The sequence below is a fragment of the Hyla sarda genome, chromosome 1, assembly GCF_029499605.1.
Source record: "Hyla sarda isolate aHylSar1 chromosome 1, aHylSar1.hap1, whole genome shotgun sequence".
NCBI classification, from domain to species: Eukaryota; Metazoa; Chordata; class Amphibia; order Anura; family Hylidae; genus Hyla; species Hyla sarda.
The window spans coordinates 318,330,908-318,402,996 of NC_079189.1; the positions used below are offsets into that span (position 1 = coordinate 318,330,908).

General features: G+C 43.2%; 1 protein-coding gene across 1 annotated transcript; it reads right to left on the minus strand.

Moving 5' to 3' along the window:
• Window positions 1–19,105: 19,105 nt before the first annotated feature.
• On the minus strand, window positions 19,106–58,801 carry UGCG (UDP-glucose ceramide glucosyltransferase). The gene is made up of 9 exons (XM_056518631.1): window positions 58,214–58,801; window positions 47,904–48,045; window positions 38,885–38,987; window positions 35,395–35,496; window positions 32,069–32,181; window positions 28,350–28,528; window positions 26,167–26,253; window positions 21,794–21,983; window positions 19,106–21,144 (listed from the first exon to the last, which is right to left on the minus strand). The coding sequence occupies exons 1-9, from the start codon at window positions 58,309–58,311 to the stop codon at window positions 20,974–20,976; spliced, it is 1,185 nt and encodes a 394-aa protein (XP_056374606.1). The 5' UTR covers window positions 58,312–58,801; the 3' UTR covers window positions 19,106–20,973.
• Between the last annotated feature and the right edge of the window lie 13,288 nt (window positions 58,802–72,089).

Here is a 72,089-nt window from a genome sequence, read left to right on the forward strand (position 1 = left end):
CACAGCAATCCATAGGGACACCTCTTTGACACTTTGGCAGATATTTCTAGTTCATTTTTCTGCTGATTAAAGACACAGACACCTGTCTGAGAGGTATGACCTTTATCCATGTATCGAATTTTACCTTATAGTGTCAGATTCACTTTAAGTATAACAGAAAAAATACTGATATGTATAGCTGTGCGGGGAAAGATATAAATATTAATCAAAATATATTGTGCATTTGTCAAAATAACAATAAATGAATAAATATATACAGCCATGGCCATAAATGTTGGCAAGCAAATGAAGTATTTCTCACAGAAAAGGATTGCAGTAACACGTTTTGCTATACACGTTTATTCCCTTTGTGTGTATTGGAACTAAACCAAAAAATGGGAGGAAAAAAAGCAAATTGGACATAATGTGACACCAAAAATGGGCTGGACAAAATTATTGGCACCCTTTCAAAATTGTGGAAAAATAAGATTGTTTCAAGCATGTGATGCTCCTTTAAACTTACCTGAGGCAATTAACAGGTGTGGGCAATATAAAAATCATACTGAAAGCAGATAAAAAGGAGAGTAGTTCACTTAGTCTTTGCATTGTGTGTCTGTGTGTGCCACACTGAGCATGGACAACAGAAAGAGGAGAAGAGAACTGTCTCAGGACTTGAGAGCCAAAATGTTGGAAAAATATCAACAATCTCAAGTCCATCTCCAGAGATCTAGATTTGTCTTTGTCAACAGTGTGCAACATTATCAAGAAGTTTGCAACCCATGGCTCTGTAGCTAATCTCCCTGGGCGTGGACGGTAGAGAAAAATTGATGAAAGATGTCAACGCAGGATAGTCCGGATGGTGGATAAGCAGCTCCAAACAAGTTCCAAAGATATTCAAGCTGTCCTGCAGGCTCGGGGAATATCAGTGTCAGCGCAAACTATTCTTCGAAATTTAAATGAAAAGAAATGCTATGGCAGGAGACCCAGGAGGACCCATTGCTGACACAGAGACATAAAAAAGCAAGACCACATTTTTCCAAAATGAACTTGTGTAAGACAAAATCCTTCTGGGAAAACATCCTGTGGACAGATGAGACCAAGAAAGAGCTTTTTGGTAAAACACATCATTCTGTTTACCAAAAATGGAATGAGGCCTACAAAGAAAAGAACACAGTACCTACAGTGAAATATGGTGGAGGTTCAATTACGTTTTGGGGTTGTTTTGCTCCCTCTGGCACTGGGTGCATTGAATGTGTGCAAGGCATCATTAAATCTGAGGATTACCAATGGATTTTGGGTCGCACTGTACAGCCCAGTGTCAGAAAGCTGGGTTTGCATCCAAGATCTTGGGTCTTCCAGCAGGTCAATGACCCAAAACATAAATCAAAATGCACCCAGAAATGGACGGCAACAAAGCGCTGGAGAGTTCTGAAGTGGCCAGCAATGAGTCCAGATCTAAATCCCATTGAACACCTGTGGAGAGATCTTAAAATTGCTGTTGGGAAAAGGTGCCCTTCCAATAAGAGAGACCTGGAGCAGTTTGTAAAGGAAGAGTGGTCCAACATTCTGGCTGAGAGGTGTAAGAAGCTCATTGATAATTATAGTAAGCAACGGATTTCAGTTATTTTTTCCAAAGGGTGTGCAGCCAAATATTAAAGGAGTAGTCCAGTCCTGAAAAATGTATCCCCTAGCCTAAGGATGGGGGTTAAGTTTCAGATCTCGGGGGTCCGACCGATGGGGCCCCCTGCGATCTCCTGTACGGGGCCCCGTCAGCCCATGGGAAGGGGGCGTGTTGAACACTGCATGAAGAAACATCTGACACGCCTCCTAAATACAACTCTATGGCAGAGCCGGAGCGCTGCCTCTCTGCCATAGCGCTATATTGAGGGGGTGTGTCGACCGCCACTCCGTGCGGTGGTCAACACGCCCCATTCCCACTGACAAATTCTTACTATCCATTTGGTGTGCAAACAAAATTGTTACTTTGAGTTTTTGAAAAATAAATTTTTGACTCTTTTTTGGGTTAGTGTTGTGCATTGTCAAACTTTACTATTCTGTAGCTATCCCACTATTTTTACCATGAAAATAATAAAATATTGATTTAAACATCCCATTGGCTTCTATGACTTTGCACTTTTGACTCTCCCAACAACCTTTCTCAATGACTCTAGCTTTGTACTGATAACATGGTACAATGTTTTTGTCTGGAAACTCAGCAGGGTGCTAGAACCTGAATGACAATAACTTTCTAAGGCACCAGTGTTGAAAACCTGACCACAAGATTTAGTCATATCTCTTCTGAGCCTTTCCTCTGTTAAACCTGTTCTTGTAGTAAAATAAGTTACTATGGTAGCAGTGCTTGTTACCTTTGCTTTGTGTTTTAACTAGCGTGTTGATGCGTATGTTGTGTTAATTGTCCTTAGCTACTCATTCCAAGTGCCAAAATGTATTTACAGTTGCAAGAAAAAGTATGTGAACCCTTTGGAATTATATGGGTTTCTGCACAAATTGGTCACATCTCATCTCATTGAGTGGACTGTAGTTGGATGACACCTCACTCCAATTAGCTCTTGGACATGTCATTAGTCTAGGGGTTCACATACTTTTTCCATCTGCACTGTAAATGTTTACATGGTGTGTTCAATAAAAACATGGTAAGATTTAATTATTTGTGGGTTATTAGTTTAAGTAGACTGTGATTGTCTATTGTTGTGACTTAGATGAAGATCAGATCACATTATATGTCCATTTTTTGCAGAAATCCATATAATTCCAAAGGGTTCACATACTTTTTCTTACAACTGTATATAGTACTCTCTTATGTATTTAGGAATTACTGAATGGTTAAAACCCTTTGCCTACTAAATCAAATACATTAAAAAGTTATCAAATTGTATGGGTCTTAGGCTGCATTCACATCACAATTTCTCCATCCGACTTGAGTATACGATTTTTATAGCTTAAAATCGTATGAAATCGTATATAAAGTCAGATCCATTGACCTCCATTAAAAAAAGGATTCATTACACACATCCGATTTGATCCGCATCCGATTTCACACAATTTTTGTTCGGGTCTGAAATCGGGGTTGACCACGATTTCAGACCTGATCAAATGGAAGTAAGTATGCCTCCATTGTAAGTATGAATGAGTGTGAACAAGGAAAATACTTAAAAAACTAGGGCTTTATTTACTGTCAGATTGACAATGTGTTTTGAAAATATACACTCTTTCCTTCATTAGGTCCATACTAAAAACATGAAAAGTACAATTTCAATAATAACAGGAACCGACAGTAATCAGAAATAAACAGGTAAAAGAAAAACTAATGGTAATGCATGCATACATTGCATTGAAATACATATATATATATATATATATATATATATATATTCAATAGGTGTGAACACTGTAATCATGAAAATAAGGGGACAAAATGAAAAACATTAAATGATCAGCATTCATATGAGTTATCCAAAATCACATACTAAACAATGAAAACACAAATTGCAATGGGAGATAATGACCAATAACTAAGGACATATGTTGAGTTTAACACCGATAGGACCTAAGAGAGACTGTGGAGCTGCAGGTAAGAAGACAGAGCGCCAAAGATATTATGGAGCAATATTTCATGTCTTTTACCCCGGTAAATAATTAGGAGACCAATAGGTTAATATCTCACTATCATGGAAACTATATGAAGAAAACCCAGGGTCCACCCAAATGGGAATACATACCTAACTGACCTCTCCCTCTCTCAGGACCAAGAGGGAGAGGAGGGATGAAAGATGGACTATAATGGAGTATCCAGGAAATTATTATGGGGTGTCTGGAAAAGTAAAACATACAACAAAAATACCCAAAGGATTGGAATCAGGGTAATTATAATTCAATCAACTAAACCTGTTAGTCCTTAGAAGACCACAGGGTATGAAACACCCTCTATTGTGCACCCCACTAAAACAAGTTTTTATTCGTATACAATCTAAAATATGAACTTCTATAGTGAAATTAAAAGTGCAGGCCCTTCAGTGTTTAAATTACAGTGCATGTGTCTCTCTCTTAAATACAATTATTTCAGTGCCTACAACTCGCTTGATCTCTGGACTGAAGGGACCTGAGCTTAAACTACACACAACAGGCAGATCCACATGCGTCAACACAAAATATAGTTGTTGTCATGTATCAGTCTTTAACCTTCTTGGGTCTCCCTCACTGACTATGACAATTGCAGTCATGCGTGCAATGTAAGTAAGTGGAGATTGGATGTAATAAGTGTCGGTGGTAGAAATAATTGGTGCAGTGTCGCAACAAGCAATTTAAATATTTGTTTTCCAATAAAAATGTGCCCCATTCTTGGGGTGTCCTAGGCCACTGCCTACCGTTTGTTTCAGCCCTGGGGTGGATATACCCAGATTTGCTCTCTGGAATTTCTAGGCGGATTTTCTGGGCATTTACAGAAACAGTAAGTTTGTTAACATTTCATTCACATGCTGCAGAAAAAAACACTCCAAATCCACACAGAAATGTACCTACAGAACAGATCAATGTCAATGAAGGCAATGTTGTGGATATGCTATGGGTTGGTTGCGGATTTTTCGCTTTGACTTCAAAATCCACAACAAATCTGCAATACAATGTATTGTTAGTTGGCTTACCTTGCTCCAAAATGTTTCATTGCAATTTTTGGCTCAAGGAGTTACACAGAGACGCCTTTCTGCTAAGCAATGCCCCCTTGTAGAGCCAAGGGGGCTACAAGTCATAATAATTTGAAAGTTATGGTATCCAGGTTCTGAAGAAGGACAGACTTTTATGTATAAAAAAAAATAAAAAATTACATTTACCATAAGGGACTATTAAGAGTAATGATTAGAATGCAATGCACTGTTCAGTACTATGTTATAACATCAGTACTATCAGCGATCTTTTTGCACAGCCTGCCAGGGCAGCCTGCACAAGAGAGCTAAGAGATCTCCTGCCACCATTTGCATTCAACATGATCCTATGATCTGATAAAAAAAAAAACAGAACCGCCCACCTGCTTCTTATCCTCGGAACATCACACTGCGGTCAGCGTATCGCCGGCTGCAGCAATGTCATGTAAGGAGCTCGCCGAGCTCCTTACATAACAGGGCGCCCAGCCTATCACCAGCTGAGGCGGGACATCGCTGCGGCCGGCGATACGCTGACCGCAATGTGAAGTTCCAAGGATAAGAAGTAGGGACCCAAGCAGCACAAGGAATGGGACACCAATATTGGTGCAATTGGGGAACATAGGAAGGTGAGCTAAAAAATTTTTGCAGCTTGGGCACAGGGGAAAGTTTTCCGCCGCATTTCTCCTCTAATGGTAGACATCAGCATGAGCACTGATGTCTGCTATTAGCAGTGAGTAGCCGGCTATGAGGGAGTGCAGCTCGCTTCATAGCTGCACCGTAAATGTATGACGTTATGAGTAAACTACCTCTTTGCAGTGCCGTACATTTATAGCACATGATACACCACAGCAAGAAAAAAAGAGTTCACACTGTACCGCTTAGAATAATTAAAATCATAAACTTTATTGGAAACAATATTGAGATAATAAAATTGTATACAACTACTCAAAATCTGGATATAATGAGGGCCTCAACTAACAGAGGAGCATACATGTAAAATATAATAAATTCCTGGGAGCACCAATATGTCAATATTGCACTTAATCCAATAGAAAAAGGAAAGGGGATGTATATGTTGTACCTCTATGTATAAAGCAATTGCTATCATATCATCAGTGCCTAGGTTTGCACTGATAAATATCCCACTTACAGCAACAGCCCCTTGGCAAAGAGGTAACGAAACGGCTCTTCATTTTGCACTTTATTATTTCTTAGTAGCATTGGCACTTTATTAAATAGAGAGTGGGATATTTATCAGTGCAAACCTTGGCACTGATGATATGATAGCAATTGCTTTATAGATAGAGGTACAATATATACACTGCTCAAAAAAATATAGGGAACACTTAAACAACACAATGTAACTCCAAGTCAATCACCCTTTGTTGAAACCACACTTTCCACTGATTGACAATCAATTTCACATGCTGTTGTGCAAATGGAATAGACAACAGGTGGAAATTATAGGCAATTAGCAAGACATCCCCAATAAAGAAGTGGTTCTTCAGGTGGTGACCACAGACCACTTCTCAGTTCCTATGCTTCCTGGCTGATGTTTTGGTCACTTTTGAATGCTGGCAGTGCTTTCACTCTAGTGGTAGCATGAGATGGAGTCTACAACCCACACAAGTGGCTTGAAGGTTTGCTGTGTCTGTCAGCATAGTGTCCAGAGCATGGAGACGCTACCAGGAGACAGGCCAGTACATCAGGAGACATGGAGGAGGCAGTAGGAGGGCAACAACCCAGCAGCAGGACTGCTTCCTCCACCATTGTGCAAGGAGGAGCACTGCCAGAGCCCTGCAAAATGACCACCAGCAGACCACAAATGTGCATGTGTCCACTCAAACGGTCAGAAACAGACTCGATGAGGGTAGTATGAGGGCCCGACGTCCCCAGGGGGGGATTGTGCTTACAGCCCAACATCGTGCAGGAAGTTTGGCATTTGCCAGAGAACACCAGGATTAGCAAATTCACCACTGGCACACTGTGCTTTTGACAGATGAAAGCAGGTTAACACTGAGCACATGTGACAGTTGAGACAGAGTCTGAACACGCTGTGGAGAATGTTCTGCTGCCAGCAACATCCTCCATCATGACCGGTTTGGCGGTGGGTCAGTAATGGTGTGGGGTGGCATTTCTTTGGGGGGACTGCACAGCCCTCCATGTGCTTGTCAGAGGTAGCCTGACTGTCATTAGGTACCGAGATGAGATCCTCAGACCCCTTGTGAGACCATATGCTGGTGCGGTTGGTCCTGGGTTCCTCCTAATTCAAGACAATGCTAGACCTCATGTGGCTGGAGTGTGTCAGCAGTTCCTGCAAGAGGAAGGCATTGATGCTATGGGCTGGCCCACCAGTTCCCAAGACCTGAACCCGATTGAGCACATCTGGGACATCATGTCTCGCTCCATCCACCAATGCCACGTTGCACCACAGACTGCCACCTCATCAGGAGCATGCCCAGGCGTTGTAGGGAGGTCGCAGGGGCACGTGGAGGCCACACACACTACTGAGCCTCATTTTGACTTGTTTTAAGGACATTACATCAAAGTTGGATCAGCCTGTAGTCTGGTTTTCCACTTTGATTTTGAGTGTGACTTCATATCCAGACCTCCATGGGTTGATAAATTTGATTTCCATTGATAATATTTGTGTAATTTTGTTGTCAGCAAATTCAACTATGTAAAGACAAAAGTATTTCACATGATTAGTTCATTCATTCAGATTTAGGATGTGTTATCTTAGTGTTCCCTTTTTTTTTTTGAGCAGTGTACATTCCCTTTCTTTTCCTATTGGATTAAGTGCAATATTGACATACAGTGATCCCCCGACCTACGATGGCCCTGACATACAATAATTTCAACATACGATGGCCTCTAAGAGGCCATCGCATGTTGAAGGCTGCATCAACATACGATGCTTTTGTATGTCGTGCCATCGCATAAACGGCTATCCAGCAGCGCAGACTGCTTCAGCTGCTGCCAGATAGCAGTTTAATGTGCCCCGTCTACTCCTGTGAGTGTCATTCAACTGTCCCCACTGCTCCGAATCGTCCTCTTCAGGCTCTGCTGCCTAGCTGTCGCTCTCCTTCGTCGTCATCACGTCGCCACGCACGCCGTCCCGTCATCCAATTGGAGCGAAGTGATGACGGCGATGGAGAGTGACGATCCAAGGCAGCGGTGATGGTCCAGAGCAGCGGGGACACCCGGAAACATGATGACGGCGATGGGGAGTGACGATCCAGGGCAGCGGTGACGGTCCGGAGCGGCGGGGACACGTGAGTATAACATTCTATATTACTATTGCACGGATCCCTCAACATACCATGGATTCAAGTAACGATGGTTCATTTGGAACGAATTATCATCGTATGTTGAGGGATCACTGTATAGCTGCTCCCAGGAATTTATTATATTTTATTATGTATGCTCCTCTGTTAGTTGCTCGGCCTATTTCCTGAGGCCCTCACTATATCCAGATTTTGAGTAGCTGTATACAATTTTATTATCTCAATATTATTTGCAATAAGTTTATGATTTTAATTATTCTAAGCGGTACAGTGTGAACTCTTTTTTTCTTGCTTTGGTGTATTATAATCAGTTTGAGTTTTCCGCTTTTAAGAGTATGATCGATGTACACAGAATTTAGCCATGAGGGCCATACATATTTAACAGTGTCATTTGGGATCCTTTACTTTTGTATTATTTATAGCACATGTCCTTAAAGGGGTACTCCGCCCCTAGACATCTTAAGATAAGATGTCTAATCGCAGGGGTCCCGCTGCTGGGAACCCCCACAATCTCTCCTGCAGCACCCCTATCATCTGGTACACAGAGAGAGCTTTGCTTCGTGCCTGATGTCTGGCAAGGCAGGGGAGAGAGGATCGTGACATCACGTCACGCCCTTCCCCCTTAATGCAAGTCTATGGGAGGGGGCGTGGTGGGAGGGGGGTGCTGCAGAAGAGATCGTAGGGGTTCCCAGCAGCGGGACCCCCACGATCAGACATCTTATCCCCTATCCTTTGGATAGGGGATAAGATGTCAAGGGGCGGAGTACCCCTTTAAGGGGTTAAACAATACCATCTGTTCCGAGACGCATGTCTTCAGAAAGTTCCAACATAAAAGAAGATCGCTGTATATGAAGGCGCCACACACCATGGTATTCTTTAAGTTTTCAGTAGTTTCTGCAAAAAACAGACAATACTTTTTGTGGACGGATCGGCACCTACATCAAGTTCCCATATCATATATATAAAGACCCGATGAACCTTGTTGTAGAAAATGTGTTTCTCGATTTCTGGAATAAACTACAGACGAGAATACTTTGGTGTGTCGTGCTTCCACATACAGTGATCCTCTCCTATTTTGGACTATTAGTTATATCTTTTGCAATCGATGGGGCTAGGAAGCTGAGAGAGCTGCAACCACTGCAATCTGTTCAGTTTTCAACTGAGTGTTCAGACCCCGACTACTCAGTTAAACTATCCGTATGAAGTGGACGCTTGGCGTTTTCTCTTCTGGCTCTGTGTCACAAGACCGGGATGGTCTCATAATGAATGTCTATGGGACTATCTTGCTGAAATAAGCACAGAGATCGTTTCAGTGATTTGTCAGGGTCTGAACACGTTTTTCCTAATTACAGGTGTTGCTGATCTTGACAACTACTTCATTAAATATCTGCTTTGTTTTCGCAGTACGTTGTGCATCTTGTTTATCATTCTATTGGCATGTTGTGCCCCCTCTTGTGCTCTTGCCTAAGTCCACAGAACCCAAAGGTGTAGGGTCTTCTAAGTGTTTTTGGTAAGGTCTTTGCCCTTACAGCTTCCCCATGGATACTATCTTTGCTCATCTTATCTGAAGAGGCCTACAGACATTTACATATTTGTCTGGGCTCTTTACAGTCTTCTTGGATGACTTAAAGGGGTACTCCAGTGGAAAGAAAATGTTTGGTGCCAGAAAGTTTAACAGATTTGTAAATTATTTCTATATAAAAATCTTAAGCCTTCCATTTTTCATCAGCTGTTGTATACGCCAGGGAAAGTTGTGTAGTTCTTTCCAGTCTGACCACATGCTCTCTGCTGATACCTCAGTCTGTGCCAGGAACTGTCCAGAGCAGGAGAGGCTTGCTATGGGGATTTTATTCTGCTGTGAACAGTTCCTGATAAGGTGTCAGCAGAGAGCACTGTGGTCAGACTGGAAAGAACTACACAACTTCCTCTGTAGTATACAGCAGCTGATATGTACTTTAAGATTTTTAAATAGAAGAAATTTACAAATCTGTTTAACTTTCTTGCACCAGTTGATTTTTTTTCCACTGGAGTACCCCTTTAATGACTTCATTTAATAGATTAGCCATCACTGTCAGACCTTTTCTTTGTTTGAAAATAATGATCCAGGCTTACTAATACCATCTAACAAAAATGTGTAAAATGTAAAAAAAAAAAAAAAAAGTGCCAGATTCGTCCGAGGCTGATAAATCTGTAGACTGTCTAGTCTAAGTTTAGATAAACTATTATTTGGCTTACTGTCTTGTCATGTGATGTGTCTAAAGTTCATAATAAATATTGTGCAAGCCATTTAAGCCAGTTGTTTGTCGCATCTAAAATAGTTCATCTGCCCCAATGTTTTTCCGCTGTGATTCACTGAAGTCCCAAAAATTTACAAATGGGTTTATTACCCGTTTAAGACAAATATACTTCAAAAATGTTATTTGTTATATCTTAACAAGTTTCCTTTGAGTGTGCTTCTGGCTGGCACATGTAAATGTGTCATGTTTAAATAGGCCTGGCTTTTATTAAGGTTGTGTATAGGGCCAGAATAAGGCTGCCTATATGGAATATTGTTACGTAAGTGAAACTGACAATATACTGTGCCTCACTAAATATACTGTGCCTCACTAAATAGTCCTCTATAAGTAGAATGTTAGGCATGAAAGGCAGTGACTCACATTTGAAGTCTTCCATCATTTATCTCTGTAACCATGGTGGCATATTGTCAACAGCTGGCTTTACTAGGTCTAAATATCCTGCAGTGGCAACCTAAATATAAAAATAATAAACAATAAATACATCAATAAAAATATTTTAAACAAAATGTTATTCCTATCAAGAATTGAATAGATTTTCAAGGGTAATATGATTGCTGGCCTATGCTTAGGATAGGTCATCAATCGCTTATCGGCACCCTGCACTACACAGTGAAGGGGGCTGGAATGAGTCAGATTTGGGTAGAGTTAAAGGGGTACTCCGGTGGATTTTTTTTTTAAATCAACTGGTGCCAGAAGTTAAACAGATTTGTAAATTACTTCTATAAAAAAATCTTAATCCTTCCGGTACTTATTAGCTACTGAATACTATAGAGGAAATTATTTTCTTTTTGAAACACAGTGCTCTCTGCTGACATCATGAGCACAGTGCTCTCTGCTGACATCTCTGTCCATTTTAGGAACTGTCCAGAGCAGCATATGTTTTCTATGGGGATTTTCTCCTACTCTGGTCTGTTCTTAAAATGGACAGAGGTGTCAACAGTGAGCACTGTGGTCATGATGTCAGCAGAGAGCTCTGTGTTCCAAAAATAAAAGAATTTCCTCTGTAGTATTCAGCAGCTAAAAAGTACTGGAAGGATTAAGATTTTTTAATAGAAGTAATTTACAAACTGTTACTTTCTGGCACCAGTTGATTAAAAATAAAGTTTTCCACTGGAGTACCCCTTTAATGCATTAAATAAAATCTTATTTGAGGGTAAAAGGGAGAGAAAAAAAAATCTAATTCTGTAGTTTTTGGGGGTTTTGTTTTTATGGTATGCAGTATCAATAGATACAGAGTACCAGCAGATACTAAGATTATACCCAGCATATAGAAAGAAGATGTGGTGTCAGCAGAATAGTAGTAAGGGCTGTATTACACTGGGCAATTTTCAGCTAAACTGGCCAACACCCCACCGCCCCCAAATGCTCAGCTGATAAGCAAAGTCTTGATAGTCAGCTCATCAGGTCGGTCTGACCAATCAAAAATGAATGCTTGTAGACCACACATCTCCCATGTAATAGGCAGGAAAGGGACACACAAACAATTCAGCAGTTTTTTGTGCAGTCTTCTCTGCTTTATGCTTTTTTTTTAGCCTTGTAATAGGCTTTGTAACTAGTGCTGAGCTCCAAGATTGGAGCTTGTCATCCAAGACCCCTTCCAGTAGTCCAGCATGGTCTTTAATGGGATTCTGCTGCATATGTTCACTCTTTTGGTGGATTCCGAATGCATTGCCGTCAATGGTCTTACCGCCGTTTCATTACAGCAGTGGCTGTGTTGCATACAGAATGCCTGCTGGAATTTTGCCAGGCGGATATTCCGTAGTGTGCAAGGGCCTAATAGGGCCCAAATACGTGATGTAATAGCATAATACTAATTGCAGCTCTGGAGGTGACTGGAGCATTTGTGAGCATATAATATTTTTCAGTGGGACTCAAAAGCGTGGTCGACCACGCATTTCAGTCCCCCACAAAAAAGGTTATACGCTGGCAAATTTGCCAAGTGTAGTCACTTTTAGACTAAGTTTGGTACGTTTAAATAAATGGGCCCGGCACGGCCATGCTGTGGTATATGTCAACAGTGTGAATGCATGTGAGTGAATTCAGCCTAAGAAGTGCTACAACAGCAAAAAAGTGAGAGCAGCTCTAGAGGAGACTGGTGGAGAAGACATTATGTAAAAGCAAAACAATGATTTTTAGGATTGGATGTGACAGGAGTATATACATGCTACACACATATCTGCACAGAAATTTCATGAGAAAATGTCACAGCAAATATGTTAATTATGCCCCTAACCCAAGGGCGCATTCCTACATGCCAGTGAACGCATTCTGACAAAAGCATGCAATGTTGCTGAGAATATCTGCAACATTGCACACCCCTTGGTGAATGCTTGGGGGTCTTGTTTTGGCCACTGACATGTGAGAACAAGGCCTGATGCTTTGTGTGTGCTTCATTTTTGCAAGCAAAGAATCCGTTGTAATTTGAGGTAAATTTTCTTACTGCAAAGCAAGGGTAACCACATGCGGTTACTACGCGAGGCTACTTGTAGGGTGTACTGGCACCCCAAGGTTATGTTAAAACATTGTTGTTTCTTGATTTGTTTTTCTTAACCTGAACTATTGAGTTCTAAGTGGCCTTTTTTGGGCCATTCATGAATTAAAACAAAAAAAAAAAGCTGATATTTTTTGAGGCACACTTTGGGACACTTGAGCATTGTTTAAATGCGACAGCCTAAACATATTTTTACTGACCATGTGCATCTCTTTCTGACCACAGTATAACCATCTTTCGATGGCTGCTTCCAGTAGAATAATTCACCATGTCACAACATCCTAAAGGGGTACTCCGGTGAAAAAAAAATATTTTTTAAATCAACTGGTGCCAGAATGTTAAACAGATTTGTAAATTACTATTATACATTATTATAGTAAATATCAGCTGCTGTATGCTCCACAGGAATTTATTTTCTGTCTGACAAAAGTGCTCTCTGCTGACACCTCTGTCCATGTCAGGAACTGTCAAGAGCAGGAGAGGTTTGCTATGGGGATTCGCTCCTGCTCTGGACAGTTCCTGAGACAGACACAGGTGTCAGACAGAAAGCTGATACAGCAGCTGATAAGTACTGGGGAGTTTTAAATAGAAGTAATTTACAAATCTGTGTAACGTTCTGGCACCAGTTGATTTAAAAAAATATAAAATAATTTCTATGGAGGACCCTTTTAACTGTGTGATGCCATCATGTCCATATTGACCAAAGAATAAAGAGTTATGAAGGCAGTTCTCAACCTGGTACTAGTAAGGTGTACCTAATTAAATGGCCAGTGTGTGTATGCATTTTCCCAACTAAAAAGTGTTGGGACAAATGTTTAAAAAAAAAAAAAAAATAGTTTAAAGGGGTACTACCATGTTGACAACTTATCCCCTATCTAAAGGAGGGGGGATAAGTTGCCTGATTGCGCTGGGTCCCACCGCTGGGGACCCCCGCGATCTCGCATGCAGCACCCCGCTCTCATCAGGCCCCGGAGCGGACATCCGCTCCGGGTCTGATGACTGCCGATCACGGGGCCAGAGTATAGCTGTCTTGTCCCCTGCCATAGACTTACATGGAGGGGCGGAGCGTGACATAACACGGGGGTGGAGCTGTGACATCACAATCACCGGCCTCGTCATCAGACCCAGAGCGGATGTTCGCTCCGGGGCCTAATGAGAGCAGGGTGCTGCGTGCGAGATCGCAGGGGTCCCCAGCGGTGGGACCCCGCGCGATCAGGCAACTTATCCCCTATCCTTTAGATAGGGGATAAGTTGTCTGCACGGTAGTACCCCTTTAACTCTTTGCATCAAGGAAAATGTACAATAGTATGGCCATATATTTCAGGGTCAGATTCTGTTCTTGCATACTGTTTGTAGGTATCAGCCATACAAAGCCATTTGCATGTTATTTGCTTCCTCTGCAGGGCATTGCATATACTTCTCCTGGAATCAGGCATCATTATTAAAATATTTAGAATGGCTATTTCCATGCAGGCATATGCAAAGATGATCATATTCAGGTGACATTCTGCTGGTATTTGCATATCTAACACTTGAGGTGCTGAACAAGTCCTTCTAGCATAACTAGTTTTGCTTTCCACAGAAGGCCAGTACAATAAATGGATATACTGTGTGTAGTCTCCAAATGTTCAACTTCATTTGCTAACATGACCGATGTGCAAAAAGAATCCATGTCATGTAGCAGAATTATTAAACAGTGCGCTCTGGTCATCTAGGCCCCAGTAAAGCATGGGCAGGTAGCGCCTGTTATGAGAGCCAGTCGACACCCTTTGAAAGGCAGCTCAATATGTCCAGCCCCACAAATGAATGCTGAATGCGGTTCTTGGTTCTTCACTTTTATTAGTGACAGTAGCGCATTCCATGTTCACATGGGGAGATATGCTGCCAACAAACCATTTTTATGCCTGCATTTGTTGATTGCAGGGCCTTTTAAATGGGGGAATAAATGTAAACAAGCATTTGGTGGGCTAGTGATCATCCCATGGAGAAGGGCCATAAGATAACTTTCAAAAAAAAAATTTTTTTTTTGGCGAAGTTTGGAGAGGGCCCTGCCTTGAATCACAAAAAATATGAAAAATTAGGCCATCTAGTATATGATTTATTGTGTAGTTTTTTTTCTTCAAACATGGCCAGAATGCCGACAATTAAAAAAAAAAAACATAAAACTAACTGGACTTTCCTCCTGCAGCTCCCCCAGTGCCTCTGGTATCCTGCTTCTGTCCTCCACTACAGTCCTCTTCCTGCTTCATGAAGTAATATCCCTCTTTAGCCGCTGTGATGTATTGAGCCCCTGCCCTCCTCCTGGTGCCAGGGCCCAATTTTTGTGCTGCACGATATGAATTTTTCCCATACCGCAATATCGGTTTGGCCCCTCCCCCTGGGGAATGAATTATCAGCCCACGCTGCGCTGTCCCCACATCGGGGAACTAATCCTATGTGACCCGCAAGCACTGTTCTACTCCTCCCCACAATTATTATTAGCCAAGCCCAGCGCTGTCTCCATCAGGGTACTACTCACATGTCACCCGCATGTACTGCCCTCCTCACCAGGTTTGTTGCGGCCGCCGGCGGTGACACACTATACCAGTGGTCTCCAACCTGCGGACCTCCAGATGTTACAAAACTACAACTCCCAGCATGCCCGGACAGCCAACGTCTGTCCAGTCATGCTGGGAGTTGTAGTTTTGCAACATCTGGAAGTCCGCAGGTTGGAGACCACAGCTCTATACTATGCGGTATCCCTATGCCCGGGCTGCAAAAAATAAACAAAATAAACTTTAATTCACCTCCCGTTGGTCCGGTACCGGCCTCACTTGTTTCCAGGGGACAGGAACAACGGACAGCCGTCAGCCCATCACCAGCCGCAGCAATGTTCCTCCTCGGCCGGTGATAGGCTGAGCCCACTGTCATGTAAGAAGCTGGCTTCTTACATGACAGTGGGCTCAGCCTATCACCGGTCGAGGTGGAACATCACTGCGGTCGGTGATAGGCTGACAGCTCTCCGACGTTCCCGTCACCAGCGTAAGGCCGACGTAGGTGCATTAAAGTTTATTTTGTTTACCCTCTACGGCCCGGGCATAGGGATACCACACAGTAGAGTGTGCCAGTGCCGGCGGCCCGATGGGGATGTGGGCAGATAATTAATAGGGGGGGCTAGGAAATACCGTTATATACTGTGGAACCGCCAAAGGTTTAAAAAATATCGTGATACACACATTTGGTCATACCGCCCAGCCCTAGTAGTGGGATACTGGAGGCATTTGGGAGTGATGGGAGGTAAGTCCTGTTTGTTTATTTTGAATGACAGAATTCTGGGCAAGTTTGCAAAAAACTGAAATGCTGGATAACCCCTTGAAGGGTTAAAAGTAAACAGTCCCTTTCCTGGAGCTGATGATGGTTGATAAACTTATAAAATTGCCTTTTTGTACTTCTTAAAGGGTACCTGTAATGCTTTTCTTTATCTAAAAAAATAAAAATCATAAAAGGCACTGTGCACTATGCATTGCAAATTCGGCACCAAAATCCCTGAACTGGCCGCAGTTCTTCCTGATCCCTGCTGTATATTTCTTTGTATTATGAAACAGAGCTTCGCACTACAGCTGAACCCAGTGCCATCAAATCACATTATAATAGGTCCCGTGCTGGAGATGGGTGCTGTGGAGACAGAGCAGGAAGCGTTGTCTCCTGCATAGTTAAATATATAAGCCAGGGAGAACCGTGCTAAATTAAAAATGCATGCCAATTTGAAAAATCTGTTTTTTTTTTTTTTAAACATTTAACAGAATTTAACATATGATTGTAGGTATGGTTTAACCAAATGTCAAGGAGGTAGAGACAAGCTGCTTAAGTGCCACAGTTTGGTAGACATCCTTGTTCACCTTACCTCACAGACCTTCTTGGCTGATGTACAGACCTCTGTATGAAAAACAAGGGGGTGCTGGGAGGTGAGGGTGAGCAGGGTGTGCCAGACTGGCACATGAGCAGCTCTGCTCCCCCTCCTTGACTCTATGTTAAAAAATGAAAAGACAATTTAATACGTTTGGTAACCACCATCAGCTCCAGGAAAGGTACAGTTTGCTTTTATATCCTAACTGCTATCCAACTGTCCAATGTCAGAATAAAATATATGCTGGCATAAACCAGATGAAACGTAGCCACAAGTAGACTGTGTTGTCTATTAAAGACTATAGAGTACACAGTAGGTGTTGGAACACCTTTTTGATGGTATTTAAAAAGTATAGCCACAGCGTACAGACTAAACATTATGCAATCACCTTATCTCAGCCATTACTTCATATGAAATATGCCATAATGTAATGTGCTTTTGTTCTCTTAGGGTGCACACAGGGCTTTCCGGCGGCAGCACTATGCGTGTAGCGAGTTTTGGAGGCGGGGCTGTGTGCCAATGTGACTGACGAGCGGCTCCGCCTCCAAAACTCACAGCACACATAGAGCTGCCGCCGGAAAGACCTGTGTGTATAGTAAGCGAGGAATAAGCAGCGTATTTCCCGCTGCTGCCGCAAATTTTGCGCAGCGTTAAATACGCTGCGTATACGCCAGGTGGGAACGTACCCTCAAGGTGAAATCCACACGAAAAGTCTGTGGTATTGAGCATGCTTATTTAAAAAGATTATTATTTGTGAACAGATTTTTTTCTGTGTTTCTATGTGTCTCTTGGAGTATAAAATGCTGATCCACATATGTTGTACTGTCTACTTTTACATACTACTAAATTACTGCTTGCATGTGACCATATCTATGTTAAAATGAGCCAAACAAGCACATTAATAAGAAATGAAAAGAAAGTTGGCCAACTTATTTGTTGTTTGTTGGAAGCTTTTAAATTTGAATATCTTTAAAATCACTTCTTGTAGTGATTGTCTGAGGCCATGTTCACAGAGTAGACTTTCCACAAGAATATTCAGCTTGGAAATTCTGCTGCAACTGAGTCCCATTGATTTCAATGGGATTCTGCTGCACTGTGCACATCGAAGAACTCCCGTGGCAGACATGTCTATTCTTTCTGTGGTTTCTGCTCAGAAATGCATTGCCATTAAGAACTTGTGAATCATGAAATGTATTAACTTAGTTCATTACCTACCAGAGAAGATGCTGATGTCCATATGGCCCTATATAAAATCACATTCAACTTGAATTAAAAATAGATGTCAGATCTGTAAAGCTAAACACAAAAATTACATTTTTCCCCCCCAATCAGTAATAATGTATGTTCAGTAATGCTTGATAATACCCCAATAACAGGAAATTGTCATTTCCTTTAATGGAAGGAACAAACTAAAACCAAAATGTTCCTGTGGTAGAAGAGTCAGTATGATTGCTCATGGTAATTTGTAAGTAACTTCAGAATAATATTACATTTACTGGAAGTAATTCCGGGCGACTGCTATCAGCCGAAGACCAAATGACCAGATACCACACGTTTCATCTTTTGATTGTGAAAGTTTATTCTCTTTTTCTTCAATTTTTTTTTTTTTAACAACCAACAAGAAACAATTATTTTAAATAAACACTGAAAATATTCTACACATTTCCTCATTTGCATCTACTAAGACCACTTTTAAATTATACACAGTATTTGGAATTCAAAAATTCTTCTTGTGATACTTTCAAGAGTGCTGAAAGCTAAAAATTTCCAACACAAAATAGAAGCTTCAACTGTGCGCTTCAGAGAAGCGTCATTTTTCTTTCTGCCTTCATAAGCAGATGTAAGAGAAGTGCAAAATATCATGGTTATACCTAGAAAACATAAAAATAACCTATAAGTCTGTCCAGCCTTCATATTGTAAATACACTGCATACACCAAAAAGCTTCCAGATAGTACAGTGTATGATGGGGATAGCAGCGTAATGGATGGCATCAACCAAACTTCACTATACATACATGTTTTTAAAAAAACAAAAACGTACAAAATATATAAACAAAGAAGCAATTTATGAACAGCTCATGTGGGTCACAACTAGACTGGCTTGCAATGTGCCATTTCATCAGGGCACCACATCCCCGATTCATGTAAAGAAAGCGAACATGCAACAAAAGCCTCACCCCACCAAACAGATGCCCTTCAAACCAAAAATCATGATGTCATAAGGCAAAATATTAAGCTGGCTTGGATGGTTTCATTCAAAGACTAGTTACAGGGGAAGGAACACTTGGGCAATTTATATTATATATATATATATATATATATATATATATATATATATATATATATATATATATACACACATACTTTCATAAAATATATATATATATATATATATATATATATATATATATATATATATATATATATATATATATATATACATACATACACATATACACAAATATTTTACATAATATATATATATATATATATATATATATATATATTATCTTTAGGCTCAGCAAGGCAAAGGTAAGTGCCCATACAAACACTAGAAGAGGTAATTATTGCTTTAACAAATGGGTAAAAATGTTAGCAAGAGTGAGACCTTCCTACTAGCCAGTGTGTCGATAGCGTGGAGCAAGATGGGGGTGACATAACAAGACGTATGTATATGTACACAGATTAAAGGCTTATGCATTTCCTGCTCACTTCTTTCGAGAGCGTATACACAACCATAATATGCCCAGTTCACCAGAGCTATACAGGAGATCAGACATAACTGCTGGAAACATCCAAGTACAAACAGTTACAGTAGCAAGGAATAATATACAGCATGCATTTACATCTTTTCACATTGTAACACGAGCGTAGATTAAAAAAAACAAAACAAAAATCCAACTGTATAAAGCAGACAACCCAACAGTAGACATGTTTGAGAGCTAATAAATTAAGCCTGTTTACAACTTTTCAGTTACGGCAAATACATCCTCACTTTGTTTTGTACATGTTTAAATATATATTTACAATATTTACTGTGATTTTCATTTTGAATATTATACATGCATTAAAAAGTTACTATATACAGGTCACAAAACGACTTGTTTTAGTAATTTTATGTGGAGTAAGAAAATAGTTTCAATGCGTGAATTACTAAACTGCATTTTTTCATATGTATAAAGAGAAACAAGCAGAACAGCTAGGCAATAATAAAGTATAAAAAAAAATAACCAATAAGGAAACAAAGTCACCTCACCAGGAGGAAGTCTGGAGTTAAAGGCTAAGGCTAGATACAGCATTGAGATTAGCAAGATTCCCAAATGGGAAATATTATTGAGCAATGGCCTTCAAGAGCATGGCAAGCCACAAGGAGCAATCAAACAGTCTACTTTTGGTTAAGTGCCGTAACAGCTAGGAAGACACAAACCAACCTTTCTAAGGTTGGGTATACATACTGAAATTGTGGAGCTGTTTTGGGGAGATAAGGACAAGATCAAGATGTCCCGAAGAGTAAAGTAAAACACAAGAAGAAATTAGACTTCAGCTCCTTTACCCATTTTCCAGTTAAAAAATTGCGACACAATAACAGTATGTGAACCCAGCTTTGCACTTCCTGATCTCTACCATATTTAAATTTACTAGTCACAGTGTAAACAATCACTTTGTAATCAAAGCCAATATGTCCAAGAATGCAAACTATCAAGTCTCAGGGAAGATATGATTTCATCGATCATAAAAAGCTTTATGATACAGGGTCACTGGTTCCCATTGATTTTATAGTTTGCTTTCTCAAAAAAATGTTTCTCAATCAAACATGGCAGCCTCCGATCTGTAAAATCAATGAGTACATGTTTTTGCTAATGCATTTTTGACATTACCATTCATATACTGACGGTTTCACAACTGTTATCTGAAGAGGTAGCCGATAATTTGTCCATAAAAAGAGGCATGTTTCATTGAAGGAGGAGTGAATCGGCATGTGGAATCTTTCAACTTTGCAGATATTCGCAGGTTAGGGCTCAGATGCTTTGTCATTAATGTTCCTTGGAAAGCAGAAAAAAATAATCCTTCGCCACGTGTGTCTTCGTGTCACTATAAAAGGCACCATTCACTTTCTGCCTTAGATGCCATTTACTGCAGAGCACTTATATTCATTCAGTTTTGATCACCCCAAAAAAGCCCCTATATGGCCCAGATCACAAACATCTCATCTTCACAGATACAAGTGCCATGCAAAATAAATTAAGGATCAGAGAGCAAAACATATGTAAAAACTATTCAAAAGGTAGTTTCTTTAAAAGCATTCGTATAAACATAATTTATAATACTTTTTTTTTTTCTTTCTTTTTTTCTTTTATATACAAAAGTCCAAAACTATACATCTAGGATTTCTTCTGCCGTGCCTCCACATCGTAATCTATATCTTCCTGTCCTCCAGCTGATGGTGGGGTCCCACAGGGCAGATAAAAAGATATATATCGTCATAGACTCTCTGATGAACCATGCAACTGCATAGTCCAGTTTTGAAAAAGGAAGAGGCCCACCCTGGTGGAGACAAAAAAACAAAACAAAAACATTATTCCCTCAGCTTAAGCAAACCACATCTGTGCACAGGTCTGGGGAAGAGGTATTGATGCAGTAACAATACATAGAACTGCCCAGATCAAACCAGATCTCAGCTTTTAGTCAATCCATTTGAACAAAATCCAGCCAAAACGAAGGATGCGTCATAAGGGGCTTTATTTCACAAACTGGTACAACCACAGGAACATTTACCCTGGTGACGTAAATAAGTTTCTGGCGTTCGGAACACATTAGTCATGATTAAGTATGTTTCAAACATCAGAAACGTGTTGATGTCACCAGACAGATAAAGCCCCTAGTGAAGGACCCCCCTGTTTTAGTGGGATTTTGTTTGATTGGATTGATACAGTAACACCTGATTACTATACTACATCTAATTCTGGATACATGGACCTGTTCTTTACATCGAATCACACATTGCTTTTTTGTGTAGTGACTGTTCACTTGCTGCCCATATATCCCATCCCTTTATAGATGCCACTGTGAATAAAATCCATGTTATTCACTTGACCTATTCAAGGTTGTAATGTTACCTCTGATCAATGATAACAAAACTCACTGAAAACACAACAAATATAAAAAAAACAAAAAAACACAACACAGAACATACCTGTACACCCCTGAGCTGAATATAATCAAATATGAACCAAGCCAAACAGTGACACATAAAGAACACCATAATGTCCCATCGGAAGATGTGGTGTGCGGCCCAGCCGATTATTAAACTTGACACAAAACATTCAGAGATAGGTTCACACACGATTGTGGCAGGTACCATATTGATCCTAAGCTTAGTCCATCTGCAAGAAATAAAACAAATAAGTTCTTCTCACTTTTATTCTTTGGATCATAAAAAAAACTACGTACAACACATTGGTTTAGAAGAATGCAGCAATCATGTATTGAAAATCAGATACGTTTAGAAATGCCATTTTAAATTTGAATACCGCATTGCTCTTTTTCTGTGTGCTATTCACACTAGACCCTTTTGAGACCCTCCATGATCAGACGCTGTGGATAGGGGACACTTTTTTTATGGATAGCTCCTTAAAAGGGGTACTCTGGCGGAAAACTTTTTTTTTTTTTTTAACTGGTGCCAGAAAGTTAAAACAGATTTGTAAATTAATGAATTTGGGTAGAAAACAGACATGGTGCACATCTACAATCTTGTATAATGATCCGATTGCTTCTCAGCATAATATCAAAAACGAACAGGTTGTTAGTATACATTTTTGATCAAAAAGTACAAGCCCACTCGCCACGTCAAGGCCACCTATTTAGAGTGGGTCCCTAACGTCCCTAGCATAAAATGGCGTAGCACTGGGCGGCGACCACCACCGCCGCGACACCAGTGCCCACGGAGAGGAAACGACCCACTGGCAGAGCAACCCCAATGCCACTCAAACCAGTCTATAGGTCGCACCTCCCCGCAGACACGGCAGCAACGGACGCCGCACAGCACCACACCAGTGTGAACAAGGTGTAATAGCTCACTTACCATGCTCTCCCAGTCAGACTGGGAGGCTGCTAGGAAAGAAATGGCCCTTATATATGATATTATGCTGAGTAGCAATCAGATCATTATACAAGATTGAAGATGTGCACCATGTCTGTTTTCTACCCGAATTCACACTGTGATTTCTATCCCCTCTTTTTTTAACTTGTGTCTGCACTCTTTCTCCCCCCCCTCAGCCCAACCCTATATAAGTAGTAGTTAGCTACACAAGGGCCATTTCTTCCCTAGCAGCCTCCCAGTCTGACTGGGAGAGCATGGTAAGTGTGCTGTTACACCTTGTTCACACTGGTGTGGTGCTGTGCGGCGTCCGTTGCTGCCGTGGCGCCGTGTCTGCGGGGAGGTGCGACCCATAGACTGGTTTGAGTGGCATTGGGGCCGCTCTGCCAGTGGGTCGTTTCCCCCCCTGTGGGCATTGGTGTCGCGGCGGTGGTGGTCGCCGCCCAGTGCTGCGTCATTTTATGCTAGGGACGTTAGGGACCCACTCTAAATAGGTGGCCTTGACGTGGTGAGTGGGCTTGTACTTTTTGATCAAAAATGTATACTAACAACCTGTTAGTTTTTGATATTATGCTGAGAAGCAATCAGATCATTATACAAGATTGTAGATGTGCACCATGTCTGTTTTCTACCCGAATTCAGATTTGTAAATTACTTCTATTTAAAAATATTTATTCTTTCAGTACTTATCAGCTGTATGCTACAGAGGAAATTATTTTCTTTTTTGTCTTGTCCACAGTGCTCTCTGCTGACACCTCTGTCTGTGTCAGGAACTGTCCAGAGCAGGATAGGTTTGCTATGGGGCTTTTCTCTTGCTCTGGACAGTTCCTGACACAGACAGAGGTGTCAGCAGAGAGCACTGTGGACAAGACAAAAAAGAAATTCAAAAAGAAAATAATTTCCTCTGCAGCATACAGCTGCTAATAAGTACTGGAAGGGTAAAGATTTTTTACTAGAAGTAATTTACAAATTTTTATTTTTCTGGCACCAGTTGATTTAAAAAAATAAAAATAAAAATATTCTACCGGAGTACCCCTTTAAACCATTTGAGGACGCAGCCTATTTTGGCCTTAATGACTCAGGTTTTCCGTTTTTGCACTTTCCTTTTTTCCTCCTCACCTTCCTGAAAATGAAAACTCTCAATTTTGCACCTACAGACCTTTATAAGTGCTTGTTTTTTGCGTCACCAATCATACTTTGTAATGACATCACTATTTTTATAGCAATCTGCGGCGAAAAAACTAACACTTATTTGTGTGGTAAAAAATAAAAACTGCCATTTTATAAGTTTTGGGAGCTTCCGTTTCTACGCAGTGCACTTTTTGGTAAAAAGGACACCTCATCTTTATTCTGTAGGTCCATACGGTTACAAGGATACCCAATTTATGTAGGTTTTATTTTATTTTACTACTTTAACCCCTTAACAACGCAGGACGTAAATGTACGTCCTGGTGAGGTGGTACTTAAAGCACCAGAACGTACATTTACGTCCTAAGCATAACCGTGAGCATCGGAGCAATGCCCGGATCATGCGCGGCAGGTCCCGGCTGCTGATCGAAGCCAGGGACCCGCCTGTAATGGCCAACATCCGCGATCCCGCAGATCACCACATCTGCAGTATCGCGGTCACTAAAATGGATGATCGGATCGCCCGCAGCGCTGCCGCGGTGATCCGATCATCCAGCACGGCAGACGGAGGTCCCCTCACCTGGCTCCGTTGCCTTCCCGGCGTCTTCTGCTCTGATCTGCCTTCCCGCAGACCAGAGCAGAAGATGACCGATAATGCTGATCAGTGCTATGTCCTATACATAGCACTGAACAGTATTAGCAATCGAGTGATTCTATATTGTGTATAGGTATAAAAGTAAAAAAAAAAAAAAAGTGAAAAACCCCCTCCCCCAATAAAAACGTAAATTGTCCCATTTTCACCCCAAAAAGTTTAAAAAATTTTTTTTATATACATATTTGGTATCGCCGCGTGCGTAAATATCTGAACTATTAAAATAAAATGTTAATGATATCATGGGTATCATTTTAATCGTATTGACCCAAAGAATAAAGAACACATGTCATTTTTACTGTAAACGGTACGGCGTTAAAACTAAACCTTCCAAAATCTTTTTAATTGCACCACACAAATAGTATTTTTTTGGTTGCGCCATACATTTTATGGTAAAATGAGTGATGGCATTACAACGGACAACTGGTCGCACAAAAAACAAGCCCTCATACTAGTCTGTGGAGGAAAATATAAAAAAAAGTTATGATTTTTTGAAGGCGAGGAGGAAAAAACGAAAACGTAAAAATGAAATTGTCTGCGTCCTAAAGGCCCAAATGGGCTGCGTCCTTAAGGGGTCAAAAGAATTATAACTACATGCACCAACATTTGTATGTTTGAAATGGTCATCTTCTGACCTCTATAACTTTTTAATTTTTCAGTATACGGGGCTATACGAGGCTAATTTTTTGCACCGAGGTCTGTACTTTTTATCAGTAACATTTCTGTTTTTATGGGACTTTTTGATCACTTTTTTTTATACATTAATGGTATATGAAGTGATCAAATATGGGCAATTTTGGACTTTGGTATTTTTTTACGTGTACGCAATTGACCGTGCGGTTTAACTAACCTTATATTTTAATAGTTCGGACACTTACGTATGTGGCAATACCACATATGTTTATTTTTGATTACATTATTTTATTTTAAAAAATGGGAAAATGGGGGCGATTCGAACTTTTGTTAGGGGAGGTGCTTATTCACATTTATTATCTTTTTACATTTTACTTTTTTTTGCGATTGCATATACTGTTCAATGCTGAGCTTAGGCTAAGCATTGAGCAGTGTTATCAGTGCTCTGCTTCTCCAGCCTGTGGAGGCAGCAGAGGATCACCGATCAGACAGCGAGGAGGCAGGGATTTCATCACAATGGTCTTTATCAGCTCTGCTTAGCTGCCGGGATCATTTTACTTTCATTTTTAAAGTTAACTGCAGCGTCTAAAGGATTAAAGCCTGGCATCTTCCCGATCGGTGGCTCCTGGCATTAACTCTGGGTACTGGCTGCTGATAGCAGTCGGGACCCACCGGGTTTGAAGCGTGCTCAGCTTATGAGAATGTTTCAAACACCAGTTCAAACATGACAACAGGTACACCCTGCATCCAGAACCGGTTAAGTTCAGATCACGGAATGATTTTGAACGAGAAAACATGTGTTTCCCATAGCAACCAATCATAAAACAGCTTTTTATTTTAAAAGTGCTCAGATAAAATGAAAGTTGAGCTGCTATGGGCACCAATGGCCCTTTTTTTGGACACTTCAGATACATTTTCCCCATTCTATTGTCTATCCAAGTAATGGCTTAGAACACTTTACAACAGACTATCAATTCTGCATTTAGAGGTCTGCTCAACACTGGTAACTGGTTTAGTATATGTAACTACTTTGGAATACTAAAGTATCTAGACATACCTTATCATTCTAGACTGAAACTGAGATATAGAGTAACAACCAGAATTTTGCATTGCAACTTGGGTAGCCATAGCAAATTTCCAACCCCTAAACAAAAAAGGAAAAAGATAAAAATAATTGAAACTATTAAACCAACAAACATGGAGAAAAGTGGTTATATATAAAAATAAGAGTTTAAAGGGGTTTTCTTTGATCAGCTGGTCTATTGTTTGGGGTGTCCAATATATTGGCTACTGCAACATCTGTTGGGACAAGACAATTTCTGCATGCTTTGTATTAACACTGGAGCCGTCTATAGAGAAGACTAAATATACACTATGGCCCAGATTTATCAAACTATGTGAGAAAAAAAAAATAGTGATTTTCCAACATTAACCAATCACAGTTCAGCTTTCACTTTACTAGAGCTCGTTAGCTGAGCTTTGATTGGTTGCTGTAGAAAAATCACTTTTTTTTCCCTCTCTCAGAGTTTGATAAATCTGGGCCTATATCTCTGGTGCACATTCAGCATATATGTGAGGTAAATGTGTTGGCATACACGCCAACAGAGCCATTTCGTTTTTAAATGGGTAAACATATGTGAATATACGGTCATTCTTGTATATATATATATTATATATATATAATATATATATATATATATATATATATATATATATATATATATATATGAGGAATATGTCGGAGCCCTGGGACACTAATTGTACTATAAAGCATAGTTAACTATTCTTTGCAATACAAGCCTGTTCCTTGGGGATTAGGCTTTCTGATGGTCTATTCACACATATAGTATTCCGCGCAGATTTGATATGAAGGATTTTCTGCTGCAGATTTCAATGTAAACTGAATGACTGAACACAGCTTGAAATCCTGCACGTGTGAATAGACCCTGACTCTCCCCATGACAACAGATGTTGGGAGAGAAAGATATGTTGGAGGTAAACGTCCTAGTTGTTTTGTTCTTACCCCTCTTACGATTAAAAACTCAGTATGGGGCAATCGGGTGAGATGTGTAATAGATGAACTAACATGTATGGCCAGCTTTTTTTTTTTTAAATCAACTGGTGCCAGAAAGTTAAACAGATTTGTAAATTACTTCTATTAAAAAATCTTAATACTTACAGTACTTATCAGCTGCAGTGTGCTCCAATGAAATTATTTTCTTTTTGAATTTATTTTCTGTCTGACACCACAGTGCTCTCTGCTGACACATCTGTCCCTGTCCAGAACTTTCCATAGCAGGATAGGTTTGCTATGGGGGATTTGCTCCTGCTCTGTACAGTTCCTGACATGGACAGAGGTGTCAGCAGAGAGCACTGTGGTCAGACTGAAAAGAATTCCTGAAACAAATACAACTTCCTGTGGAGGATACAGCAGCTGATATGTACTGGAAGTATTAATATTTTTAAATAGAAGTAATTTACAAATCTGGCACCAGTTGATTTGAGAAAAAAAAAAAAAAAGGTTTTCCATTGGGTACCCCTTTAAAGGGGTACTCCGGCACTAAGACATCTTATCCCCTATCCAAAGGATAGGGGATAAGATGCCTGATCGCGGGGGTCCCGCCACTGGGGACCCCCGTGATCTTCCCCGCCGCACCCTGTTAGAATCATTAGAACATTTTTAATAAAGACCTATGAATGAATAATTGCTTGCACCATAAAAAGTACAAAGCTGGAGGCAAATGTATACAATAATCTATCCTCTTAAAGAAAAAGAAAGCTTCCTGGCACAACCACTATGAAACAGTTCAGACAGGTTCAAAAATTCAAAACCTTCACTCTGCGCTTCAGGTAACGTGTCTGATTGGGGGTGGTGCTACTCGTACATAAGACAGGAATTATGCAATGACTCCATAAAGACAGGAAAAACGGAGCACTCGCCACTTTGTAGTTGCAGACAGGTACCTCTATTTTTCACGTGTTCAGCGACAGAACATGAAAATAGGGAAGGAGGACGAGATCATGTGCGGGGGGTTCTAAGGAGATCACACGGGCCCCGTGTGATCTCCTTAGAACCTCCCGCACATCATCTCGCTGAACACATGTGAAAAATAAAGAGGTACCTGTCTGCAACTACAAAGTGGCGAGTGCTCCGTTTTTCCTGTCTTTATGGAGTAATTGTATCCAATAACGCTTTCTAGGTTTTGCCTTTCTTTAAAATTTAAACTGCCCACAACTTACCGATCTGCTATCGCCTTGGCCATGAAATAATCTTCAGCTATATACTGTGCAAATGCAATAAGCCCACCAGCCTGGTCAAGAATCTCTTTCCTCATTAAACATGACATCCCTGTAACACACTTGAAACCAGTAACATTGGCAGAAAGGTATGACCGCGGATGGGAAGTTCCAAAATAAACCTAAACAATAAGGAAGAGACTGTTACATTATATTAGAGAAACACCTGCTGTCATAATGTTATTATTAAACAATTATTATAATAAGGAACTTACTAATTTACAAAACTGCACTGCAATACTTAATTTATTTCACATCTATAGGTGGTTGCTGTCTGCTCCCTTTACATTGCTATAGAAACTTTGCATGCAACTGCAAAGAACTGATCCCCTGCCTGAAAGGTGTGAACAAAACCTTATATGGCACTCTTAATTCTGCAGAGAGAACCACAATGAGTAAACATCAACACAGAGAGCTAACACATGTTGTGCAACTCCCCACCTGGGTAAAATAAACATACAAAACAAGACTTCAAGATTCTACAATAGAAAATGACCATTTTCTAATAAATATTAAAATAATAATAATAATAATAATATATACATACATACATACATACATACACACATAAACACTGCTCAAAAAAAATAAAAAATGAACACACTAAGAGAACACATCCTAGATCTAAATGAATGAGCTAATCGTATGAAATACTTTCGTCTTTACATAGTTGAATGTGCTAACAAAATCACACAAAAATTATCAATGGAAATCAAATTTATCAACCCACGGAGGTCTGGATATGGAGTCACACTCAAAACCACACTACAGGCTGATCCAACTTTGATGTAATGTCCTTAAAAGAAGTGAAAATAAGGCTCAGTAGTATGCGTGGCCTCCACGTGCCCCTATGACCTCCCTACAACACCTGGGCATGCTCCTGATGAGGTGGCAGATGGTCTCCTGAGGGATGTCATCCCAGACCTGGACTAAAACATCTGCCAACTCCTGGACAGTCTGTAGTGCAACGTGGCATTGGTAGATGGAGCAAGACATGATGTCCCAGATTTACTCAATCAGATTCAGGTCTGGGGAACGGGCGGGCCAGTCAATAGCATCAATGCCTTCGTCTTGCAGGAACTGTTGACGCACTCCAGCCACAGGAGGTCTAGCATTGACTTGCATTAGGAGGAACCCAGGGCTAACCGCTCCAGCATATGGTCTCACAAGGGGTTTGAAGATCTCATCTCTGTACCTAATGGCAGTCAGGCTACCTCTGGCAAGCACATGGAGGGCTGTGCGGCCCCAAAGAAATGCCACCCCACACAGTTACTGACCCACTGACAAACCAGTCATGCTGGAGGATGTTGCAGGCAGCAGAACGTTCTCCATGGTGTCTCCAAACTCTGTCATGTCTGTCACATCTGCTCAGTGTGAACCTGCTTTCATCTGTGAAGAGCCCCGGGCACCAGTGGCGAATTTGAAAATCTTGGTTCTTTCTGGCAAATGGCAAACGTCCTTCACGGTGTTGGGATGTAAGCACAACCCCCACCTGTGGACATCTGGCCCTCATACCACCCTCAGGGAGCCTGTTTCTGACCATTTGAGTGGACACATACACATTTGTGGCCTGCTGGAGGTCATTTTGTAGGGCTCTGGCAGTGCTCCTCCTTGTACAAAGGTGGAGGTAGTGGTCCTGCTGCTGCAAACCTTCTTGACACAGCTCGCATCCAGGATGAGCTGCACTACCTGAGCCACTTGTGTGGGTTGTAGACTCCGTCTCATGCTACCACTAGAGTGAAAGCCCCGCCAGCATTCAAAAGTAACCAAAACATCAGCCAGGAAGCATAGGAACTGAGAAGTGGTCTGTGGTGACCAACGGTGAACCACCCCTTTATTAGGGGTGTCTTTCTAATTGCCTATAATTTCCACCTGTTGTCTGTTCCATTTGCACAACAGCATGTGAAATTGATTGTCAATCAGTGTTGCTTCCTGAGTGGACAGTGTGATTTCACAGGAGTGCGATTGACTTGGAGTTACATTGTATTGTTTAAAGGGGTACTCTGCCCCTAGACATCTTATCCACTATCCAAAAGATAGGGGATAAGATGTTTGATCACGGGGGTCCCGCTGCTTGGGACCCCCAGGATCTCGGCTGCACCCCTCTGTCATTACTGCACAGAGCAAACTCACTCTGTGTGTAATGACGGGCGATACAGGGGCCGAAGCATCGTGACGTCACGGCTCCGCCCCCTCATTCGGTCACAGCCCACCCACTTAATAAGGGTCTATGGGAGGGGGCGTGACGGACGTCATGAGGGGCGGAGCCGTTACATCACTATGCTCCGGCCCCTGTATCGCTCGTCATTAAGCACAGAGCAAGTTTGCTCTGTGCAGTAATGACAGAGGGCCGAGATCCCAGGGGTCCCCAGCAGCGGTACCCCCCCCCCCCCCCCCGGATCAGACATCTTATCCACTTTCCTTTTGGATATTGGATAAGATGTCTAGGGTCGGCGTACCCCTTTAAGTGTCCCCTTAATTTTTTTTTTGCAGCGTGCGTGTGTGTGTGTGTGTGTGTGTATGTGTATGTGTATGTGTATGTGTATGTGTATGTGTATGTGTATATATATATATATATATATATATATTTATTTAACACAGTGTAAAAGAGTAGACTGCACTAAATGAAATTCACTTTCCTTGTAATCTATCAGCAACATACTGGATCTATTCACAATAGCCTGCATACACAATCTGTGGATATGATGGGGTGTCTAAATAACCCTGTGTTTTACATGGTCTATTATCTGAATGCTCCTGTCTGTAAAGGGAACCACTCCACTAACAGGTCTATTATTTATGGTGAATCATGCCTCCAGGAAACATAGAAAGAAAAAAAATATATATATATTCTCTTTCCATCACTGACAAGGTAAAAAGAGACAAGTGAAACATGAGCCATTAAGTTGTTAAACAGGCTCGAGGTAGCCATGAAGGTATGTCTTTAAAAAAATGCTACCTGAACTAGGTCACCAACCCTGCTGTGTCAAGGAGCACATACCTTCAGCTGGGTAGAACAATGGACCCACAAAGCATTAGGTGGATTGTACTACAATGCAATGACAGTGCTGTTGAGAATGCAAGGCCATGGAGAATAAGCAAGTTATTTTTTTTCTGATTCAATTCCTAATCATATATACCAAAAGGCAGGATGAGTATTTTCAAAGAAATCCAGGAGTGGATCCAAAACACAGAAAAAGATGCAAATATTTGCATTATAGGTTTTTCTTTGCCCAATTCTTGTTTTAGCTAAATATTGACCAAAATAAAAAACTTGAGGGTACTAGTTCTGAATATTAAAGTATTGATCAGAGCCGGATCAATGCCCATAAGATTGTCAGTAAACGCGCCCCCCACCCCCTCCCCCACCCCTCCAAATAAAAATAAATGAAAAAAAACACCCACCACATACACAAAAAAAGAAAAAAAAAAAATCAAAAACAACACTTGTGACCTGAACAGGTGCACCATCCTGAATTCCAGCACATGGTCATATTTGCATTACATTACATCATTGTGTAAAGAGAAGGAAAATAAACTTGTCTGCTCTTGGAATGTGTCCTTCCAGTAACAACACCCAAATAGGTCACCGCTTAAATAACTTGCTCATCTTCCCTGAGCGAATAGCTTAGAGATGATCACATCCTCTGAATGCAGCTTACCTGCTCTAGAGTAGCAGCAAACCCTTGCCTGTCTGCCACATAAGGAAGCCCATGGACCAAGCCAACTTTTTCTGTCATTTGATTTGCCATGTCTGTTAGGGTGTCTGGTTTCACTGGAACATTAAAAACATAAATAACATTAATAAAATAAATAAAATGTAACTCAGGAAACAGGAGGTAATAGGAGAATCCATTAGTGTATCACAATAATTCTGCCAGGGAAGGAATTATGCCAGCACCAGCAGCTACCTGGCAATAACAGCTGGTCATCTGGGGTCTCCACAGCAGAAAAAAATAAAAAAAACTACATTTGGAAAGGGATTTTCTGCACCTTTGACAATCACTTGGGTGTGTTTCCAACCACCACTTAGTTATATAACAAAAGAAGTTTGAAAACAAAAGACTAATAAAACAACCGTAAAACCAAACAAGGGCAGCCACTAGATTATGGCGAGATGGCAAAGTGAAGGAAATGTCTCTAATAGAAGTCTCACTGTGATCAACAGCCTTGAGCTGTTACAATCATAAGAAGCACAAGAGGAAGTTAAAAAAAAAAAAAAAATCCCAAACATTTACTGTCAAATTTCCCTCAAATGTCAAACAAAATTCTATGGCTTGGAAAATACAGAAGTGGACAGGTGAAGTGAAAAATAGATGTAAACCCATACTTTCCCCTGTATGTACCATAAGGGCATTTATGTTTTATACCTCAGGTATGCAAATAGCAGATCAAGAACAGGTTAAAGGGGTACTCCGGTGAAAGCCTTTTTTCTTTTAAATCAACTGATGGCAGAAAGTTAAACATATTTGTAAATTACTTCTATTAAAAAATCTTAATCCTTCCAGTACTTAATAGCTGCTGAATGCTACAGAGGAAATTCCTTTATTTTTGGAACACTGATGACATCATGAACACAGTGCTCGCTGCTGACATCTCTGTCCATTTTAGCAACCATGCATAGCAGATGTATGCTAAGGGCAGCATGGTGGCTCAGTGGTTAGCTCTGCTGTCTTTCAGCGCTGGGAACTTGGGTTTAAATCCCACTAAGGACAACAATAAATAAAGCGTTATTATTATTATTATAACGTCAGCAGAGAGAACTGTGCTCGTGATGCCATCAGAGAGCATTCCAAAAGGAAAATTATTTCCTCTGTAATATTCAGCAGATAATAAGTACAGGAAGGATTAAGATTTTTTAATAGAAGTAATTTACAAATATGTTTAACTTTCTGCCACCAGTTGATTTAAAAGAAAAAAGGTTTTCACCGGAGTACCCCTTTTACATGTCCTAATCCAGGTAGATGAAGGCAGCCCTCTTCTCTTATGAATATAGTTTGCCGTTAATTTTTGTACACGATTATTGTGCACTGGTCATATTTGAGCACTCTTATTTAAAGGGTAGCTCCCACCATCATGATTTTTTTTCTTCTGTCCCTGCCTATTGCCCTTCTATTCCTAACACCCTCCCTGCCTTTATTTATTTTTTTTACTATTTTTAAAATGGCATTTAGTCTGCCTGGTAGTGTGCTCACTACCAGGCAGACTTCCCCAGCAGGCACCACGTCACTGATGCCTGCTGGGGGGGGGGGGGACTTCCGCCCTTAGTTCTCCCAACAGGGTGCCTCCAGCTGTTTCACCACTACAACTCCCAGCATGCCCTGACATCTATTGGCTGTCAGGGCATGCTGGGAGTTGTAGTGGTAAAACAACTGGAGGCACCCAGGACAGGAGTTTCATGGGGGAAGGAGTGAGCCAGGAGCCGATGCGGGAGGGACGGATGCGGGAGAGACTCTTCCTGCCGCTCGGTAAGTAACCCCAAACAACCCCCATCCCCCCCCCCCGTACCTTGCAGCAGCACCCCCCATCCCCCCCCCCCGTACCTTGCAGCAGCACCCCCCATCCTCCCCCGTACCTTGCAGCAGCGCCCCCCATCCCGCTCGTACCTTGCAGCAGCGCCCCCCATCCCCCCGCACCTTGCAGCAGCGCCCCCCATCCCCCCGCACCTTGCAGCAGCGCCCCCCATCCCCCCGCACCTTGCAGCAGCGCCCCCCATCCCCCCGCACCTTGCAGCAGCGCCCCCCATCCCCCCGCACCTTGCAGCAGCGCCCCCCATCCCCCCGCACCTTGCAGCAGCGCCCCCCATCCCCCCCGTACCTTAGAGCAGCACTCCCCGCACCTTGCTGTAGCAGCCAACCCCCCGCGCCGCCCGCACCTTGCAGCAGGGCCGTCAGCCGATGCGGAGCCCTGGCTGTTACTGCGCCTGCGCAAAATTTCGACTGATGCCCTGCCGGAATCAGTCGGAATTTTGCTGTGACGTCACTCTGCACTGCATTCGGCCACTAGGAGGGCGCCCCCTAGTGGCCGAATTTCAAATTGCTTTTAAAATGTTTTAAAAGCATTTTTTTAAATAAAAGTATATTAGAGATATGTTGTAGTACTTGAGTACTACAACATATCAAAAATTATTTTTCATGACAGTGCCCATTTAAAGGAGATGTCCGGTGCTCACTTTTCTTATTTTCTCCGTTCCGGGCTGAAAAATAAAAGAAAACAAATTTTCTCTTACCTGCCTAGGCTCCCCCGATGCTTCAGTACAGATGTTCGGTCCCCGGGCTGTATTCTTCTTACTTCCTGTTAGCCCGGCACGTCGCACGGAGCTTCAACCTATCACCGGCCACAGCGATGTCCCGCCTCGGCCAGTGATAGGTTGAAGCTTCGTGTGACGTGCCGGGCTAACAGGAAGTAAGAAGAATACAGCCCGGGGACCGAACGCCTGTACCGGAGCACCGAGGGAGCGTATGCAGGTAAGAGAAAGCTTATTTTTTCTTTTTGCAGCCCGGAACGGATACAATAAGAAAAGTGAGCACCGGACATGTCCTTTAAGTGTTTCTTCCTTTCTGACAGGTCTCAAACTAAAAAGGAGGCCACAGCAGTCGCTTACCATTGACATTCCCAACAAAATGTTTTGTTTTTAGAGAATAACAGAAGCAACATTATACAGTAGCAGGATATGGAAGGATAAACAGATCTCATCAAGTCCCGCTGGTCTCATAAAACTTGTGAATGTGCAGCAGAGCCAGAATTTCTTCTACAGGGACCTCAAGTGACTACATAAAAAAGCAAAGCTTTAAATAAACAATAATGGCGGCTACTTCAGCCAATCTGAGCACTCTCCAGGGAGACAATGCATCTTGGGACCTGGTTGCTAACACATTAACCACTCTCTTTCACACAAATGGAGATCCCTGGAAATTACTTCATAACCTTTTTTTCAGCATGCAGAACCCTGAAGAATGTCTGAGGACATTTATTTTGATCAACATACCTTTAATCCCACTGTCACAAATCCATATGAGATCATATTTGGCAAGTTCATATCCTGGCATTAGGTTGTTTATTTTGGGGTTAATGCCAACCTTTTTACCACCTAGGAGAAAAAAATATATATATATATTTAAGTAGGTTTCAAGGGATTGATTGTCTCATCAAGATAAATCATGTCCATAAATTTTTTTAGGACACATCTACATAACAGAAGGGGGTTTCCCAATAGGGACTTCACCTCTGAGCCAGTACTTTTCCCTGTAGAAGATTGTAGGTGAAATGCTGGCTGGTCACAGCTTCCTCATGCAAAAATTGGTAGTGCTAAGAGAAGGATGAAGGGCTATCACCTGATCGCCCCAGGGGGCCACACATTGACAGGAATGTTTCTGAAGGGACAACTTACTTAACAAGTTATTCTTTAAACCTGACACTGTGTACATCTTGGAGAAACAATGAAGTTTTAGCCCAGATCCACATCAGCATAATACTGGCTCATTTTTGTGCCAGTATTACAACTGCACGTCACAGACTGACCACAATATTCTGTTTTCTGTATTGAATGAAATGTTTCACCAGAAAACTATCTATTGTTTAAATCAAGTTTTTATGTTAGTCATATTTCTTCTGTATAGATTATTTCCCAGTGCCCTTCTTATCACAGTAAAGAGTACACTGAAAGGGGACACCAGTGCATAGACAACACTGGACCCTCTACCATTCACAGCAGAGATCAGCATCACACCACACTCAAGAATGACCTCTGAAAAGGTCATAGAGAATGCCCAGTAATTTATCTGAATGGGACAGGTCCTGTTCACTGTTGCCAATGCCCAAAATTCTGCTTGTGAAACATATCACTAAATGCTATTAAACTCAGGCAAGATGGCTGCCCCATAATAACCAAAAAACTCAAAGAATTACAATCATAAAATAGGAAACGAATTCTAAATTAAAAAAAAACTAGGTGATACATTTCCTTTAAGTTTTCTTCTAGCAGCACTAAATTCAGACATATAGTGCTGTACTCCACCTTATGTCCCTAACCTGCAACATTGATCTAATAGTGAAATATTTTAGCATGCCCCGGTTTATATCAAGACTGACCGGAAAGAATGGCAGGGTGCAGTGAGTGCTATTAAATATTCATCACTGGCAGGAAAAGGCAGTCAGATTCAGGCTAAGCAGTTTTTTCAGAGCTCAGCTGTTAGCATGAGTCTTGCAAGCCAGATTCTCTGAGAATGCAAACACTACAAGAAGATCCAAGTAGATCTGCTGTCATCAGCTTTACCTTTCAGGGTTATTAGCAGTTGGGAAAGGAGTGGGGTGAGAGGTTAGAACACAAAAACAAATACATATTGTTTTCTTGTGGAAAGTAACTATTCCTAAACAAGCATAAAACTGCAGAGCCACCAAGTCAGTCATCCCTATTATGCGTGGATTTATAAGCCCAAGAAAAAAAATGGAAAAGCACATCGCAAAGAGCTGTTCCTGGAAAGACAGATAAAGAAATCCTGGAATACAGATATCAGATATTGTGCACTAACAGCATTGCAGCAATTGCTTTTATAGTGCTGCAGCTTGTTGCGTATTAGATTACAAAGCACAGGAGAGTGATTTATGAACAAAGAGCCTCTGTTACACATCCTGTCCATTCCTACTTAGTAGAAGTATAGAATATCTAGTGAAGAGGATTCTTCCTGCCACTGCCGAAAAGCCAGTGAACCTCCAAACTTTTACCAGTGTTTCCTAGACATTGTGCTGGAGTTCTAAGTGAAACACAGACGGCAAATGCCTTCAACTAAACATGTTTTCAGGCATGTAAACGCAATTGTCAGAAAATATGCATAGATGAGCATGCCAATGTTTTTTATGGTAATTTTGGGCCATTTGAAAAACACAAAAAAATAAATAAATAAATAGTGAAGAAAACCTGTCAAAACCAATAATTTATGATTGACTGGTAATGGCGGTCTGTCACTTGCCAATATACTTTACCAAGGGCAATGCTGGAGCTCTCTCAGTAATGTGCTTTTAACACTAACTTACAGGGTAGGGTCACACGTAACAGATCCATAGCATATTTTCCTAAGTGTGCCTCCTGCTGTTTCTGCCGCCCCCTGCCTCCTGGACAGCTTACAGTGGCAATCCACCATTCCAAGCAGCCGCACAGGGGCCTTCAAGTTGCCGAGTGCACTCGCACATTGCGGAACAGCCGCTATGTCTGAGTACACTGCACATGCACACGGCATCTCGCAGGCCCCTGTGGGGCTGCTCGGAGAGGCAGATTGCCATGGTGGCGGTGGCAACAGCTGGAGGCACACTATGGATCAGGTCATCAGCAGATCTGCAGTGTAAATTACGATGCGGATCGGTGACCCTACCCATAAACAGTTAGGCAGCTTTCACACAGGCTTAAAGGGGTTATCCACCATAAGATGATTTTAGTACATACCTGGCAGACAGTAATGGGCATGCTTAGGAAGGATCTGTGCTTGTCTTGGGGCTAAATGGCTATGTCATGAGATTACCTTAACACTGTGGCTAGCTTTTTTGTGAACTGCTATTTCCTGTTTGACTTTTCTTTTTTTGACTACAAATCCCACAATTCCATCTTTCTCCCTCCTAAACATCAGCCACCCCACCCATTGAAACATAAATGAGCTGTATCCATTAAAATCAGTGTGGTTTTCAAACAGGGTACCTACAGCTGTTGCAGATTGATCTCTCTCCCACCAAGCGATCCCTCCACCCATTGAAGCAGACAGGCTTCCCTGTTATCAGCTGACTAGTGAGTCAAGTCTCGGCCGCATTGCAACCTGGGAAAAATCTGAGACAACAGTCATTTTGTATGCTGGTAAAAATAAATATTGGAGTGAAAATCACAGAAGAATTGTGAGAAAGCCATCTCACACAGGTACAGACACTATATTATGAACTACACTAACTTTACAGCCCCAGTAGCATAGTCAATTAAAAAAAAATCCTGGAATACCCCTTTAATACAGGTGCATTTGTGCATCTAAATTACAGAATCAAGTCCCATCCAGACTGCGGCTCAGCAGATTTGTACCGAATCACAGTGATCTATTATGCTATTGGATGGACAGTCAGGCCAGGACTTGCAGTCATAATTCGGGTGCAAAAATGCACCTGTATTACGCTCATGTGAAATCAGAACACTGAGACAACTGACAAGTAGGGAAGGGAGGGCGAGGTTAGCCTGCAGCTCATGAGAGCTCCAAGCTCACAGTGATAAAGCTTCATTTCATGAAAATGACTGCATACCGACATGTGACATACTGATATTATCTGTCACTACTTCATGCCATCAGATAGGAGAACAGAAATTTGGTGACCGATTTCCTTTAAGAATACATAATACAGAAGAAAAAAAATACAGAAGAAAAAAAATGTCGACCGAACAGTCTTGAGAAAAAAAAAATTTCCACATGAAAACAAAGCAAACATTAGTAGCTCACAGCAAAACATACCTATAAATAAATTGGCATCCACATTGGGGTATTTCCCTAGTAGTTTTTTACATACGTCCACAGCCGGATCGTCTACATCTTGAACACAAAGAAGGATTTCGAACTGTAAAAATAAGAAAAAAGTAAAATTGTATCAGTGAATATACACCTTGCAACTGATCCTCATGGGGTAGAATCACCAGTGACAGCTGTGTTTTCAAGGATTTTAATTATCAAATGCGCCACCTTGGAAGGTGAACCATAGACATGAGAACACAAGAGATTCATTTGAGGCCAAATTCAGTAGCAGACGGGATGACAACAGGGAGCTTGCTTGTTCATGTTCAGAAGGAAACAGTTTTTACTAAATAAAATGAAAACTATAAAACAATATTCATTTACAGTAAAATGTATTTTATCTGAAACAGGTGCCAGATTATAACTATGGGAAGATCATAGCACAGAAATATAAACCCAAACCTGTTAGAACCTATAACCAGAGGGGTTTTTGTGTTTCCAGACTGCAGTTTCCCTAAAATCTGTGTTTGATTAACACTGCATGAGTATAAAAGGCTGGGTTTACACCAATCCAATTAAAGTTCTGTGGTATAGCTTGGCAGCCCAAGAGAATGGAATGCCAACGTATACCACAGCAGGACCCGCCAGAGCTAGTCTAAAAGAGACAATGTTTAGCATATTTGTGAGCATTTAGGTTTCTTCAGTGGGACTTGAAAGTATAGTCGACCATATAAAACAGAAATTGGTGTTGGATGGGTGTGAACCTAGCCTACCATGTCCAGGAAGTTTCACAAGAGAAATAACCGTATACGTATTACATCAGCACATCAGTATGGGATAGATCAATAAGCCCAGTTCTCTCATACATTCCCAACACATGAGAGCGAATAAGCTCATGGCTCCCTTTATTTAGAATCAAAACAAAAGGAAAGTCTACCAAGTCATCAATGGCGTGCTTGGATTAGCTAGGAAGGAGTCAATGATCTCTAGTAAGCTGCCAGGCTGAAATATTCTGTAACCCGAGATATGGAACTACATATGAGAATTATTAGCAGTTTGAATTTGTTGAACAGTAAAAAAGTCCACCAGACACTTTGTTACTGTTCTTCAAATTTATACTGCCATCTATAAAGAGGAACCATCTGCAACGCTGCATAATGTGAAAATGTGGGTGCTACTAACTGTACCAGTGTCACTCATATGCAGGAAACTAAAAGCCACTGCTAAGGTTTAGGCCCCAGTGACTGCACAAGGCAATTTCAGATGCCAGTAAAAGCTACCTTATCTCCACATAATAAAAAGCTATGTTATAGTGACATGTCAATTGTATTAGTGGGGATCATGGTGCAGAGAGCCCTAATAACCACTAAATCAAAGAGACAGGAGAACCCTGCTGAGTTCTGTGCCCCTCCATTTCTGGAGTTCTGTGGTGTACAAATCTGTAGATAGTCTCAAAATTTCTAAAATTTCTGTAACACTGCTCATTTGGATATAATATATAAAAAATAAAAACAAAGTTTTTAGCTGGTGGTGGTCTCAACACCACTCAACTCATGTCACAAGTTTCTGAAAAGATAGGTATCCTTTAGGCAGCCATGAGAGAATGAATGTAGTGACCTTCATTAGGGTAACTGATACAACGTCTAGACAGCTGGCTGCCCCCATGATCACTACTTTATCTTACATACCTCTGGTTCTCAGGATAAACTTCCACACATAGAATACATGCCATTCACATTAGTTGCAGGCATCACTCAGAGCCTCTGCTGCAGATTCAATCTGTCGGCTGTATATCATGCTCAGAAGCTCATAGGGACATAAAACAAATCATACCTGTCTCTAGGCTGATGGGAGACTGGGCTCAGCTGCATCATACATACATGTCCCCTTCCTCCCTGTCCTGGTTATTCTTTTACCTTTTTGGAGGAAAGTGGACATTTTTTCCACACGCAGATGGCAGCTGGTACCTGCAGAGTATTACTCGGGCCAACGCCATACTCCCTCACCCAACCCATAACATAAATGTACATCATGGGTCGGGGAAGGGTGGGTTGCCAAAACACTAGGCACCAGGACAAAATTCTCAGTCTCCACGGCAACCTGGAATTAGTCAAGCCCTCAGGTTTCATTTGTTATATCTCCCTGTCAGCAGCCCATGTCTACAGCTGTGAGCATGATACAAAGATTTGTTGTTCAGAACATGTAACAGGAAGAAGATTGCAGCAAACTAGCAGATCCTATTAAAGTCAATGGGGTCAGCCAGCTGCCGTAAGTGGCCATTATGTAAGAGACAGAGCACTCCATTTTTCATTTTCTGCTCCTATAATAATGGAATTAACAATTTAAAGTGAACAGAACCTTAAATACCTTGTACATCAAGAGCCCCTTTAAAAGGGCTTGTCCACTTAAAGGGGTATTCCAGGAATAAAAAAAAAAAAAACAGGCATTGTTTCTTTCAAAGACAGCGCCCTCCTTGTCTCCACTTTGGGTGTTGTATTGCAACCTGGCTCCATTCACTTCAACAGAACCGAGCTGCAGAACCACACCCAACCTGGAGACATAAAATTGTAAGCTGAGATGTGGAGTAAACGCTATCAGAAATTGAAAACAATTGTGAATGTAAGGATTACTTTTTATACCAGTCTACTGCTGGTGTTCACTATCGCTCTGGACATCTCAAGCTTTATGTCCTTTGGAAGTGATTATGGGTTGGCAACAGACTATTAGCTGCTTAGCAGCAGAGCATGGCAACAAGCAGCAATGCCAGCCAGGAGGTGTGAAGTCAGAACATCATCTAATCTATAAATGATATAAACCCTTTAAGATTGGAATAACTGAATACAGCCCCTTTCACACTGCCGCTGAGCTCCACTTAAGGGAGCTTTGTTACAAAATGACGGGAGTTGAGTGGTGAAAAAAATTACTGCATGTCCGGTATTTTGCTCAGCCCAACTCCTATAAAATAATGGACACCAGATGGACCCCATGCAAAGTCCATTTTTCATTTTCTGCTCCTATAATAATGGAATTAACAATTTAAAGTGAACAGAACCTTAAATACCTTGTACGTCAAGAGCCCCTTTAAAAGGGCTTGTCCACTTAAAGGGGTATTCCAGGAATAAAAAAAAAAAACAGGCATTGTTTCTTTCAAAGACAGCGCCCTCCTTGTCTCCACTTTGGGTGTTGTATTGCAACCTGGCTCCATTCACTTCAACAGAACCGAGCTGCAGAACCACACCCAACCTGGAGACAAACAGCAAGAGGTCTTTGAAAGAAGATTCCTGGAATACCCCTTTAAAACTTCCAAAAGCTCAAAGTGAGAGTCCTGCTCCTGGGTTCAGTCACCCATTGCCATTACAATGTCTATGGTTGTTAGAGAAGGGTCCCAATTTGGGAGACTTTGCTATATTACTGCTGCATCTCTAACTGATCTAGGGTGCATTGTGTAGTTTTATATAGTGAACTGTAAACCAAAACACCAGATCCTGGGTGTCAGGTATTTTACTATACTAAAAGTGCCTATTTATATGTTCTTACGAAATGACAAACAAGAGCTTCACACACAATTGGGAAGCAGGCAATACCCAATGTTCTATATGCAACTACAGAAGATTAATATAGGAGCGTATACAAAGTGCTAGCATGTAATCTCCTTGTTATCCTCCCTTCCTGCTGCAGTCTATAAATACTCCATATAAGAATGATGTGTGAAAATTACAGGTGATGTCAGGGTAAGTCACTACCTCGGCACTAACCTGAAAGCTGGTGAGCTCACCCTTATTTTCATTACACACAGTGTGGCCGTATTAGTAACAATCTTCTTAACCCGTACTTAAGCTCTGGTAGAACCAGTTAGCTCTACAAAGATCAATGTATATGTAACACTTATCGCACGGCAACATTTCTCCATGCTAGTAGTATTAATGGTCATTGTCTCCATGGTTATCAGACCTAGGAGACTTTTTTTTGACAGATGAAGCACCATCTAAGGCTGCATTCACACCACATTTTGTACATACGGGTGCCGGATCCGGCGGGGGGGGGACGTACGGGGGTGGCCGGGGGGGTGGAGGGGCAAACCGGGCACTCCTGTACCCCAGCCAAATCAGCCTGTGACTTAATTTACATTAATGATCCGAACGGAGTCACACGGTGACTCCGGTCAGCTCAGTTTTGACCCGTATGCGGTTTACTGACCGGACCTAAAACCGTAGTATACTGCGATTTTAGGTCCGATCCAAAACCGCATACTGGTCAAAACTGAGCCGACCGGAGTCACCGTTTGACTCCGTTCGGATCATTAATGTAAATGGAGTCAAGGGCTGATCCGGCCGGGGTACGGGAGTGCCCGATTTGCCCCTCCCTCCGCCGGATCCGGCACCCGTATGTACAGAACGTGGTGTGAATGCACCCTAACTTGTACTATCAGGTTATTTTTATACAATACTGAATATACATCAATGTAAAAAAAACTGACAGATACAATAAAATAAAATTGTAAGCTGAGATGTGGAGTAAACGCTATCGGAAATTGAAAACGGTTGTGAATGTAAGGATTACTTTTTATACCAGTCTACTGCTGGTGTTCACTATCGCTCTGGACATCTCAAGCTTTATGTCCTTTGGAAGTGATTATGGGTTGGCAACAGACTATTAGCTGCTTAGCAGCAGAGCATGGCAACAAGCAGCAATGCCAGCCAGGAGGTGTGAAGTCAGAACATCATCTAATCTATAAATGATATAAACCCTTTAAGATTGGAATAACTGAATACAGCCCCTTTCACACTGCCGCTGAGCTCCACTTAAGGGAGCTTTGTTACAAAATGACGGGAGTTGAGTGGTGAAAAAAATTACTGCATGTCCGGTATTTTGCTCAGCCCAACTCCTATAAAATAATGGACACCAGATGGACCCCATGCAAAGTCAATGGGATCGGTCGGGACCCGGCAGTGATTGTTGTGCTCCAGCCTGTTTAGGGAAAAGAGCTTAAAAAGGGGTACTCCGCTGCTCAGCATTTGGAACATCATAGCCCCGCCCCTCAATGCAAGGCTATGGGAGGGGGCGTCACGCCCCCTCCCATAGACTTGCATTGTGGGGGCGGGGTGTGATGTCATGAGGGGGGGGAGCTATGACATCACGAGCTCCCAGCGCCAGCTCCAGCATTTGGAACAGTTTGTTCCAAACGCTGGGCAGTGGAGTATCCCTTTAACGGGATGGAGCATAGCGGAAGTGAAAATAGCCTAACTGAAATCTAAGGTCTCAAACAAAAACCTACAATAAACTCCCATGTTTTAGCTCTCATAAAAACAAACAAGTAAAAGCTCACTACTGTCACATAAAAACAAAGACGGTGCTGGTGGTACCTTAAGATGCAGACAGGTAAGGTGGCCATGCACAATAGTTAAAAGTCAGTCAAACTTGCAGATTTTGTGGGCACCAAATATGCATCTAATGTATGATTACATGCACGTTCGGCCTGGTCAACCATGCAAGTGTCTCATTCTGGGACATTAAGGGTCTATTCACACATACAGGATCCTGCACAGATTTGATGCGCAGGATTTGTAACTGCAGATTAGAAGCTGCGCTCAGTTATTCAGTTTACATTGAATTCTGCAGCAGAAAATCCTGCGCATCAAATCTGCGCAGAATATTGTACATGAGAATGTACCCTAAGAAGGTAATTTTGACATGTTCGTAATGACAGATGAGCGGTTGCTGTTAGTCTGCAGTCTTAGATCCATCTTTATGTGGTATCAGCAGGGACAATAAAGGTCTTCTTCCAAACTATTTGTTTCTTCTGGAATAAAATCTGCTTCCTAAAGGAAACACAGCCCAAAGCTATGCACTCATAAATTGTTTAGCGCACTATTTCAGACGGCACATGCTGGGATTTCGGTTTTCTTTATCTACTTAATGTAACCTTCTCTGCAGGGTGCACAAGTCCCGCTGGTGCTGAAGTTTTTTTTTTTCCTTTTCCATCTGACAGTTCCTAGTTCTGCTAGCCTATATCATGTACAAGTATGCCTGGATTGTATGGTAGGCATCTTTTACTTTCATTATTCATCAGACATGCCACCTCAGCAAGGCAATACTTCTTAGGCTGGGTTCCCATTACGTTTTCCCCCATACGGGAGCGCATACGGCAGGGGAGAGCTAAAACCTCGCGCTCCTGTATGCCTTTCTATGCGCTCCCGTATGTAATTCATTTCAATGAGCCGGCCGGAGTGAAACGTTCGGTCAGCTCATTTTTGCCCCGTATGCGCTTTTACAACCGGACCTAAAACCGTGGTTGACCACGGTTTTAGGTGCAGTGAAAAAGCGCATAAGGGGCAAAAATGAGCCGTCCAGACCGAACGTTTCACTCCGCATTTAGCGGATTTAGCAGTCCAAGAGCACCTGGGTAGCAGAAAGAGCTGCTATGACCGCAGAGCAAATAGTGACAGGAAGATGCAAATGACAAAAGAACAGCACAGACAAAGATAAAAATACAATTGTGCTGTGTAATAAAAGTTACTTCACTATAGTTCTACATCTGTGCACAAAAGGTTTCCTGTATAGAGGTTTCAACTAACCATAGCATTTCCTGCGCAGACATTCCTAGTTTCACTAATAATAAATATGACACGCATCTATGAGTCTAAGAGGGGTTTTAGCTTAAGCATTACCATAACCCAATATAGAATACTGTATATATATATATATATATATATATATATATATATATATATCTCTATCTATATCTATATAAAAAGAAACTTCCAGCAGACATCTGTCGTAACAACAAATCTGAGCTCTCTTCTAATATTCTGATGTGCAATGGAGAAATTAAAGCTACAATCGGAATTGGTTCTATGGGCAGGTGCTCCATTACTTTCTATACATAATGCTCCCATATGTCTGCTACTGCATCCTGTGATATGTAAAATGCAATAATGGGCCACAGCTATCAAAAGGTCTACTGGCTTGGTGCCTACGGGTGAGAATTAACATTATTTAAGCCCTGTTGCATTACACCACAGACCACGTTACAACTGTGTTCAAACTGGTGTATAGACACAAAAAACAGGATGCACTCCGTAGTGTGATACCTTGGGATAAATGGAAACGCTGAATGTGAACGGTGCTTACCAAGGCAAGTTGTACTCTGACCAAGTACAACAATGGGGTAGGGTATATATGATAGTAGGTCTCTGCAGCCGCTCCATGACAACATTCAGCATTACACCAAGATAGCTCCTCCAACAAATGTCGAGATCAATCAGGCACTGAGACCAGGGTAAGATAGAGGAATTTTATTACCCACAACGCAACGCGCTTCGCAGAGAATCCGCTTCCTCAGGCATGCCTGAGGAAGTCGATTCTCCACGAAACGTGCTGCATTGTGGGTAATAAAATTCCCTCATCTTACCTTGGTCTCAGCACCTGATTGATCCTGACAGTTGTTGGAAGAGCTATCTTGGTTTCAAGTGTACGTCTGTAACATTTTTGGTCCCATCACTTTGCTAAAAAAAAAAAAAAAATCCTTTTAAAGGGAAGCTGACACATTGAAAATGAAGTCCTATCTGCAGGCAGCATGTTATAGGACAGGAGTAGTAGAGCAGATTCTGGATAACTTTTCACTTATTCATGGAAGTCTATGCTTATTCTGGGCTAAGTAGTGATATGGTCCTACTCCATGTAGAAAAGTGAATGGGACCGTGCACACGACTAGATATGCCAAAATGATTAGAGATGTACATGAATGAATGGCAAGTATGTATCAATCTGCTCAGCTCCTGCTCTGTAACATGATGCCTGCAGACTGAACTGTATTTTCAATATGACAGTGCCTATTTTAAGGAAAACTGTCACCAAGTTCACCCACACTAAACTCAATACACTGGGTTATAGTGTGGGTGAACAGGAGTCTATCCACAGGTCAGTTTTTTAGGTTTTCTTGCCGCTAAAGTTTCGTAATTTTGACCTTCATTTGCACTCTGAAGCTGCAGGCAGCCTTGCTTTGGGTTCCGGAGGAAGGGGCCTTAGCCAGGTCCCCTTGTTCGCATATTCATTCTCCCCGAGCGCAGCGCTCTGTCTGCAGAGTGTATGCATTGATTTTTTTACCCAGCTCCCACGTCCTGATGACGTGAGAGCTGTGCGTCGGGAGAGTGCCCTGTGCAGTTTTACTGCGCATGCACCGGTCCCTCGCTAAACCCAGAAGTAGTGAGACTTCAGAAAGAGGTACTTCCAGGTGTAGTGAGGGACCGGCGCATGCGTAGTTACAGTACGCAGAGCGCTCTCCCATCATCAGGACATGGGAGCTGGGTAAAAAATTCCGCTCATGCGCTCTGCAGACAGAGCGCTGCGCACAGGGAGCAAGTGAATATGCGAACGGCAGGGGGGGGGGGGGGGGGGGGGGGGCGCCTTCCTCCAGGACCCAAAGCAAGGCTGCCAGCAGGTGAAAACTTTAGCGGACGACAACTCGGCAGTATGAAAACCTAAAAAAGTAAGTGACACATGTATGGACTCCTGATCACCCACACTATAACCCAGTGTATTGGGTTTAGTGTGGGTGAACTTGGTGACAGTTTTTCTTTAACTTCCCTACTGCTTTGTGCCACAAACTGACACCTGTTATGTTCTGCTTCTTCAATCTGCTCAATGACATTAACTACGGCAAACAACTTTTATAGTCTACTAGATGGTCAACTACACCAATATTGGTAGCACAGATAACGCTATCCAATATATTGGGTTCTTGGGACAGCAGCAGTATTGTTAGCCTAAGGTGTGGCTACAATATTTACCTGCTTGATAGCTAAAAACCAGGCAGGCTAACTTTATTAGACATATTAAAGCACAAGATCAATATTCTCCAGAACGTACTACAAGACTCCTAATAGTAAGTGGGGGAGGAAACAAAGTCTAGATGTCCAGAGCTGGAGGTATGCAGCTAAAATGGGAATCATAAAAACTACACATAGAATGGCAAAACCATGTTGCATAAGTACTTTCTATCAGGAAATTAAAGCGTACATACCTTTGGATAGTCCAATTCAAAGAAAGTTTCTAAGTTGTTGATAAGATTAGGGTCAACACCCTTTAGTGGTTTAAGAAGGGAAACACCAGGAAGTTTGCTGTAAGGCTGCTTGTCGGATGCTTTTTTGTTGAGGTGTAGCCGTCTGCAATAAAAATGATATGCGTTATTTATTGACACAATCTTAATACCCGCCAGGTAGGAAAAATCGAAAATCTGCATTATTCTAGGTATAGAGTACAGAGTGATCAGCTGCACATGGGACCCTACAAGACACTGGGAGTCAGATTTATTAATACTGTCCTAAAGTTAAACAGGCTAAATCTGGGCGAGACAGGAAGAAAGTACACATTTAGGAGCGGCGCACACTGGCCCTCATTTACTATTCTAAACCAGACTTGTTTTGTCGGGTTTTTTTGGCGCATCTTTGTCTGCGACATGTCGCAGACATAGTGCGCCAGTCTGCGACACGATGCGACATTTTTTCCCGACGGACCCGATGTGGATTCTCCCAAACCCGAAAAAGGGGCGTAACCCGACATTTCTGAGCTTTCCCACGTATTTATAAAGGTTTCCAACCCGAATTTGTTGAATTGTTGTGGATTTTTTCCCGACAACTCAGAGGAGTTGGAAACCAAAACCTACAAAACCCCATGTGCGACAAACAGGATGCGACATAATAATAAATACCAGGGGAAAAAAGCAGTCGGGTAAGAAAGCAACAGACTTACAACCCGATTTTCTAAGTAAATGAGGGCCAATGTGTCCCATGTTGTGTACCAAAATAATGATGCACAATATTAATATATCTGGCACATTTAACTCGGTCAAGCTCCTTTTCCAAAACTGTCTAAACAGCGTTTCCCAACAAGGGTGCCTACAGATGTTACAAAACTACAACTACCAGCATGCCCGGACAGCATTTGGCTGTCCAATCATTCTGGGAGTTGTAGTTTTGCAAATCCTGGAGGCACCCTGGTTGGGAAACACTTGTCTAGAGAGGTGTAAAAAGTGCAGAAAACATGTTTGTAGCACAGCGTCCATGCCAAGCTTTCGGTACAATTTGGGCAAGAATTCTGGTTCAATTGCTGGTGCATCTCTCCAGGGAAAAGATGCTGCAACTTTTCTCATATGGAAAAAATAAATAAATAAATAAATAAAAAGTCTAAACCTGATCAATGGTATTATTATGATGGAATAGATATGTACAACAAATGATACCGGACCTCTAGATACATTAGTGTTTCCCAACCAGGGTGCCTCCTGCTGTAGCAAAACTACAACTCCCAGCATACCCAGACAGCCTTTGGCTGTGAAGGCATACTGGGAATTGTAGTTCTGCAATAGCTTTAGTTGCAGAGGAAAAATGCCAAGATAAGAAAGTATTCTATATTTTAAAAGTGCAAGGTAATAGCACCATAGTCATAGGTGATAGTCTTTGGAATTTAAGTAATTTCTTTAGAAACAGATTTCAAAACACGACATTCTAAAGAAATGACTTATTTAAAGGTCAGATGACAGATGGAAAGATAATGTCACCCACATACAGAAAGCCCACTGCCACCCAAAGTATATTATCAAACATTTGTCTTATTGATCCACTGACACACTGTACCAGAATGAGTGCGAGGATCTGACATGCAGACCGCTTTCAGCTATGAATGTGCATGCACCACTTCTAGGCATAGCGAAAGCAGGAGGGCTATGAATATGCCTAAGGTGGGAGCGACATAGGACAAAGTGTGCTTGAGATGAACGTGCGCTTGGGGCATTCTGTGTGTGGCCCTGGAAACACCTGAAAATGTGCCATTTCTGTAGCCAGCAATGCATGTATGATACCACTGAAGGAATACGGTGCAGTAGAACCCCACTGAAATTCCGCTGTGTGAATGGAGCCTTATAAAATTCAGAGTCAGAGATCAATGAGCAAATGTAGGGCAGAAAGTAGTTAGAGGGAAGTGGTCTTGTATCTATGTCTGCACTTTATCCATTTGCCTTTTAAAGTGGTATTCCGCCTGAAAACACCTAATCTCCTCTCCAAGGGACACCCCCGCGATCTCCACTGCGACACCCCAGTCATCCGGTGCAGGGAGCGAACTCTGTTCCGTGTCGGATGACTGGCGACCACAGCCGCCACGCCCCCTCCATTCATGTCTATTGGAGGAGGCGTAATGGCTAGGTACTAGCCGTCACACCCCCTCCCATAGACCCGAATGGAGGAAGCGTGGCATGACGTCACAAACACAGAAGCTCCAAGCTTCCTTGTTCCAGATGCCGCCGATGCCGAACCAGAGATAAGGGGGGTTTCCAGCGTCAGGTCCCCATGATCAGACCTCTTATCCCCTATCCTTTGGATAGGGGATAAGATGTTTTCCAGCGGAATACCCCTCTAAGGGTCTATTTACACATACAAGATCTTGTGCATATTCGATGCTGGAGGTTTGTAATGTAACCTAAATGCTTTAACGCAGTTTTAAATCCTGTGCATCAAATATGCGCATAATACTATACGTGTGAATAGACCCTGAAAGTAAGGTCACACTTGCTGTATTTTGCAGCATACGTTCCTACCCACTATATTCAATAGGTAGCAATTTTGCTACCCATTGACTTCAGTGGGTAGGAAAATATGCAGCAGCAAAATACGGCACGTGTGCCCCTACCCTAAATGAAGAAATAAAGTGGGAGTTTTTGTGGATTTCGTTAGAGGTTATACTCAAAAATATATTTTCACTGTGGATTTCGAAGTCCTTATTGAATAAATTAGTTTGCCTGCAATGTCCGTAGGTCAATTACCACGTGGATTCCATAGCAATCTTTACTTCTAGGTCATTTGTTAAATGCTATTCAGTTGGCTAGTAAATAAAAATCTGGGGAATGTCCTCCTTGTGTGAACATGCTCAAAAGAAAAAATGGCATGTTTTTTTTATGAGTGACTGGTAAAGAGGATGAGAGGACTGGTTACTTCCTATGGTCAACTGACTGTGTGCATCATCACTTGGTACCTGAATTGCATCATTGTACATGAGAGCGTGATGCTGTGCAAGTATAACGTTTACTTAGCAGGAAGTCAACAGGATGCAGGCAATTTTAGGGGATTTGTAACTATGTGCCACATAATCACACATTACATACGAGGGGATGAACCATCACAGTCATACAGAGAACAGCCTGTAAGCCACATCTGGGACAGTGTTTCTCAACCAGAGTGCCTCCAGCTGTTGCAAAACTACAACACCTAGCATGCCCGGACAGCCAAAGGCTGTCCGAGCATGCTGGGAGTTGTAGTTTTGCAACAGCAGTAGGCACCCTGGTTGGGAAACACTGATCTAAACAATAAAGTGGACTGCTCACTTGGGCGTTTCTTTATCACCTTCTAAAACATGTCATCTGCTCTGATCTGCTACCAGGAATCCTAGGAACATTCAAGCATGAAAACAGAAGCAATGGATGCGCTATGAATCACATGTAAGAAATGCCTGAAATAGTGCACAAATATTTACCTGCGCACTGGACCAGAAGTGAAAAGCAACAGAAAGCACAGTTAAAGGGGTACTTCACTGGAAAACATATTTTTTTTAATCAACTGGTGCCAGAAGTTAAACAGATTTGTAAATTACTTCTATTTAAAAATCTTAATCCTTCCGGTACTTATTAGCTGCTGTATGATCCACAGGAAGTTATTTATTTATTTATTTTTTATTATTTCCTTTCTGCCTGACCACAGTGCTCTCTGCTGACACCTCTGTCCATTTTAGGAACTGTCCAGAGTAGGAGCAAATCCCCATAGCAAACCTATCCTGGTCTGGACAGTTCCTAAAATGGACAAAGGTGTCAGTAGAGAGCACTATGGTCCGACAGAAAGGAAATTCAAAAAAGAAAATAACTTCCTGTGGATCATACAGCAGCTAATAAGTACTGGACTGATTAAGATTTTTTAATAGAAGTAAGTTACAAATCTACTTATCTTTCTGGCACCAGTTGATTTAAAAAAAATTCAATAAAATAAAAAGTTTTCCAGTGGAGTACCCCTTTAACAGATGTCAATGGCAGATCTAAATGTTCTGGGGCAGATCTGTGCATAAAAATTCCTTGTTCAAAAGTGAAAGCAGTTTTTCGGTACAGGTTCTGTACTGAATATCCACAACAGTACAGCCTGATGCAAGTGAATGAAGCTTCAAAAAAAAGGGGTTAAATCTGCAGTGAATACATACTGTTCTCTACTGCATATAAAGGCAACCTATACTGGTATAACACAAGCATAATACAACCACACGTCCCGTTCTACAGACCTAAAATCATCAAATGATCTATAATACTGTCAGTGCAGGTCATCAGATCCGCCATTGGGCCTGGTCTTGCTGCGGACGTTATCCAGACGTAAAAGTATAAGGTTTGTGTAAAGGTAAATCTTTCATTTGGATTACCCAGACTTTACTGGATACTACAAGAATGCCATAAGAAACAGGGACGCTCTATGATAAATCAGGAGTCCTGGGTTCCTTCATGCCAAGATTCTACATTCCTTCAAAGAGATCTTCCAGTTTGTCACAATTATGCTTGGAATCTCCGTAAGGAGCTTTTCATAGCACATCCAATTTGTTACACAAAACCTCCACAGATAATAAGTCACGAGGACTAGGGAAGTAAAACAACTTTTTATATACTTAAGAATCTGTAACAAATCTCTAGCATGTGAGCTCCCAGAGTATTGTATGAAAGGCCTTTGAGAAACAGCTCTAATAGAATTTCCTTACAAGTGCTTTTATAGAAAGTGCACTGTATGTTAGAAAATGCCCATGCATTATTAAAGGGATAAAGCTCCATATAAATGCTTTAATAACCTGCAGAAAGTCATAGTAGGATATGCGCTGTATCTCATGCTTCCCATACATTTAGCATGTACACCAGGGAGGCTCCGAACGTATGCACTAAAGGGGTCCAACAGGTAACAAGACCTACCTACTATCAGAACCCACAAAACTGGATTAATCCATTCCATCTATTGCCATGTTTATTTCTGTGGAAAGAGAGAAGTAAGAAAACAAAACCCTCCCTGTGTGAATAAGACCTAAAAGGGCTACTCTGGGGGCCAGTCGCAGCAGGTAGTTGGCTGCAGACCGTCACTCCTGCACATCTTCAAAGGTGGGGGCAGCTCTGCTCTGACGATGGGCGAGTAGCCAGGGCCCATTGCAGAGATTGTGGGGGCCGCAGGGGTGAGAACCCTCTGTGAACAGACTTGTATCCTCTGTCATGTGAATAGGGGATAAACAGATGCCCAAGTACCCCTTTAAGAAAAATTCTGTTTTTTAGTACAGCTTTTAGGTGTTATATCTATGTGAGTATTTTCAGGGGGAAAACCTGCCTTGCCTCCGTAAACTGTTTTGGTAAAATAATAATAATACCTTCACATACGTCTTAGTGTTTGAAGAGTGCTGCTGTATTTTTTTGCTATAGGCAACAAAGACGGGCTGGATAAATGAGGCCCACAGGGTCCAGATGTTGTTGTGTAACATATCACCAAGAACATTTTAGCCAAGATTCTAAAGTAGGATGCGGAGCTCAATTGCATGACTGAGAATTACAACTTGGCAAAAACATTCCCATGCTTACATGGCAGCTTTTATCCACAGCGGGCACAGCAATCTGTACTCTACAAAACTCATGTGTGCTGGTGCATGCAAGATGCTGATTAATCAGACAACTGATACCAAGGGAAAACCAACCAGCCGCAACAAAGCACTTCTTAAGGGTACAGCAGTCAGCCCACACTTTGTCTGGACTATACCTGAAATCTCTATAGCTCAGAATCTTGGAAAACTGCAAACAGCCAATGCCTAATGAGATCTCTTGGGTCATTCGTCATACCTTCTAAGCTTTTAGACTAGTAGGGGAGATAGGGTCATGGGCACAGCTCCCTGCAAAACTAGCAATCCTTTGATATAACTTAAAGGGGTACTTCGCCCCTAGACATCTTATCCCCTATCCAAAGGATAGGGGATAAGATGTCTGATTGCGGGGGTCCTCCTGCTGGGAACCGCCGCAATCTCTCCTGCAGCACCCCCTGTCATCTGGTGCAGGGAGAGATTGCGGGGTTTCCCAGCAGCAGGATCACCGTGATCAGACATTATATCCCCTATCCTTTGGATAGGGGATAAGAGGTCTAGTGGCGAAGTACCCCTTTAAAAGGAAAACTGACTCACCTGAAAAGGAAAGTGCTAATCAATATAACCCTACAAACCCCAGAAATAAGGGTCTTAAAAGGGGTGTGGGTGATCAGGAAAAAGGGCGTGTTGTCACAAACTGACCTATTTATTACTTAATTCAAACAAAATCCTGTGAATAAATGGCTGGAAATTCTCACCAAGAAAAAGCTGGCCTGAACTTTCCCAATCTGTAAATCCCCATAGTAAACAGAGTGGAATCCTGCAAGTCTGAAACAACATTCCCCACTTATAAAAACCCAACACTCTTAATAAAGTCAGGGCCAATGTCTGAATCCCTGGTTGTCAAGGACAGAGTGTCAAGAATGTCAGTCTCTTGGGTGATTCTGGAGCATACAAAGGGTTAATGGCAGTACCCTTGGTGGTCTAGCACAGAGAATGAGTTCATGTTAAAATCCCTGGTGCTCTAGTGCAGTGAAGTTCACACAGGTATCCCTGGTGGCTAAAGGCAGAGAGGGGGTCAATGCAAGTATACCTGGTGGTCTACAGTAGAGAAGGTTATTCACCATTTTAGCATTGTGCTGACTGTATACAGCATGCTGACCATAGATAGTGTGCATGGAGATAATAGAAAGGACTGTACAGCTGTATCTTTACATCCACTCTGTTCTATGACTGAGCAATGAGCTGGATCACCGAGGGGAGAAAATAGGGGAACCACACTGCCTTGCATCTCAAAGCTCACATTTCATTGGAGAAAATTCCGTGACGGAAAAACCCATTCCGTATGTCTGAATATACTGTAGTGTTGCTTCTGCAGCATGCACGCACATTACTGCAAGCCCCATTGAGATTAACTGGACACTTCTGCAAAAAATGTACCGCATGTGCAACTACCCTTCTCCCACACCCACTGCAGACAGACACAAGATATCGATCTAACAGACTCTGGGTTAACGGAAAAGCATTTCGAGGAAGTGATCCCATGTGAGGAGGAACCAAGCAACAGCTTTTATAACATTATTGTGGAAACCAGTCTCAGTGACTGTCAGCCAGAATAGCAAAGTGACATGGATAATCCCATTAACTGTGCGGCTGATCCCCTGAGAGAGTGACAAGTCCCGGCTGACCCGCACAGATGTGGCTCCTGCCCTCCCCGTACAGGTGGAAGCCTTTCCATCACAGCTGTCCTTGGATACATTGGCACTAGAGCCGCCCAGTGTGATCACATGAAGGGGATGGCACCTTGGTAACCAGGCCCTGCCCCAATTATATACCATGACAGTACACCTGAGCCCTATACTATGGCCACAGGGCCAAACATAGCAACGGAGTATGACGTCTTCACAGGGCCACTTTCACTATACAATCCACTGTTTTTTTTTATCACAAGGAGGATCATATGACAACACAAAGTAAAGGTTCACATCCCCTAAGGCAATATAGGGGAATATTTTCTCTCCCAGTTTGTAGAGGTCTGATCCTCCTTGGCCAGAGATGTATAGGAATGAATCTCCCGAAGGCGATGTGAACGGCCCTAAAGAACGTTTTTCTGTCTTCTGTTGCTTTTTTTATCAGGTTGTAAAAAAGATCCATCTACACCACTGCTATTTAACCATTGGTTTCCCACCTGTGTCAAAACTACAACTCCCATCCTGCCATAACAGCCTTCAGCTATCAATGCATGATGGGAGTTCTAATGGTGACACAAGTTGGGGAATAATGATGGAATAATGATGGACAGTTTGAAAAACATTGCGTGACAAAAGGGTTCACAACCAAGTTTCCTATGCTCCTGAATGCCAAATCTGCCCAGTAACCCAGCAATTCATTCAATGTCCTCACACTGTTGCACGTCATCTGCCGTTCAGGAGGCTTGGTAAGGGTGCGTTCACACTGAGTTACTAAAGAGGAATTTACTTGAGTAATTTGGAAATTCCACACAAATGTTTTTTTTTTTATAAAAAGGGAAATTCTAATTGGTGGTTGTAGTCCAGCAAACAAACAAAAAAATAAAACATTTTCCTCCTATATTCCATGAAGAAAATCTGCAACGGAATTCGGTGTTAATTTTGCACGATTTTTGCCCGATAAACATAAATTCTGCGGCTGAATTTTTACACAAGGATTCCTCTCCAATTCTTCGGCTGAATCATGACCCATGCAATAGCTGGAAGCCTTATCAGCAACTATCCAGCTTTCCAAAATGCACGTAAGCTCCAACTGAATGGCAAGACCATGGCAGTATGCCCCGGCACGTTGCATGTCACAGGGCATGAGTGGTTCTGTTATGGTTCTGGTTTGGTTCTGTTTTGCTGCAAGTTCCAGTTTTGTGCAAACTTCATTATTTCGTTGTTTCGAATGAATGGCCGTCATCCAGGAAATAACTGGGACAAGTTTGACAAGGTCATGGCGAGGGGAAAGTGTGGGGGGGGGGGAACCGTGAACCAACAGCAAACGCGAACAATAGGGGTGCAAATGTTGGCAAAACGGGGAGAAACTATGAGACGCTGACAGCAAGGGGAGAGCTAAGCAGAACGCCTCTGCACTGTCCTTCCAAAACAGGAAGCACACCTGGGTCATACACTGGCCATGTACCATGCCAATGCCAGCCTCTGCCAAGCCTCATCACATGATCTGTTGATGCAGCACAAAGTTTAATGATCTTATTGAAGCTACAATGGCAGGTTCAGTGTACAAAGGCTACAAGTTAATGGTACGTTATCTCAGGGGAGACGATAAAGAACAATCCAGGGCAGTCAGCAGTTTACTAGGCATTACATCAAGGCTTCACCAGTATACACTGCACCAAATATACAAGGAAGTGTATGGAGATGACGACAGATCACAGCTGGATGGTTTCTATTACAGATGTGTCATAGAGATTATAGTCACTGCAGGACATCAAGTTGGTATCTGCAGATGACAGGAGACTAGGATGTAGGATGGGATGACCCCTTTATACACCCATCAGATAATATAAAAAGAGGGGGGCCTTTAATATGATTTGTCATCAAAGAACAGTCCCTTTAAATGAGTGGCTTCCAATCTGTGGCCCTCCAGATGTTGCAAAACTACAACTCCCAGCATGCCCGGACAGCCGTTGGCTGTCCGGGCATGCTGGGAGTCGTAGTTTTGAAACATCTGGAGGGCCACAGTTTGGAGACCACGGCTTTAAATAGAACACAATGCATAGAGAGCTATAAATGGAAATACAAAAGCTGGGTGAAAATATAAAAAGGCCTGGATGTTCCTGCTTGTAAAGTGCTTGAGCAGACACTTGAAATGTCAATAGCGGTAGTATGACAGCAAGAAAGCGCTCCCTCCCCCTTCCTGGAAGCTGCTTCTTCCTCCTGCCATACTAAAAAAAATCCATACCATACAGAGGAGCTCACCTTCCCAGGGCACGCAAGCCAAGCCCTCATTTCCTGTAACCCTGCAGACAGGGATGCCAGGCACCAGTGCCCACACACATGCCATCCTGATGGACACACGATGAGTAACCTCTATGGAGCTGTCATGTGTCTATAAAGAATGGGGGGGCTATCTATTACAGAGGAGGCCACATAGCATCTATGTTCACACACAGGCCATGTATAGGAGATCAGGGTGGGCATGTGATCGGGGCTACCTGTGGGCATACATGTAGGTGTGTGCACTGTGTATAGAAGGAATAGGAGGTGATCATACACGAGTGTGTGTGTTCTGTATGTGTGTTTGCTATATATATATATATATATATATATATATATATATACACATACACATGTGTAGATATAAATTGTACACATATACAGATTATTTATATACATGCATAGCACACACATATATTATATATATAGCAGTGTGCTATGCATGTGTATAAATAAATTATGTGTGTACAATTTATATCTACACATACATAGCAAACACACATACACATTATATATATATATATATATATATATATATATAAACATATACATAGCACACACACACATATATATATATATATATGCATACAAACATATGCATAGCACACACATATATATGCATACATAACCATATACATACCACATATATATAGCACACACATATATGCATACATAAACATAGCGCACATATATATACATAGCACACACACCCAGCTATATAGAACAGGTTACTTACGTGTAGATGATGGATAAGAAATGCATGAACCAGAGCACGAAGAAAAGGATGACGCCGAAGATGGCGAGACCTTGTAGGGCCAGATCCAGGACGGCCATAACCAGGGCGAGCACACCGAATAGATGTCCCTGTGTAGAGCGGGTGAGGGGCGGCGAGGGCAGGGTGGTCAGCGGCGAGTGTCAGTAATGTGTCACCCCACACGACATGGACGCGGCAGAGATGGAGACTGGAGGGGAGACACGGTGTGCAGACGAGGGGCTTCAGTACATGTGGTGGCCCTCAAGCTCTACAAGGGCGACTCGTACTGGGGCTCCCGCCGCTCGACTGCTCCGTGTGACGACCCACTGAGATAACTGACACCGGCGCCAGAGCAGCACTCCAGCTCTACCACCCTTCTCAGCCAAACACGTAGCCACGCCCCCTCTGTCGCCACGCCCGCCCCATGTCCGGCTCGCTCTCTCAGCGCCACCGTCGTGCTAAACACTCCCTGGTGTCCTGCTCCCCGCTGACACACCCCGTCACCTCCCCCTCCAGTCGCGTTGTACATTAAGCAGGTGGGCGGGGTTCCTCTCGGTGGAACTACAAACCTTTTGTGAAACTGTCACCCGGGCGCGGTGACGTCATGAGAGGGGGTGTGGCCGGAAAGTGTGTGTGGAACGTGTGTGGAGACGGTGTCGTCACCTTACTGGGGCCAGTTGCGGAGCTGAGCGGTCTCGGTGCAGTCGCTCTACAGGAAAGGCTGGTTGTAGAGAATAGGCGCATTGTGTTGACAGGGGGAAGGAGGGTAGCGGGTGCACAATGGGGCCACTTCTGTGTCCTTATGCGCCGCTCCACCTCCTAGGCTGAAGGTGATATATACTCGCCACACATTGGGGCCAGTTTATCATTGCTCATGTTAATGCTGGGTTCACATCACGTTTTTGCCATACTGTTTTCAATCCGTTTTTCTAAAGAAATCCGTATGGCAAAAAAACGGATGGAACAGTATGGGAAAAAAGTAAACCGTATGCGTTTTTAAACAGTATACTGTTTTTATAGAAGAAAAAAACATAAGTTTTTGAAAATTTTGTCCATTTTTAATGGGAGGGGTCTTGGGTGGGGACTTTAGGATTCAAATGGGCATGTGCAAAGTAGAAACGTATACGTTTTTCCCGTATGGAACCGTATACATGTGCGTTTTCCATTGACGTCCATGTTAAAAAAAAAACGTATGAGGTTGACCACGATTTTGTCTCCGGTTTAAAAACCGTACTGCAACCACATACGTTTTTTTTTAACATGGATGTCATCCCCAGTTTTATAATTACCTGGGCCCGGGGTCCATTCTACATCTGGCTCCGGTGGCGTCCTCCTGACCTGTCACTGTGCGCACTGACGGTGACGTCACATCACGTCACTCGTCATTGCGCACAGCGTAACACAGGACGCAGCAGGAGCCAGAAGTAGCGTGGGCCCCGGGAACAGGTAATTATAAAACCGGGGATGGGGGAGGCAATGGGGCCGGTGCGGTGGGGGGGGGCGGTCCGGGGGGGCATTATCGGCAAAGTAATTGCCGATACCGATAATGCCCAAAGTCGTTATTATCGGCCAAACCGATAATCGGTCGATCCCTAGTAACTACCATCAGCTTTGTTGCTCCGCTGCCCCTGCAGACCGGGGACCTACTGCTATGAGCCATAACAATAGGTCCCCAGACCAAAGAGGGACAGTATGGCAGTCTACAACTATAAATGGGGGCAGTTTAGGGGCCTAAAGCTATATTTGTGGGCACAGAGGGGGCATAACAACTTTATGGGGACACAAAGCGGGTACTATTACTGTGTGTGACAATAAACATAGGGAGTTTGTAAATAGGTGGGTATTGTACTGCAGAAAGAAGCCTAAAATGTGTTTGGCTGGTTCTGTTGAGAAGTCTTGTATGGGAGAAATCTTAATGGCGGTCTAGGCCAGATAGTGAAGAAAAGAAAAGTAAATAACTCCGGTTAGAGAAGACGTCACCTGTAAATCGGGGGACTGGGGAGATAGGGAGAGGAAATAGCGGAAAGGCCTGTTATAGAGGAAAGTAAAGCATATGAATTATTAGAGACATTTTGAAATGATTATAGTATATGGGGTACAATTTTTTGGGAATGGGCTGTGAAGGGGTACTCAGGCAAAAAAGGTTGAGAACCACTGCTGTAGGGGACTCAGAGGATGAACCTCGAGCTATCACACATTTATCACCTATCCTGTGTATAGGTAATTCATACAGTTAATGGTCCAAATACCGCAGGCACAGAAATGTTGTGGAATCCATGTGGCAGCACAAGAGGGAAATATAGTGAGAGATTTTGGGGATCATTGATGCACTATGGGCTGTAGACTTTGTCTCAAGACCGTAAAAGTTAGAACATGAAATCTATGCCTGCTATTACTATTTTCAGGATTTCATCTTAATAAATTCAAAACTTGGACACTTAGCCCATTTAGTGTAGACCACATCCACTTTTGTGTCACTTTTCAGCATCGGCAATTCATCCCTGCTTGTGCTACTGATCAGTGGGGGTATCAGCACTGAGACCCCAACCGATCAAAACTTTTGACATGTCTCTGTCATTTAAAAAAACATGTTTTGTTTTTTTAAATGACAGTGGCACTTAAAGTGGTACTCAATGTTTTCAAATCAACTTGCGCCAGAAAGTTAAACAGATTTGTAAATTACTTCTATATACAAAAATCTTAATCCTTCCATTACCTATCAGCTACTGTATACTACAGAGGAAGTTTTGTGTAGCAAACCTCTCCTGCCCTGGACAGTTCCTGACACAGACAGAGTTGTCAGCAGAGAGCACTGTGGTCAGACTGGAAAGATCTAGATAACTTCCTCTGGAGTATACAGCAGTTGATAAGTACTGGAAGGATTAAGATTTTTAAATAGAAGTAATTTACAAATCTGTTTAACTTTCTGACACCAGTTAATTTCCAATTTCCCTGTAAGCTTCTTGTGTGTTAGAATTTTTTTTTTTTAATCAGGGTACATTAAAGGAGTAGTCCAGTGGTGATTCAGTGGTGAGCAACTTATCCCCTATCCTAAGGATAGGGGATAAGTTGCAGATCGCGGGGGGTCCGACCGCTGGGGCCCCCTGCGATCTCCTGTACGGAGCCCCGACAGCCTGCGGGAAGGGGGCGTGTCGACCTCCGCACGAGGCGGCGGCCGACACGCCCCCTCAATACAACTCAATGGCAGAGCCGAAGCGCTGCCTTCGGCAATCTCCGGCTCTGCCATAGAGATGTATTGAGGGGGCGTGTCGGCCGCCGCCTCGTGCGGGGGTCGACACCCGCTATCTCGGCGGAGAGCCGGGGCCCCGTACAGAGAGATCGCAGGGGGCCCCAGCGGTCGGACCCCCCGCGATCTCAAACTTATCCCCTATCCTTAGGATAGGGGATAAGTTTTTCACCACTGGACTACCCCTTTAATTTAACATACACTGTAAACTGCTGACTACTAATTTTGTAAATAAAAATCCTAATAAAATACAAGATACATTCAACCAAACTAAATTTCAGAAATTATAAATCACAATTCACACACAAAATGTTTGCTTTGTAAAAATGTAATACAAAAAAAAGTAAATGGGATCCCTGACAGGCAAACTATTAGGCCAGACAATAGGGATATACCTCTGATAGACATAGTAGTCCTTCACAGACCCCAGCTGCCATGAAAATCTATCAATACCCCCAGATCACTTTGGGGGATGCCAGGAGGAAATCTCTGATCAAACTCCATTTATGAGACAGTCACTACAGACTGTGGAATTTAAGGGGTTAACAAGGTCAGAGGGGCACACACGCCCTAATGCAAGCACAGGCAGAGCAACAAAGTAAGATAGGGTGACCCCCCCCCCCCTTTCCTGGACTACAGCTTTAAGGGACTAGGGTGTAATCCTTGCGATTCCTTCAACTTCCTTGATCCGGCCAACAACAAACCTATTGCAGTCACAAAGTTCAACTTTATCTTTTAACTGGAATATTTGCTTTAAGACTGTATCTTCTGTATCGAGTACTTTACAGCTGTGCTTAACTATGACGAGTGAGAGCTCCTCCAATGTATCACTGTTACCTGATACAAGTCAAAGTGCGAGGAATGCTGTCATAAGTTATATCACTGGACCTACCCATGTGTATAAATCAGCGATTCCATACACAGTACATTCCTTAAAGCTTATGTCATTTTGTTGCTAACTTATTGGAAACATCTGCACTCTTATCCGTTGTACAAGATGGTTACATGTTACAGAGGAGTGAGAGAGCCTGATAAACATATATGACTGCATAAATAATACGTAGCATTTTTAAAGGAAATCTGTCACCAGTGTCACCTGCACTAACCTTTCGGTACCAACAGGTAGTGCAGGTTACACTGATGAAAATTGTACTCACCTTGTCCTGTTCCGTGGCGAGGATCTTCTGTAATCTCCGTTTGCTCTGCTCCGGGCACCCGGCTTGGGGCACGGGCAGAGCTTAGGGACATCACTAAGCTCCGCCCATTGACCCAAGCTGCTGGTCCCGCTGTGAGAGAACAGAAGCTGTGACGTCACTAAGCTCTGCCCGTGCCCCAAGCCGGGTGCCCAGAGCGGAGATAACGGAGAAGAATACCGAAGGTCCCCTGCACGGAACGGGACAAGGTGAGTAGTGTTGTCATCAGTGTCACCTGCACTACCTGTCGTTACCGACAGGTTAGTGCACTGGTTACAGATTTCAATGATTTAATGATTGGCCATGTCACCAAATGTATCTCAGGTACTTCGCTACGCATCTGTTATCATCTCAAGAATTTTGAAGTGTAGTCACCTAGCCAATATTTCAGGCACTTCACTGTTTGGTAATTTAGTCGTTTCAATTATAATATGCATAAACCCACTTTATGAAAAGTAAAAAAAGAAAGTTTCTTATTAAAATTTACATTTTAAAGTGAATCTGTCAGTTCTTCTGACATGCCTGTTTTAGTTAATACTTTCAGTCCTCCATGAAATAATGATTATGGGGTATATATTCTTGTTTTGTAATCTTACTTGTGCTATGCCTCTGTTATTCCTCCTAGAATTGTATGCATAAATTGACAACTGAGTGTTACCACTCCTCTTGTGAATAGGGTGTGTCCTTATACACTCTGAACTGTACAATCAATAATGACAATGCGTAAGGCTCTTTTACAGGGACTAATGATTGGGTGAAGAAGTGTACCTACGAATATTTGTTCCTTAAAGGGGCACTCCGCCCCTAGACATCTTATAAGATGTCTGATTACGGGGGTCCCCAGATCTCGGCTGCGCCACCCCAGACATCCGATGCACGGAGCAAACTTCTCTTCATGCCGGATGACTGGCGATGCAGGGTGGAGACTCATGACTTCACGGCTGCGCCCTGCTCGTGATGTCACGGTCACGCCCCCTCAATGCAACTATGGGAGGGTGTCACGCCCCCTCCCATAGACTTGCATTGAGGGGGCGTGGTCGTTATGTCATAAGCAGGGTGCGGCCGTGACACCACGAGCCTCCGGTGCTGCACCCAAAGCTCTAAACAAATGCCGGATGAGATCACGGTGGTCCCCAGCGGCAGGACCCCCCACAATCAGACATCTTATCCCCTATCCATTGGAAAACATTTTTTTTTTTTTATCAACTTCTGCCAGAAAGTTAAACAGATTTGTAAATTACTTCTATTTAAAAATCTTAATCCTTCCAGTACTTATCAGCTGTTGTATGCTTCACAGGAAGTTATTTTCTTTTTGAATTTCTTTTCTGTCTGACCACAATACTCTCAGCTAACACCTCTGTCCATTTTAGAAACTGTCCAGGGCAAAAAAGGTTTGCTATGGGAATTTGCTCCTGCCCTGGACAGTTCCTAAAATGGAAAGTCAGACTGGAGACTGTCTATGGTATCTCCTGCATTGAGAATCAAGCAAGGGGGGTGAAGGGCTCTGCTGTGAACTTGATCACCATAAACAATAACGTCTAGTTTTATTTAAAGGGGTACTTTGGTGAAAAACTTTTTTATTTATTTTTTATTAACTGGTGCCAGAAAGTTAAACAGATTTGTAAATTACTTCTATTTAAAAATCTTAACCCTTCCAGTACTTATCAGCTGCTGTATTCTCCACAGGAAGTTCCTTTCTTTTAAGATTTCTTTTCTGTCTGACCACAGTGCTGTCTGCGGACACCTCTGTCTGTCTCAGGAACTGCCAAGAGCAGGATAGGTTTGCTATGGGGTTTTGTTCCTACTCTTGACAGTTCCTAAAATGGACAGAGGTGTCAGGAGAGAGCACTGTGGTCAGGCAGAAAATACATTTAAAAAGAAAATAACTTCCTGTGTAGCATACAGCAGCTGATAAGTACTAGAAGGATTAAGATTTTTAAATAGAAGTAATTCACAAATCTGTTACCAGTTAATTTAAAGAAAAACTCAGATATTTTCTCCCGCAATATACTGACGGATAGTGCGGGAGACGCTGATTCCAACGAGCCCTACCTTGCCCGGATATGCCCGGCCGTTCGCATGCAATTGTACTTTTATTCTATGTGGAAATATTGCTGTAACTGGCACGGGCGGGGCTTCTGCAGCTAACTGGCACTGACTTCAGCGCCGCTTATGAATATTTATCCCCCTTCCCTTCAGTTAGGAGCGGAGAAGAGAGGGAGAACTGGAGGGAGGGGGATGAATATTCAAAAGCGGTGCTGACGTCAGTGCCAGTTAGCTGTAGAAGCCCCGCCCGTGCAAGGTAGGGCTCGTTGGAATCAGCATCTCCCGCACTATCAATCAGTACCTGTGGATAGTGTGGGAGAAAATATCTGACAGCTAAAAAAAAACAGGTTTTCAACAGAGTACCCCTTTTAACCCCTTAAGGGTATGTTCACACTGAGGAATTGGGGCGGAAATCAAGCAGAAATTTTCTGCCTCAAAATTGTTACTTTTCCACAAGAACTCACAGAGATTTGGTGCGGAATTCAAGTGGAATTCGAAGATATATATATTATCCTCTTTTTTTTTCATGTGGAAATTCTGCGCCAATTCCGCTCCAATTCCATTACATTTCCGCGCCAATTCTGCGTGGAAATGATTCTGACTGGAAAATTTTTTTTACATTGATCTCTATGGGAGTAAGACACTGATTCCGCCTGAAAGAAAGAACATGTTCTTTCTTCAAGCGGAACAGACTTCCTCGTCAGAATTCTGCTTGAGGAAATTCCTCAGTGTGAACTGAGGGGCAGAAATTCTGCACAGCTCTATGGGGATTTTCACTGCTGAATGAATTGGAGAGGAAAAAGCGAGCAGAATTACTTGTGAAAATTCCTCTCCAATTCCTCAGTGTGAACATACCCTAAGAATCAAGGACGTATGCGTACATCCGCTGGAATTTCGGTCCCTGCCGTGTGCCGGGCAGGGACCGAACCGGGGTGACTGCTGATGTCGATCAGCAGTCACCCGCGTAAATGCCCAGGGAGGTCTTCAAACTCCCCCTCTTCTTGACGCTCTGCCGGCTAACTGAGTTCAGTCAGTGGGCAGAGCTGCAAGAAGGAGCCAGGGACCCCCCTTTGCTGTGATCGGAGCCCCTCACAGAAGAAGAAGCCACCTTAGAGCAGGAACAGAATACAGAAAAGGGAATGGTAGGAGTGAAAAAAAGTTAAACCCCCTATAACCCCGGGCCCTATTAGGGGTTCAGGGCACTGCCACCTTTTTTTTTTTTTGGCCGCAGCGGGTCTCCCTCCATATAACAGTGTGTGATCTCTAATCACACACCGTTATATCTAAAGTTACACCAAACACACACTACATACTTCACCGCCCCCACACACACACAAATGTACCCCTCAGGGAGCTCTCAGTAGATGAGTCTCTTATCAGTTTTAAGGGGAGACTCCTCTTCCACCAGTATATTCCGTCGAAGCGTATGCGGAATGGCGTGAAGCTCTACAAACTTTGCCAGAGTAACTCTGGGTACACTTGCAAGTTTAGAGTATGTGAGGGACACGATTCCCATATTGAACCCCCAGAATGTTCCCCCACTCTGGCTGTTAGCGGGAAAATAGTTTGGGACCTTGTGCACCCATTGCTGGATAGGGGTTACCACGTGTACGTGGACAACTTTTATACCAGCATCCCTCTCTTCATATCCCTTGCCACCAGATCCACATCCGCTTGTGGGACCCTGCAGAAGAACCATAGAGGCCTCCCTCTAAATTTGATCCAGACACCCATGCCCAAGGGTGAGTCCCGTGCCCTTACCCATGAAAACCTGTTGCTGGTCAGGTATAAGGATAAGAGAGATGTCTTTATGCTGACCACTATTCATGGTAACGGCAGCTCACCTGTCCCTGTGCGAGGTATCACAACAACGGTTCTCAAGCCCAATTGTATTCTGGACTACAATCGGTATATGGGTGGAGTTGATCTTTCTGATCAAGTCCTCAAGCCATACATGGCCATGCGGAAACCACGGATATGGTACAAAAAAGTTGCGGTCTACATGGTACAGGTTGCCATGTACAACTTTTTTGTACTGTACCAGAACGCTGGCAACACAGGGATATACCTCCAGTTCCAAGAAGAAGTCCTAAAGGTCCTGATGTTTGGCGACCGGGAAAGAGCAGGCCGGAGTTCCCAAGGAACTGGAGTTATAGGTTCCAGGATCGTCCCAGGCCAACACTTTCCAGGTGAAGTCCCCCACACTGGAAAGAAGGGATGATCCCAGAAAAAATGCAGAGTGTGTTACAAGAGGGGGATATGGAAGGACACCACCACTCAATGTGACACTTGCCCCAATCATCCAGGCCTCTGCATTAAAAACTGCTTCAGGGAGTATCATACTTCCATGCAATACTAAATTTCTGTATCGGCTCCATTGGGGGACACAGACTGTGGGTGTATGCTGCTGTCTCTAGGAGGTATGACACTATGGCAACAAAGAAGTCCGCTCCTCCCAGCAGGCTATACCCGCCTCCAGGCCCTGAGGTAATCAGTTTTAAGCTTAGTGTCTAAGGAGGTGGACATGGTCTGGAGTTCTCTCCAGACCAGGTCTTACCTTTTTTTATTTTCCTAGTTAGGGAACATGTTAGTTTTATTCCATTTTCTTTCCTGTTTTCAGGTGGGGACTCAGGAACTGTGGCTCACTGTTTCCCCATTGCGAGTAAGGGGGCACAGACATTGCGTATATGCGCTGTTCACCCCCTCTCGCCAACGGTAAGCGCCTGGGTTTGTACCTCATGGGTCCTGGTCACCCTATCTCCTTGCTCGCCTCGCTCGCACATGGTAGCCCGGCCTGATGCAGGTGATAAAAGCTGGCTGAAGACTTCATAGGAAGACTTCATGAGGTAAGTTCTTCTGACTGAGGTGAGTATATTTCCCTTTCTCCTTAGGTGCAGATTTGCAACATCTGGAGACCCTCAGTTTTTGGCCCACCTTTCTCATGGGTCTAATGGGGCTGGCCTGAACAGGGGGTCCTTTATTACTGCGGTGAGCAGTGGCAGTTTGGATGGGGCACAACTTTCTACACTTTATTCTTATATATATATGTGTGTGTGTGTGTGGAACGACTGTGTGTTTGTTTTTTACATTGAAGCGGCTGACAGCCGCGGCGTTCTTCTATGCGGGCGCTCTGAGCGCCGGCTTACTTTCACTTTCAGCAGCGGCTGCTGCCGGCGGCGTCTAGTCCGCTCAGTTCCTTGCGAGCGCACATGCATTCGCATGTGCGCTCGGGGCAAGGAGCGGGCGCCATTACGGGAGTTCTTGTTAATACTTCTCTGGACGCGAACTGTCTACCAATCAGCGCTGTGCGCGCGATTATGGTGGCAGGGGCGGTGCCCCCTGCTCCTAACACACCCCTCCCTTGCTATTGGCCGGCATTTCTTCTCTCTGACAGCCTGGAGATCACCACGGGTTCGAGTCCTGGGGTGGGACAGAGTGTTACAGTGTTGTGGTTTAATTTTTAAAATAGGTCCATTGTGGTCTATGGGGATCTCGGACATGTGAAACAGTAAGATAAGCAGACTGTATCAGCAACACAGTGAGATGGAACACAGTCTTGGGTGAGAGAGGCCCAGAACGGCTTCCCTCTAAACAGTTAACTGGAGTTTTAACCACTCCTTTACTCTGTTAATACTGTAATTCTAAACTGTCTGGTTCTGCTGAACCACTTGTTCTGCCTGCTCCACTGCTCCCCCAGACCCCCCTGCTACTCTACCCCGGTTGTTCTTCAGACCCGGTGGGTTCGGCGGCCCCTCCAGCCTGGGTTCTCTCCCTCTCCCAGTCTATATCCGACTTGGCTCAGGTCTCCCGTTATGTGGGATTGCCTTGGAGAGGCCCTCCCTACACCGGCCCTCCGGAGGGTCCTGTTCTCCCTCTATTCTGACGCTCTCGCAGCATCATAGGGGTGTGTCATCTGACTCATCCCCCAAGTCTTCTGGCAGGCACGGGCGCTCCTCTCGCAGGCATCGCCCCGTTACTCCGACCTGTAGCAAACGTCGCTCCTCTAGAGAATGCTCCCGGGGTCGCTGCTCTAGTTCTCCAGACCTGCGTACCAGGTCCGTCTCTCTCTCTTCCAGGGCCTGGAGAACTTCACCTGGAGAATTTGTGGAAGAAGTTTCTGATTCGGCCTCCGACTCAGAGGACCGCACGGATGTGCCTAATGTGGTGTACTCATTGGTTGCGGCCATAAGAGACACCTTCCAGCTAAAGGACCCAGGAACTTCGTACGTGGTCCAGAAGTTTCCTTTCATCGTGTCCGACCTCTTCCAGGGCTGCCTCACCTTGTTCCCATTCACCTGGAGAACTTGTGGACAAGGTTTCTGATTCGGCCTCCGACTCAGAGGACCGCACGAATGTGCCTGATGTGGTGTACTCAGTGGTTGCGGCCATAAGAGACGCCTTCCATCTAAAGGACCCAGGAACTTCGGACGTGGCTCCAGAAGTCTCCTTTCTTTGTGCCCGACCGGCACTCAAGACTTTCAGCTCTCACGCAGAATTTTACGCCCTGCGGGTATCCACCTGAAGTCACCCTGACAAGAAGTTTCAGGAAATGAAGGGGGTTCAAGCACGGTATTAGTTCGCCATGGACCTCATTGCTCGGTGGACCTCCTCCCCAACTGTGGATCCGCCGGTCTCCCGCCTCTCTAAGGCGCCTACCCGGCCGTTGGCTGATGCGGCTGCCTTCAAGAATCCAGCGGACATGAAGGTGGATATTTTGGCAATCTCTGCCCTTGAGGCAGCAGGTTCTTCCTGCTTTTGCTTCTGCCTGGGTCTCAAAGGCCCTTTTAGTATGGTCTTCCATTTCCGTCAGGGTAGTCTTCAAGATCCCTCCGGACGATTTATTTAATCTAGCTCTCCGATGCTCCGTAGCCGGAGATTTTTTCTGTGTTCTGCTTCCATGCGCAGCCACTGTGCTGCCTTTACCACAAGCTACCTGGTAGCCACCGTCCCTTCATGTGGCTTTAAGCCTGGAATGCGGACGCCACCTTCAGGAAGTGAGGCGACGGGCGGAAAAAGAGTTAATTACCTCTGGTAAGTCTCACAGAACCGCTTTCCGTCGTAAGTTCTTCCAGTTCTGCGGACCTTTGGTACCAAGAAAGGGTACCAACAAAGGGTCCAGCCAGGCGCCTTCATGGGAAGAGGGCTCCTCTTTCCGATCCCATTTCTCCCGGAGGTCGGCTATCCGTTCCGGCCATTTGGCGGCCCCATCAGGCACCCGTAGGTCTTCCTCGGCCTGAAGGATCGCCCCCCACCCGTCGACCTCTCTCGGGTGGTTGATCGCCTCTTACCCTTACAGCTTCAGGGGAATGTTTTTGAGGTTTATTCCAACCTCTCTGTGGTCTCCAAGAAAGGCGTTTCTGTTCGCCCAGTCTTGGTTCTCGAGTATCTCAGCCAGCATCTTGCGTTTCCATCCCGAATGGAGTCTCTCTGTTCGGTGCTGGCGTCCATGGTTCAAGTGGAGTTTTCGCTCCTCGGTGGACATCAAGCATGCCTGCCTCCACTTCTCATTGTTTCCCGGTCATCAGCGGTACCTCCGCTCTGCAGTTCCGGACGGTCATTTTCTATTGTGGCTATCCATTTCGGTCTGGCCACTTCTCTGCGGACCTTTACCAAAGTCCTGGCACCTGTGATAGCCTTTTTACGGACAACAGTTGTTTCCGTGATTCCTTATTTGGACTACCTCCTGATCTGAACTCCAGCCAGGACCCAGATCCTGGAGAATCTTCGTCTCAACCTCCAGACCTTGTCTCACTTCGGTTGGATGGTCATTTGGGACAAACCCAACCGCTCTCCTGAGGCTTCAGTTCGATGCGGCCTCTGCCCGCTTTCGACTCCGCCCACTCTTTTCAAGAGTCTGATGACTTTGGCTCCGTGCTCCAGTTTCCATTCACTTTTGCATGGATGTCCTGGGTTGATTGGTGGAGGCCATGCCATTTGCCCAGTTTCATCACCTCTTCAACTGGTGATTCTCTTCCGGTGTGACAGGTCTCCATTGTCTCTCAGCCGCAGGATCGTTCTCTCTCGTCAGTCTTGTCGGTCCCTTCTATGGTGGCTTCGTTTTCCCCCTCATTTTCTTCTGGGGTGTTCCTTCCTGTCCAGGCGTTTTCAGGGATCGCTTGGTCTGGGGTCTTGGCCCCACGAGAAGCCTTTTCCCCTTCAACATTTTGGGGCCTAGGGCAATTCTTTCTTTGCTTGCTTCTTGGGAATTTCCCTCCTGGGCGGAACTTGGGTTTCCGGCCATCTCAGTTATCTTCAGTCTGGCCGTCCCTGGGATGTGATCTTCTCGGTCGGTCCTCAGTCATCCAAGGCCACTGGTCCCTACATCCAGGGGTGTTTGCTGTGATCTGCAACCCCTGGGGCACTCCAGGCGTGGACCTCTGCTTGTCCCGCCACAACCGAAGCGTTCCTCTCTCTTGGTCGAGCCTTGCCCTACCTTGTCTATTTGGTGGTCGGGCTTTGCCCTACCTTATCTGTTTCCTCCCTTTCTTCTCTTTTCGGGGTCCTGAGGAAACTCAGTGGGACGTTTCCGCCATTCTAGTGGCCCAGCGGGCGTGGTACGTCGTCATGGTCAGGCTCCTGAACGACTTAACATTGCGCCTTCCCTATCGTCCAGACCTCCTATCTCAGGTCTCCTGTGCCACCCCTATTACCGTCTCTGCTTTGACGGCGTGGCGGTCGAGACCGCGGTTTTGAGAGCCGCGGCTTCTCTTCCCAAGTCATTCGCACCATGCTCAGGACTCGTAAGTCCTCCTCGGCAAAAATTTACCACCATACCTGGCGGTCTTATTTTAGTTGATGTGAAGCTCAGGTCTTGTGTCCTGTTACCTTTTAGGTTTACCGTCTTCTCTCTTTCTTGCAGTCGGGATTGGAACTGGGGTTGTCTCTCAGTTCCCATAAGGGTCAGGTTTCGGCCCTTTCTATTCTTTTCCAGCGTCCTCTGGCTTCTAATTCTCATGTCCGGACCTTCCTTCAAGGAGTGGCGCATGCTGCCCCTCCTTATCGGTCACCTTCTCCTCCTTGGGACTTGAATCTGGTTCTGGGGGTACTCCAAGGTGAACTTTTTGAACCCCTTGGGGAGGTGTCCCTGCGCCTCCTTTCTTCGAAAGTGGCATTTTCTTGTTGTTATCACCTCCATTCGGAGAGTATCTGAATTGGCAGCTCTCTCCTGCTGTTCTCCGTTTCTGGTGCTTCACCAGGACAAGGTTGTCTTCCGGCCAGATCCTTCCTTTTTGCCTAAGGTTGTTTCGGCCTTTCATCTCAATGAGGACATTGTTCTTCCGTCCTTTTGTCCCGCTCCTTCTCAGTTTAGGGAGCATTTACTCCACAAACTGGATGTGGTTTTTGCTGTTAGGTATTACCTCTCTATCTCTTC

What these genes read in the sequence shown, in the direction of transcription:
- UGCG (XM_056518631.1), bottom strand. Translation starts at nt 58,311, where the DNA reads ATGGCCGTCCTGGATCTGGCCCTACAAGGTCTCGCCATCTTCGGCGTC. An exon ending in TTGCTGCTACTCTAGAGCAG is followed by an intron (nt 28,529 to 32,068) that starts GTAAGCTGCATT and finishes CTTATTGTTTAG; the next exon opens with GTTTATTTTGGAACTTCCCA. An exon ending in GCCAAGGCGATAGCAGATCG is followed by an intron (nt 26,254 to 28,349) that starts GTAAGTTGTGGG and finishes TTTTTTGTTTAG; the next exon opens with GGGTTGGAAATTTGCTATGG.